This window comes from Lepidochelys kempii, chromosome 27, assembly GCF_965140265.1.
Source record: "Lepidochelys kempii isolate rLepKem1 chromosome 27, rLepKem1.hap2, whole genome shotgun sequence".
In the NCBI taxonomy this organism is placed as follows: domain Eukaryota; kingdom Metazoa; phylum Chordata; order Testudines; family Cheloniidae; genus Lepidochelys; species Lepidochelys kempii.
In genome coordinates this window covers 13,580,535-13,641,482 of record NC_133282.1, presented here as the reverse complement: position 1 = coordinate 13,641,482, position 60,948 = coordinate 13,580,535, and the positions used below count along the sequence as shown (strand labels likewise).

Here is a 60,948-nt window from a genome sequence, read left to right as displayed (position 1 = left end):
CTGAGATAAATGGGGTTACCTGCTACTGTAGCAAAGACTGACTGGGATAAAAATGGAAATCATACAAGCATTGTTTCCATTCTGCTTTAACCTGTGCTAAATAAACTTCTTAATATCAGTGTAATGATATGGAAGATTATGCAGAAAGAATAAACCGACCTGGGGCTCAGTCTGCATTTCTAAGTGAAGATGGACTTTCTATGTATCCTATCTCTCTTTGATTGTTCTTTCCATCCCATTAACACGTTGCATATTCCATGTAATTAAAAATGGTGGTAGTTTAAGTTGATATATTATATGCTTTGGGTCATTAGACCTGATTTTAAAGGAAAGTTTGACTGGGATAATATACAAATACTGAAACCCTAATGTGTAACCTTTTTGCCTTTTGAATCAGGATATGGGAATATGACATTAATCCAAATGTAGATAGATAGATAGATAGATAGATAGATAGATAGATAGATAGATAGATAGATAGATAGATAGATAGATAGATAGATAGATAGAATAAAAATTTTGGAGATATATATATTCCCCTGCAGTTACATTGTCATTGTCAAATATATATTTCCTTGCAGTTACATTGTCATTCAGGTACTACCGTAGGTGAATGACAATACGCACCTAGCTTGCTGGTAACAATTGCATCAGTCAACATTATTTCTTAACATCAGTAGAAACCAGATGGCTAAAGAATGTTCAGGTCTGTAATTTGGTACCACCCCATCATACCTACACCCTATTTACCTTCAGTAAATATTTATCTTGCTGTGTAGGCAAGATTTCTGTAATTTGTGGTGTGTTGGTTGCAAACTTCACACTTTAGACCAATTCCATTCAAGTGTCTAGAAGCCAGCAAATGTCTTTATTATGAACTTATAAAGAAGCATAGACTCGGTTAGATAATCAGATTAGGATGTTAAAATTAAAGTGACTCAACTACCTATCACTCTCCCACCCCCAATCACCCAAGTCTCCCTTGCCAGAATTTTGATTTTGTATCAGAATATTAGTCAGGAGTTCTAGGATAGTCAGTCAATTGGGTCAGATAGAATCTAGAAGTTGACATTGTGCCAATAAAGATAACATCAGACACATGGACCAGGACAGGAAAAACAGCCCAAGGAAGGAAAAACTATCCCAAACTGCGCAAAATGGTGGCGTTCTTTTGCTCTGTGTGAAAGAGACGGACATGTGTCCACCAAATGTTGCTCTACCATTAAAAAAAAAAACAAAAAAAAAAAACGGCTTAAGAGGGGAAATGGAACGTTTAGTGGCTGCTGCAGCATTCTGGGATCCAAGGGGAAAAAATCCCTCTTCTCAGTATATTTTCTTTTAAGCTTTTTAAAGATACAGGAACAGAATTACAGATGTGAGCGGGCAAATATAGAATCTTTTCCCCCAGTGTAAATGTAAATCCCTAGAGTTCAAAAAAATAATTAAAAAAGCAGCCCTCAGCTCTCAGAGGATTTGTTTGTGCTGGTAAAAAAAAAAAATCATTCTGATTGGGGTGGGAAAACCCCTTAGTTAAAAATCTTTTCAGTCTAAATTTAGCGAGGCTCGATGCAATTGAACAGAGTGTTTCATGTTAAGATTCCTGAACGCGACTTTGTGACAGGCGTTTTGGGCTCTAGCCTTACAAACGTAAAGGAAAATAGACACCTCACCAGGACTTTGCCACCGCTAGCTGATGTCCCAGCCCTGGTAAATACTCAGTGCATCTCTTTTTCACCCTTCTCTGATAACTTGCTTATTTTCTCAAAGAAAAAGCTGTTTTAATGAGGGTGGGTTTTTTTAGAACTGTCCCTTCTTTATAAAAGCAGAAACAATACCTTAGGAATACATATACTTGACACATATAGGGTTTAAAGTTAATCGAATCCACCCCCTTTATGCAAACAGCAGCATGCTTGATTTTTTGATTTGTATTATTTTTGTAGTCACTTAAAGGCATACTGAAGAAAGACATAAGGACAGTAATCCAGTGTCCACATATTGTACAAACAAACCAGGGAACTATTAGGATACTGTCTACAGAAAGAAAAAACGCCTAGAACGAATATTTTGGTCTATACCCAGGCCAAGAAAAAGGCTAAAAATTTTCCTTGCAACTCAGGGTGAAAAAAGAACTAAAATTCTTAAAGGGTGTGAATGAAACCAAGAATGTAAACGTACAACAGGAGCCTTGAAATGCCAAAGCTTGGCCCATATTTGCTAGTGACTGTGATCAGTATAAAACTCACCAACGCAACCTCCAATAACTGACTCTCTATTGACGTGGCTAAGAATAAAACAAAGTTTGTCTGAAGTACATATGCCCCTAGGCAAAGATTGGATGGCTTTTGCAATGCAATCGTAATTAATCTTTAAGGAATTCTATTTCCCCTCGTTCCACAAAGTTTACGTTGCTTGCATATGGGCCTCAGAGCTTTCCTGAGACCTAATGAAACGTCAAATCTAGGGAGTGTAAGAATTTGGACTTTTCAGAGTGAGAAATAAAGCTTTGGAGAGAGAGAGAGAAAGAGAGAGAGAGAGAAAGAGAGAGAGAGAGAGATATCCTCCTCCTTCATCCCGCTCAATCTTTAGCAATATAACCCTTAAAATAGTTTAATCAGATAATATTTCAGAAGGACTTACTTTCAGGAGCCCAAACTATTGGTCCTCTGGACTGAACACTGGACCAGGAAAGTTATGATACCAGCAATTGCAAGGGTTTATCTCATCTGGAAAAGTGCTCACCCATTTCTGCCCCTTACAAGCCAAACCAAGCAGTTAAAGTGTCACTTAACATTCTAGAGAATGTGAAATATATTGTACATTGTCAACTCCCCAAAACCATAAAACTAACTTTATGGACCTCACGTGACTTTTGAGAGCCAGTGAGGGGTATCTGTCTGAGGTCTGGGCGATTTTTACGATCTAACTTCTAGATAAAACCCTATCCATTTGACATCTAAATGTCATACCTACTTTTGGTATAGTTTGCTATTGGTAAAAATATATATAGAGAGAGCTATATATCAAGGGAAGGCGAGCAAATGGTTTTGGATCTGACAGTCCACCTCACATTCTTCTCAAAATCACTTAAGAAGTACCTAAACAGTGGGAGATTAAGTTTGGTAAGTTTATAAGATCCAACTTTACTTAATACGAGCAAAAATCTGAACTATATTATAAATATGTCAGTCGCATTTTGCCAACAGAGAGACTTTAACTGAAGTATCTTGTGCCTTGTAAGAAACCCTGGATAGCAAAACAGAAACATTTACCACCTTTGATTATGTTAAATTATTTGCAGCGAAAAGGAAGCTTTGTAGTGACTATCAGTAGTTACAGAACTGTTATTTACATGTTGAGCCAGAAAGTAGGATATAAAAACAGTATGCTCATGAGATTGAGGGTGAGGGGTGGAGGGGTGTTTATAGATTAGCGAGCGCATGAATAGATAGATAGATAGATAGATAGATAGATAGATAGATAGATAGATAGATAGATAGATAGATAGATAGATCTATCTCTTTATTTTTCAAAAAGTAATATAGGCCCGTTCCTCAAATGCACATAAATATATTTTGCAAAACATTTATATCTTGTTATTGTAACTTAAGCTACTTTAAAACAGCCTGCGTTATTTGATATTTGGTATTTTTTTATTTTTATTTTTTGACAAAACAAAGTTTGGAAACTTGACAGGTTGCATTTCCTCTGTAGAAAGCATTTGCTTTCCTCCTCAGCAATGAGATTCTATTATGTGAACTTTGCATTTTTTGGCTTCTGAGAGTTTCCAAAGTGCTATGCAGGAGAGCGAAGAGTGCGTAGTGTTTCTCAAATGCTCCTAACACAGCAATGCCAGTCGTGTTTAGAATGCACTGCGAACTCTCAGCGTTAAGACTCAAGCGTTGTGTAGAAAATACGAATGGGAGCCTTTGTGAATAGGAGAAATGTTTATTTGACTTGAATTAAAGCTACAAAACAAATACAAAAAGCTTATTGGCAAAATACTAACAGGCAGCTAGACATGACAGATGCCATTTTACACATAACACTGCATTCACTCTGCCCACTACCAACTGTCTATTAATCACATCAGAAATATTCCTAGTATTTACAGACATTGGAACACTTTATGGTTGGTCCAATTTTATACATTTTTTTTAATAGTGAAGCTTACCCACGTCTAAGAACACGTCTCAGAATTAGCCTGGGACTAGAAAGCATGGCCTTACATTTGAACTAAACCACAGATTCGACAATTTTTAAGACAAAAAGATACAAGAGCTTTTTTGCTTTTTATTTTTTTCTTTACAGTTTTTTGATTCCCCCCCCCCCTGCTATTTTAGCGCAGGAATCCCGACTTTAGCTTAGGCAGAGAATAAATTCCCCCCTCCCGCCCAATAGCTGTAAACTCAGATACAAAAAAACAAAACCCAAACCCCAAACAAACCACCGTGTCTGTTATCAATTTATAAATAAGTTATAACATTTAAAGGGCTCACATGAAACATGCTAGCTTTCCAGAAAGCATCAAGAGAGCACTGTCACAAACATTTATAAGAACATCAAGAGCGTGGAGGAGCATCTGGAATTTTTTTTAAAAAAAATTAATAATAATAATAATTAAAAAATAAAATTAAAACACAGCAGGAACGCAGTCCTGGGATAACAGTACCATAGGAGTTGTTTAAAATATCAACAACATGCCGAAAAAAGGTGCCTTCCTGTACAGTACTCTGAAACTAAAATCTGCAGCTGTTTCTCCCTCCCCACCCCCCCTTTCTTCGCCTTCTTCTTTCTTTCCTTGATATTCCTTTTCTATAATTTATGGCTGGAAGGCGCTGCCCGCGGAGGCTACACTCATGCTTTTCAGTTTATTATCTTTCTTCCACTTCATTCTTCTGTTTTGGAACCAGATTTTAATTTGCCTTTCGGAGAGGCACAGAGCATGGGCGATTTCTATTCTCCTCCTGCGGGTGAGATATCTATTGAAGTGAAATTCCTTTTCCAATTCTAGGGTCTGGTAGCGAGTATAGGCGGTTCTTGCCCTTTTACCGTCTGGTCCAGTCATGTCTGGATAATACGGACAACATTGGTGTTTGGTTTGATTTTTATTAAAAAAAAAAAAAAAAAGCAAATTATTAACCTTCCCCGGACAATCACGAACGTTCACTTGGTAATTTCAAAATAACACCCCCTCCCCCACGTGTAAGATCCCCCTCCCTCCATCGCCCAGTTCCGGCATATACAATTCAGTATTCACAATTTAAACTCGCAGACTAAAACCTAATAATTCCTCCTACGTTTGTGTGCTTGGATCTGTTAAATATTGTCCTTAAAAAGACAAAACAAAACAAACAAACAAACAAAAAAACCCCTGTTCCCGGTGCAATGGATCTACTCCTGGTTTTTATTTTGTAATGAGCAGATTGTCAAGAATACACACACCAAACGTAAAAATAAAGGATTGGGAGCCCCATCTGTGCATAGAGAGCCTGTTTTAATGATCAGTTCTTTCCTTTCCTTTTCCTCACCCTCCCCCCCACTTTCCCTCCCCCATCCGCAAATACCCCCGCAGTTTTAAATTACCTTTTTTTTCTCTCTCTATATATATATTAAATAACCTCACATTTAGCGGCAGGGGTTACAAATCACCCCCCCCCAACAAGCATCAAAGGCAGTTTTCTGTTTTAAATCAACGATCAGATAAATAAATAAAACGCGATAAATAGCTGGATTACTTAGCAGGCGCCTTCAAATAAAGCCAGGGGAAGAAAGGAAGGAAGAAAAAAAGAAGAAGGGAGGGGAAAGAAAAGGGGGGGAGGGAGAAAATAAAAAAAGCAGCTGTACCATGGCTAATGTGAAGCTTCCTCATCCACGGGAATATCTGTGGTGTCTGCCCTTCTGTGGCTGCTGTGGATGTAGCGACGGGCTCAGCCTGTGCCCTGGGAATAATGTTGCTGTTTATTTGGGTGCCCTCTTCGGTTCCCGAAGACGCGCTGGTCTCGTCTATTTCTGTGAAATTTGTGTTGGTGCTGGCAGAAGTAGCCTGGTCGGAGGGGGACGGGGCGGGTTTGCCTCCATGGTTGTCGCCGTTGGAGCAGGGCAGGGACTCGGGAGAGGACAAGGAACAGCTAGACGCTTGCCTAAACCTGCTCTCCTGAGCGGGCGAAGGGAAGCTGCGGGAGCTTTCTCCCCCAGCCCCAAAGTGGCTAGAGGAGGCTGAGCGGTTGATGCTAAGGTCCATCCCATTGTAGTTGTAGCCATAAGAGCTGGAATGCATGGTGCTTGAATCTCTGTACGAACCGTTCATAGAACTGCTGGTCCCATAATTTAGCAACTGATAGTCGGGGCCATTTGGATAGCGCCCTGAGAACGAGTTTACAAAGTAAGAGCTCATTTGGGTTATTTTGGAGGGCTTGATTTGTGGCTCGTGGTCGTTATAACCCTGTGCTTGACGATTTATGATGTATTAATGAATTATAGCAATGCACTGTACTTCGTTTTTGCTATGTATGCGGCCAAATATGGGGGGTGGGGGTGCGTTTGGTAATCACGTGCTTTTGTTGACCAGTCGTAAATTCTCACTGATGACCTCAAGAGGTAATTCATGCTCTATGGTTACAAATAATGACGATCTGAGAATCGTTAGGCCCAAGTCAATGCAAGGCTTCAAAAAAAAAAGAAAAAAAAAATCCGTGAGAGAGAGAGATGGCTCCATGTTGGCGGACTGCGCCACCTACTGGGGACACGGTGACTTAGCAGGCATGGAGGGTGGCTACCCACCCTTCATTAAAAAAAAAAAAGTCATTTTTTGGCAATTTGCACTCTTCGTATATTAATACTTTTTTTAAAAAAATGCGCAAATACCCCATTTTCATCCCGGGAATCTGTTTTCGTGGTGTGCTCTTTGCATGGGGGTTGTTATCTTCATTAAATGATCGCCACTCTGTTATAATAATGGCATTGGTGGGTGAGGGGGGGTGTGTGTGAAGGGGGACGATAAGTCACCTTTGGAACTGGAGGTTCTGTGTTTGCATATCTTGGGGAGGGGGGGTGTATGGAGAAAAACCGGAGCCTGCTGAAAGAAAACCATGTGTGCTTTATTTATTTAATTTATTTATTTTCATTGGCACAATGAAAGTTTGGCTTTCTTCACCTTCTCATCATATTATCAAATACACAGTAACACCTTGTAATTCTGGAGGGGGGGGTTGTATGTGTGGAAAAAAGAGACGGGAAGGGAGATCAGCCGTTGAAACTGGTTGACAATGTTGCTTTTAAGATATTCTTGATCATGAATAGCCCCCCGCACACACACTCCCTTTAAATAGAACATTGTTCTACCCCCCTTCCTCCCCCATAGGCAAACCTGCAAGAAATATTAGGTAGCCCTGAAAACCTGAAATTTGACCAGGGTTTTGCTTTGTGCAAGGCTGCTATTTTTTCCCCAGGCAGTTTAGGAATTTCAAGTGCTTGTCTGCAACTCCTTGGAAATTATGCGCCATATTGAAAGTGACATATAATTATAATAATTACAGGCAATGAAAAGAGTGGCAATAATAGTAAATGTCCTACAGCTTTGGAGCTTCTGCATGAATTGATTTTAAAAGTGACTGGCATTAAAACAGCTTGTGACATGAGGGAATGCATCCATACATAGGTATTTTTGGGTGGGTGGGGGGAAAGGAGTAGTTCTTTTTAAAGGCATGTTTTCTCTCCTGAAGCTTCAGACATTTTATTAGCATTGAGCTGAGCAAGTTTTTGTTGTAAATCTGCTGATCCCAAGAAGAAAAGGACTTCTTTTGGTTCCTTTTTTTAATAAAAAAAAATCAAAGAAAAGTTTACTTCATTGCAACTACAAGACACCTCTTAGTTCTTTAGCGCAGAAGAGACATAACGCCCAGCTTCACAGCCTCCGAGTCCAATGACACTGTAAAGAGAGCCATCTGAAAGGTGTGTGTGGGTGTGTGTACATATACATGAAACAATCTAACTGTACTTAGCTTACCGGGGTTTGTTTGTTTTTTCCTGCTTAAATAATTCCCATCGTCGTGGAGTGAAAAAAGTTGCAACTAAAAATAATTTTAAAACAAAACAAGTCTGAAACCTACCACATGTACATGTCTACAATGCACATCTCCCTGATTTCGGAAAGTGAAATAAGGGACCAGATGTTTGAAAGATGCTAGACAAACGTTATGTATCTTTGGTAGATAGACGAGAGCATATTTTTGCCTCTTTCTTTGATTTATTATGTATATGGAGAGCTTTTCCTCATAACTCTTTTGACTGTAACAATAAACAAGAGCGATCTTAAAGCAGAATGTCAGCTCGGAGATATCGCTGGTGAAAGGTCCTGCATTTAAGATTAGGCAAAAAGGGGGAAAAGCAGATTTATCTCTCAACTGTAACTTCCGTATCCTGCATGGGTGCTTGTCCTTGCTGATTAGAAGAGAGTGTCACACGCAGACAGCAGCAGCGCCTGCTTTGCTAACAACCCCTCAGCTCCACATGAATGGCATATTTTCATAGACAGGAATAATAATAACGATAATAATACCAAAGGGGTGTGGATGAGTCCGAATACTTTGCTTTTATTAGAGTATTCCATGGCCATACCTAAGACAAACTACAATCACAACACGTACAAAAATTAATAAAATATATTTTTTCTTGTTGTTGCTTTTGCATCCTTTTAGGTAGCGCTTGTTCCTTCAGTAGGTTTTCTCTTTAAAAAATGAAACTAATTACAAAGAGCCCAGGGTCTGATTAATTTACCAAAAGAAAAGCAACCGGGGAAGGGGGAATCTATAAGTCGATCGTGCATGAAACATTTTACAAAATTAAGACAATTAACACCAAAAATGACATATATTGCAGCACCTCCATTAAATACAAGTGTTAGCGGGTTACTAACAGTGACACCAAGGGTAGAAACACAGGTAAGAGTTCCAAATTATTATTATTATTTTATTTTATATTATATTTGGAGGAATAGAAAGGGGAAAAAACTCAACTAGAAGCCTGGTTTTTTGTTTTTTTTGTTTTGTTTTTTTTTGACACGACAGATTAACGGAACACGAGTCCAACGGTGCAAATTTATGGTGGTGGCTCGCCACCTTCAAACCGTCTCGGTTATTTTACAAAGCGTGCACCACTTGGGGTGCATTTTCTCTTCCACTCCAACCCTTTCCCCCCCCCTCCACCCTCTATCTCCTCCAACTGTTGGGATATTCTCTCTTTCTCTTAAATAATACTTTCACTCCGTTGCTTTCTCCTCCTCCTCCTCCGCGCTCAGCTGCGTGGAGTTGAGCAGTTTATTTTCCTTTTTCCATTTCATCCTCCGGTTCTGGAACCAGATTTTGATCTGGCGTTCTGTCAGGCAAAGTGCGTGTGCGATTTCGATCCGGCGGCGCCTGGTCAAGTAGCGGTTAAAGTGGAACTCCTTCTCCAGTTCCAGGGTTTGGTAGCGGGTGTAGGTTTGACGGCCTCTCCTGCCACTTGGCCCGAAAGATGAACCTGTTAGGCAAGGAAAGGAGGGGGGAGAAAATACCCAAAGGTTTATTCTAGTTAAGAGGTGCGTAATAATGCCAGGGAGCCGGCCACTTAGCACTCTAATCAAGGGTGTGTGTTTAGGGGTGGTGTGGTCTTTTGCTTCCTTTGCCTTCCCCGCTAAATACTTTTACCAACCAAAAATCATCTAGCCAAAGTGCCCAAGACTCCTTTCTTTGGCAAAGCCAGCCCTCTAGCAAACCTCCTGACTTGCTAGTTCGCCTTGGAAAGAGTTGCTAATTTGTCTTGGGTTTCTGCAATGCCTGCTGCTTCTTCCTGCTGCTTAGCTCAAAGGCAAGAAAGTTCCACGGGCACCTGGGCAGGAGGGTTAATGCAGAACTTGCCAGATAGTCCAGGACCGTGCTTTGAAGAGATTGCTAGATCTGTCTTATTCCATTATGTAAAATCTCAAGGTGCCCCCCCTCCTCCCCACACCTTTCAATTTTTCCTCCCTACCGGCAGCAGTAATAGATCTGGGCATTTAAGCAATAATGAAGTGTATCGATCTAGACAAACTCTGTGCATTAAAGGGGATACAACACTTCATGTCCCTGCACTAATGGACATCAATTTGGAACTTAAAAGGCAACAAATAATGAATGTAAACATGGAAGCACTATGACTTCTTTCTTTCTTTCTTTCTTTCTTTCTTTCTTTCTTTCTTTCTTTCTTTCTTTCTTTCTTTCTTTCTTTCTTTCTTTCTTTCTTTCTTTCTGATTGAAGAGATAGCACTTAAACCAGCTATACATCACAGAGAGAAAAAATCTCTCCAGGCAGACTTTTCATTATGGGTGAGTTTCATTAAAAATGTAGTTCTCGCCTTTCAAATATTTAAAGACTTTTACATTATTTAACTCCAGAAAGGGTGGGTGTGTGGGGGTGGGGGTGTGTGAAGTCATCCTGTCCTTTTTTTGTGAATAGATATCTCTCTGTATGTGTAGAAGACACAGAGATAGATAAATCATTGTAACTGAGTGACATACGAATTAGAGCGTGCAAAAAGAAAGAAGATACGTGCCTCTCTAAGTATGGCACAAACTTGTTGTTTTTTTTTCTCTCTTCTTCTTAAAGGATCTGGCTAAAGAACTGGGATAGAGGAAAAAGACTGCCATAAAGTTTGGGGTTGTGTCAGAAACAACTTTGAGTCTCGTACTTTGCCTGACTCGTCCGGCTGGAAGCTGGATCTCAACTAAGCTTTTCCTGTTTCTTTTGCAAAGAAGAAAAGGGGGAAGGGGGGTGGGGGGAGGAAATAAATAAATAAAGAGAGATTTAAAAAAAAAGAGTAACTCACTATTGCAAGAGTTCATCCGCTGCATCCAGGGGTAGACGGGAGTGGAGCACTTCTGGTCGTCGCTTTCCCCGAAAACAGTTTTGTTCTGTGCGCAGTCTGTCTTCCGCTGATCTGGGGCAAACTGAACCTGGTCATCTAGGTTTGAGGTGGCACAGACAGGGTCCTTCTCTCTGTAAAAACCAGCTGACCCATAGTCACAGGCTGTGGTCCGGCTGTAAGCTCCGTTAGCTTGCTGGTAATAAGAAGAGGAGGGATAACCCTTATCTTGGACGCTAGTGGCTCCATAGGTAGCGGGGTAGTGTCTTAAAGGATCCGCATATCCTGAGGCATATAACGGGATTTGTCCCAGGAAGGGCTCCTGCCCAGCAGCCAGGCTCACCGGGAAGGTAGAGTTGACAAAATAAGAACTCATTGGGAGGAGGCAGCCGTCCTTTCCTGGCTTTATGATTTGTTGTGTTTTATAGTCCAAGTGGTTTAGCTATTAGTAGTATATCGGAGATTGGGTTTTAGCTGAAGGGGGATGGCTGGGTGCCAGCGAGGGACACAAGGAAATAGAACCATCTGATCATGGACTGACCAATAGCAAGAGTCTGAGATTACAAAATAGCACCCATGAGGGGCTTGCATTGCACTGGGGACCCCCAGAACAAACCACCCAGCCCCTCTTTTTCCTCGCTTTTAAACAACAAAACTCACCCCCTTAACCAAATACGTATTATCTGAGAAAGATAAATCCCCAAACGTTTGGAGTCTTTAAAACAATAATTAAAAAATAGACCAAACACACACACACACACACAGACAGAGCGATAGATATGGATATAAAGATATATACACACAGAGAAAAAAGTTAAATCCCTTTATTCTGAAAAGTTTAACCCCTGGTGCCTGTTATTGATTGCAGACCATTCGGGTAATATTGCTAGGATATTTTATTTTACATAAAAAAAACTTTTAGGTGTTTTTTTGGGGGGAGGGGTGTTATTGAGGGTGGGGTAAATAGGTCTCATTTGTTTAATTAGCCTGGGTTTAGGATGGGAAGTGTGTTTGTGGTGGCGGGGGTGGGGGGAGAGAAGAGAAGTCAATGTTGGTAACTTATTTCTCATGGTTATCTAATTATCATAGATTGACAGAGAAGAGGCTTCCTTTTAAAGTATCATTCGCCTGCCTCATCAAATTCTATGCTTCGTATTTATTTTGTGAAAGAGCTACAAATCTATGAGATGGATGGGAATTGAAGTATTACCTTTATTCCGGACTAAATACTTACAGAGATATAGATATATGTACCGAATTGTGCCCTCTTGCGTTTTATTGTTAATACCAAATCTTTGTGCGACCCTTTGCAGTTAAAGGCAGCATTCGGTTACGGTCAAGAAGTGTCTTTATTGATTGTCACTGATCAAGATTTTTTTTTTTAAAGGCTGTTGTTTGGCGTGTCTATTGCCTATAAGGTGAGCGATGATCCTGCTTTCATATTTTATCACCCTTTCCATTTGTGTCTGGCCCCACTACGAGGTCCCTATTTTTTTTAAAAAAAAGTTTAAACCTCTTTAGGAATAACCTCGAAATTCCGGGGTTTTTTTTTCTCAAACTGGGACGAAAGACCAAATGAAATGAGTTTGGTCTGGGCTGGTGGCTCATGTTTCTGCTTTTATTCATTAGCTGTAGGTGTGTTTCTCAATGGCTAGTCACCTCCTCTTCAGATTTCTGTACGCGGAAGATCTGGTTGGATTTAAATATTTTGCTATGCATTTTAGCTGTGGGAAATTGTCATATCCTTCAGAAACTTCCTCAACAATAAAATTGAAAATTGATTGGTTTAAGGTGCATTTCTAAACTTCTATCTAATCTATCTATCTATCTATCTATCCCCATACACACCCCACTATGTATCTACCTGTCTATCATATGCAGTGAATTTTATACACCACACAAGGTACACACCTGTATGTATGAATACACGTTTGTGTATGCTCCTGGTCTAGAATTACACATAATTACATGATCACTGCAGAACTTCCAATGCCTATTCTCCCTGATGGGGGTTAAGTATTTAGGAAACTGTTATCTTATTAGGAGCTAATTTATTTTAAACATGTTTACAGCTGTAAAGCTAAGCCTACTTCATGCCATCACTGCAATGGGCACTCGACTCAGCGTAATCTTTATAATTCAAGGAAATAACATGTAAAGGAAGTAGTTTTTCTCCCCTCCTTTCTGACTGATATCTATTATATTTGTTCTTACAGAGTTTTCCTTTGTGTATGGAATGGACCCAAACCTACGCAGATCTGTTTTATTGGCATGGGAACATGAGATTAAAAGAGAAACTTGACTGTCTATTGGGGAGAAAAAAACAACCTCCATTGAACACAATGAAGTTAGTTGCTTTGCAGGAGGCAAACGCTCAGGCATTTGATTAGAAAGTTACGCAAAATGTATGTAAGAGTAAAATCAGGAACATCTGGGATGATTTGCACAGCATGCGGAATCTGGGCTATGAAGTATGAATTCCTGATAATTAAATGAGTGAGTAAAATCGCTGAGAACGTTTTCTTTACTTCTTTTTAATGATGATAGTTGTGAAAATGTTCTTCCCTAAGCATGTTTAAAGACTGTTTCCCCCACACATGGTGATGTAGCGTTTCTATGAAACACAGCTCAATTTAGCATGCTTGTGGCTAAGGCTACCTACCTTTTGTCTGTAGTAATTTTTATTTTTATTGTGAAAGAAAAAAAATAAAATTCACTAATTGAAACTCGCCTCGCGCTAATTGCTTATTGTTGATTATTTAGAGGTGTTATTTAGGCTGGAATAATATGCCGCGCCCTGCTAAAGGAAGATAGCGCTTCACTTAATATTTATAGACTTTTAGTGGTAGAAATATAAAAGAAGAAAACTTGGTATAAAACCTGAATTAAGCTTTTGTTCCATTTTGGAAAAAAATATATAGATCTTAAAGTGTCCATCATCCATATACTCAGACCTGCAAGATGGCAAGTTTACCATCTGTAACATGCGGCAGAGTATTCAGAATGCATTCGATCACTAGCTAGAATTGTGTGTTTAGTGTCAAGTTGGTCTCTGATATCATCTGAATAGCTTTTTTCAAAAGGTATCTTAATTTTGTTTAGAAAGATGCTTGGGCTATACCCTGAGTTGCTTGCTAAACTTTTAAGATAAATCTATGCGGGGTTTCTTATGGAAAATATTTTGCCTAAGGATGTTTCTAAAGGCAACCAGGCATGGGGAGTGGAACATAGAGACCTTAACATATCGGTTGCTGATACAGCTTGCAGTGTGGTCACTGTGTCTTCCACTGTATTTTCTTTGCATATTTTCATTCAGAACTGGGCCTCGTTTACTTAAGAAGTCTTTGGTTTTATTAAAAAGAAAAGAAACCACTAGTCGGTGTAGTTGCAAGAAACAACATAAGGAGGAATAAAATGTTTCATTTAGCACTGAGAATCCATCTTTCCCTACTGATTGACATAACTCGACTGGCAGGGTATAAATAAAGATTAAAGGGATTTATTTACAGCATGTACATTCGCAGCTCTCTGGCTCAGAGAGTGCTGGCTGGGCTTTTTTCTCCATTTTTGCTCTTCTGCTAGCAAATGCCAACTCCACAAAGCAGAGAGAGAGGCAGATAAATGAGGGGATTCAAACAGCGCACAAATATTTTGAAATGCAAACAGAACAGAGAATTGCTTGTATAAAAGCTAAGCTAGTTAAGAACTTTGTGGAAAGTTAAGAGGAGCTGGTCCCAGTAAAAAACGGGTCGCTTTTTTTTCCTGTCGAGTTGGGATTCTCAAGCCTTCTGAAGTGACAACACAGCAGGACCTTCCCAATCAGGGGACTTATTGCAGCCATAAAGTCAAGCTAACACTAAGACAACACTTGAAAAGCCTTGTTACTGTATTTAGACATATAAAGCTATTAACAGAGGAGGAGATTGCTCTTGTAATATACAACCTCACTCAAATTCCTATTAGAAAAACGGCATAAGGATTTTTTTCTACATTGTTGGCATATTTAAAACAATGACCCCTGAAGGTGTTTAAAAAATAATTCTCTCTCCATCCGCACATAACCATTTGAAACTTAATTTCCAGCAATTTAAGTTTAATTTACCTGACTTCCCGTGCAGTGCATAATAACCTCGTTAATGGGATCTTTGAAAAGAAGCAATAATAATCTACCATTGTTCCATTAAACAGTGCAGCTAATAATTAACAAAAAAAAAAAAGTGAGAGGAGGGGTTGCGGGAAGGACCTTGGGGTAGTAAAAAATGTATCCATATTACCTTATTTCCGCTAAAGGAAACCCTGGGAGGGTTAAGGGGAAAGAAATCTTGCTAGGGAAACTAAAAATAGGGGAACAGAAACGGGTGGAAGAGAAATCAAAGCATGAAGCATGTAGGTTGCTTGGAGAATGCTACAGAGTGTGAGCAGTTACAGAATGGAACAAGTTAATCATGGCTGTTATTAGTCAAAAGGAGAAACTTTTTATTTATTTTAACATAGTCTCTGGGCATCTCACTTTCATATAGGGGAATGTCCCTAGTCTAGACATAAACAGTTGCCAGGAAACTGTGTGGTAGTAGGAGAAAACGAGGGAGAAAGAGAGAGAGAGAGAGAGCTTTTAAAATAACAGGCTTGCATTGTCCGTTCAAAGCCTACTGTATCTTAAAAGGGATTCCTCTTAGGCTCTCACCCTCTGCTCCCTGCCCCAACCATCACCTCAGTGTAGTGCACACCACTAGACCTACCTTTTACAGACCACTCCAAAATGATCATTCGAAACAATAAGCGAACAAACAAATAAATAGTTCATTGACTTCATAATTAGCTCAAATCTCCTGCCTTCTTGTCTCCTCATCTAATTATGGCTCTCATTTCACAAGCTCACTTGCTGTGTGTGCTGTCAAGAAATAACCAGCTTTCTTTCCTCTTTTGGTTTTGTACTACATAATAGATAACGTATAGATAATGAACTTATATAACTTGAAATCCTCGGCAATGTAGCAGGCCTCAGAATAAAAATGGATCTGGTCTGAGGTTCCTGTACCAAATGGGAGGTCACATTTGTTCCATTTCCAGGAGATATACAAACGTGCAATGCATTTATAAACCACTACTCGAACAAAAATGTAGAAAATGGAATTTGTTAACCAGTTTCAAGGGATATTAATCACCGAGAAATATTTAAGCAAACCGAAGTTTTCTTGCATTGGACGGTAGATGGCAGCAGACCGCATAAAATGGGCTGGAAAGCAATTTATAACAGAAAAGACATAAAGAGAAATAGACCTTCCGTTTTTAAAAATAAACAGCTAGGTGATGTTTAAACTACAGGAATTCCTTAATTAGCAACTTATCTATGGTCTAGCGAAAACATTTAGATTTCATAGACAATCAGACATTAGAGGGTGCCCGGGGTAAAGTGATTAAAAAGACTTACTTGGAGTGACATTTATCTCCTGGGTTCTACAAGTGGTTTCTCACACAGCATTTAAAAACATCAGCAGACATAGATTCTGGAATTATGTTATTTAAATGAAATGAAATAATCATTTCCCCCCTTTTATTTTTAAAGAACAGCAGTAACCACGGATTCTATAACATTTATGGACTTAAAAGGAAAAGCCCGTCAGCTGGCTTTTATTTTCCCCTGTTATGTATCAACACGTAACAGCTCCTTCAAAAATATCTTTTGAAAATTAATTTTTGTTTGCTATTTCCACCGTTGCTATCATTTACTCTTGCCCCTACAATATGCAGGAATAGTCAAGCCGGGTGATATAAGTCGCCTTGTCATCTATTTTTAATGGTTAACTCATTGGTGCCTTCCTTAATCAATATCCCTTGCCATGCATAAACCTCGGATACTGTGTTATTTGAAAAGCATCAGAAAACAGGAGCCATGTGTCTTTTTTTTTTAAGTCCTGCAATAATGAAAAGGAACATTCAAAATGACGTGCCTCACCGAAGAAGTATTTTCTTAAAACCAAAGAAACCATTTCGTTCAGAGGAGAAGCTATTCAAATACAAGGATGTTTTCACACCGCACGGTAGCAAGCGGAGGAAAAGGAAGACAGAAATAAACAATAAACGATATTTAGGGATTTACAGCTCCACAGACGAGTTACATTTGCAGGAGCATTGCAGAACGCAATGAAACCCACCCATCCTCATTCCCTCCCAGCATCCTCGTTCATTTGGAACTTTCACTTTAAAAATAAACGTAATCATAACGTTGCAGCCCTGTAGTTGCTCTTATTCTTATTATGTTTTCTAGTTTCCAGAACCTTATTCTACAGGACTGTGGTGGACTGCCCTCTTTGAAGAAACCACCCACATAATAATGACCCCGGAGAGCAAAACAAAACCCAACTGGCTTCAATGCAAACTTCGCCAAATTACTGGGCTCGCCTGAAGACAGGCAAAATGGCAAGATAATTCTGCTCGGGAGGGGTAAAAAATAAAACATATCCCAGGCAACAAACCAAGTAGGGTTTGGCTAGTTTTTTTTTAAGGCAATATCTAAAAGACCCCGTCACCGAAGACCACAGCAGCCTTGTTTCCAAGTCAGATATCTAAGACAGTATATCCAGGTGATATTGCTGTCTTACTGTCTCTGTTAATCTTTCTTTCTTTCTTGGGGTGGGGGAGGAGAGAGGGAGTTTTATAATTGCATTTTCTCAAAGCAAAAAAAAAAAAAAAAATCAAATGAAGAGAAACATATATTATTCCCTTACCTTTTGACGTCCATTTCTGTGGTATAAGTTTTTTTTTTTAAGCAAGTAGCGTTTGTTTATCTTTTAGCTGACAAATATTGTCCCAACCTGATAGCCGTCGATTGTCTCTCTGACTTGTGATAGCTTCTTGCATTGCTGTCATTTGCACAGAAAATGGAGTAACTTCCCTCCTTGAAAAATATCAGCCTCCACTCGGTACAGAATCTCCACTTCCCCTCCATTACTACTGAGACTCCAAAATCAGCAGGCAAATTAACACAGGAATTAAAATAAAAAAACCTTTTAAGTCTCTCTCGCTCTCTTTTGGGGGGTGAGAGTGCGTGTGTCTTGTGTTTACCCCCCTCCACCACCTCCTCCCCCTTTTAGCCCTTTCGAGTTTATACACGAAAGTAAAACAATGTAAAGAAGCAAGAGCCCTATAGAGGACACTGATCCGACCCAAGGTACAGCGGCCAAAAGAATGGTGCAATATAACCACATGGGAAATCATAAAAAGTTCATGTTCACGGTTAGCAGTCCACATGACCGGCTCTGGCCAATCCCAGAACCCAGCCACTCATAAAGTTCTATCACAAAGTTGTAAATTTTCATAAAACAACAAGGAATTTATTGCATTTCTTCATGACTGCTTTACCGGCAGTCTTTTTCTTAGACGCCATCTTTTATTTTTTAAACAAAAATATAAGAATATGCAAAGATCTTTTTTTTTCTTTTTTTCCCTGGTGGGGGATTTAATGGAGGTGCCAGAATCAGACCTTACACAGAAGGCTAAAAAAAGATTTTTAAAGGACAGGCGATGTTCAAGCAGCGGGTTTTATTTTAACCTTATTTAGCTGTGTAATTGTGAATCCTTCTGCTAAAACAGAAAATGAACCATTGCGGGCGTCGGAGAATTTGGAAATAGAGAAATGCAAATATATTGAAAGAGAAATGCTGTCTGTATCTAGAACGTAATCTAACCCTATGTATTTATGTGTCACTACGTATTTAGGATCCAACACACCACGCACTCAGAACGTTAATTGGAAATCCTGACACTAGGTAATTTTCGTGTGTGGAAATCACGGGCGGGCTGTAAGATTTGCTACTACGCTGATAAGATGTGCTTCAATAGATTGAGCATAATAAAGATTTTTTAAAAAAATCCTTAATTCAGAGATGCCCGTCGCTGTAGAGGTACATGTCCCAGGGACAATAGATCTGGCCCAATACAGCAAGACACCTTTCACGAGCAATAGGAATTTTCTGGAACCCAGTTTTCGCTCTGGAAAGAGTGTGTATGAAAACACATGACAATGGGGGGATTTGATAAGGGAACATTTAGTTTTCACCTTTTATTCTCTGATCAAGTGGGATTTCTGTGTAAACGCCATAATATATGATCCATATAGTAAGTGGCCTAACACCGTGATTTTTTTTTTAGTAATGTGTTACATTATTTTATCTAAAAGCTTTAATATTCTTATTTCGGCATCCCACTGTATTAATAAGTGGAAATCAAGTGTTGTGTATTGGGGGTAAAATGAAAGAAAGATATTTTATTAAATGTTTTCAGCTTCCGTGAGAAAGAAAGAAAGAAAGAAGCCATTTAACAGCTACACCTAATTCCACGCGGTCTGCTATATTCGTATTCCTATTACACACACATTTCTAGAACTGCGTACATCTCCTACTTGAAGAATACGTTCCTTTATTGCGTACACTGGAAATGTTAAAAAGAGGGAGAGAGAGAGAGAGAGAGAGAGAGATGCTCGCAAGTGCTTAAAATTAGTTACCGTTGTTTTGCATTGTTGATTTTCCTGAGTTTAATTGGTTTCATTTATTTTATGTGTGTTTTGATGTTAAACATTATGCCGTGCTAATGAAATACTTACAATCCACGATAAAGCAATCGAAAGGGGGGAACAACAAACCCCAAACCATAGCAAAATATCTTGTGTCCTAGGGAAAGGGTCAGATTAGTCACAAGAATCAATATATAATATAGAAATAGGGTTTTTTTTTTATTGTTTCTTGCTTCTCTGCTTTTACCTTTCCCGTCTTTTTTCCCAGTAGAATAATCTCTGAAGATATTTGGAGGAAGGGAAAAGAGTGAAATCTGCAAATCCATATTCTTGGCAATTGTTTTTTTATACCCGACTATGAGTTTTATTTCGCTAAATGTTTTAAAGTCTTAACATTTGTAGAAATGTCATTAAAATGTTAAATACGACTGTTATGCTGAAAATTATCTGGTCCGAATAAGATGACGTATCAGGGGAAATTAAAGGGGATATTTTCTTTATATCCAGAAATAAACAACTGAATTCTAATAATGCAAACACATAAGAAAAGTGCAATGAACTGAACACAGTTTTAGACTATTGGTGGGTGTTTTTATTATTATTATTTTGAAGAATAATAATCACAAACCAGGAAAAAGAAACTCGCTGCTATTAAATAATCGTCTACCTTGATATACACCGCTTTACTCAGCACAATATTAATTCATTTTTTCTAATGACTTGAACAAGGAAGTGGTCCAGGTAAAAATATACACAGACAAAAACAACATCGCAACCAGAAAAGAACCACAGAGGTTACAACAGAACAAGCGATCATCATAATTCATATTATGTACAGAGTACTATATACGCTATGTATAATTTCCCTTCATACTTTCAGATCACATTTTCTAATTAAAGGTGCTAACACGGCCACATTACTTCATACCAAAAAAGTACACAAGGAAATACAAACAGGGAGATTTACAAATACTTGTACTGTATGAAGACTCACATAGAAAAATGTGTCTATCTGACTCTAAAGCCACATTTAATAGGTAGATATTATTATCCATTCTATTGTACAAAAAAAAAAAAGAGACTAACATAGGTAGTATTTTTTTTTTCAGTATCAGGAAACAGAATGCACCATTCTTAGGCTTGTTTTTATTTTGATTTCATTTATTTTATATATATATATATATATATATATAGTCCTTTATGTTTAGGTTTCACGTTTCCTGGATTAGCTTTCTGGACTAAAGTCCCCTTCACCCAAACCCATCCCTTTCATTCTTCTTCATCATCTTCAGCGTCTGGTTTTTCCTGGCTATTTGAACTGGTGCATGCGGTTTTATTTTCTTTTTTCCACTTCATGCGTCTGTTCTGGAACCAGATTTTGATCTGCCTCTCTGTCAGGCACAAAGCATGAGCGATTTCGATGCGTCTTCTTCTGGTCAAATAGCGGTTATAGTGGAATTCTTTCTCCAGCTCCAGGGTTTGGTACCTGGTGTAGGTCTGACGTCCTCTTTTCCTGTCAGTCCCTGTGAAACAATAAATTAGAATCAAATGAACTCTGGGTAGCTGTTGGGTTGCCTTTTTGTTTGTTTGGTTGTTTGGTTGTTTTTTTCTTTAAACATATTCCAGATATTGTCCATAATAGCCTAGCTATGTAATACACCAACGGCAGATCCCCAGTTGTTTCCTCAAAAGAGCGCTGACAACTTAGAATCCGATCCTTGTATTTTTGGAAGAATATAACATTCTAATAGAACACACACACACACCCATCGCATATTTAATTATTTTTCTTATCTGGGGAGCGGGGGGAAGTGTTACCTATTTTCAGATTGTGTTTGTGTGGGAGAGAACTTCAACAAGTTTGCTACCACTTTCATATTAAAGCATTTGTTTTTATTTTTTAACCTAAGAAATTTCCCATTAACCAGGGAATAAATACATTAATAAATACTTTCCATAGCTAGATAGAAGCCTCTGCTAAATATACCATTTCAATTATTTGTCCTCTGTTAAAGCTGTCATCATTTAGCCCTGTTTGTAAGCTGCGCAATGGTCTTAATTATTTAACGGAATATTTTCTATATTACATTGCTCTGGTCTACTGGCAAGGGGCAGGCAGTGGTTGACATGGATAATGTTACTTCCCCAGATGAAAGTGGGGTATTTTTTTAAAAATCTGTCAGAAAGATGGGGCTGCATAACCAGAGGTTTTTGAAGAGGATATTTTTATCTACATGGGAACAGGCTGAAACAAAGACTCGGCAGTCATCCGGCATTACCCGCAACTATTTAGTTGTCTGTGAAAGGGGACTGGAATGAAACCAGAGCACATTTTCGTGCCATTTGCTGGAATTCAATTGGAAATAATTATGCAGCATCATGATGTTTGTGGTTTCTATTCAGTTGATACCCAGGATGGCCAATACAAGCCCTCGACATCCATCCAAAACATTCCAGTGGACTTTTTTTTTGGGGGGGGGGGGAGGTAAGGAAGAAAAGACTTATTAAAGAAAGGAAAAGGAAAACGGCCAGGCGAGCTGTAAAAGGGGCAAGGAAGTAAAATGTGCAATTCTGTGGAATGTGGGTTGTAAAATCTGTTGAGGAAAGAGCCATAAACTGTTGCTGAATGGGGAATTGCTATACTATCTTCCCATCGCAGATGAAATTCCACAAACGCAATTACACGGTGGGCAAAAGTGGTGGTGGTGGGGGATCTCTAGGAGCAGGTAGTGTTTTAGTTTTAGGCACTGCAAACCACAAAATATGCCTCTTGGAGGGCTTGTCTTCGCAGGAATCCAGCATATTCGCACGACTTCAAAATCCTCCCTAGCCTTGTTGTTATCCTGTGGCACATTTTAGAAAGAAGGAGTGGGGAATCCTTAAATCGAAAGGCAGAGATGAAGTGTTCACAACCAGAAATATTTGGTCTTTGATACATCAGCTGTAAAAGTGAATGAATTATGGAGCAGGTAATGGAAAATACTGACCACAAATAAGTATAGGGTAAACTCTTGCTTGCTCAATCGCCTGCATTGGGTTTCCTTCAACTGGCACATACATTGGGCAGGAGTTTGTTCTCCCCTGAAGTTTCCTACCAAGACACGTTCAAACTATCTGGCTTAAAGTTAACTCATCACTCAGGAGGCTATCAAGTTGCAATCTGGCAAATCATAGGAAAGTCAGAGCTTTTAGTAGCATCGAAATGAGCTCACATGTTCCACACTGCTTTCAATGCGGCAGCAATCCTTCTTTAAAAACCTGCCTTTAGAGTGAAAACGAGATATTAATATTTCAGTTTGCTAGGTAGTGGTCTCAGAAAGACCAGATAAGAATTAGAAATGATTTCGTCCAACAAAAAGAGAGAGAGAGAGAGAGAGAGACAGGCCAGCGTTTTCACGCCTTATAACCAGTGCATTTCTTAATTATTGAAATGAATTCAGTTTATTGGGAAACCAAGGGTATGGCAGAACACTATCTCTTGCAATGAATAAGGATATTTATTAAATGTTAATTGACACTAATATGCTGAGAGGACGCGTGTTTGTGAATGAAATATACGTATGCCAGCCGGGATGGGTGCATTAGACAGATTTGTATTTTAAATACATATGCTAAGTAGGCAGCTTCACTTCATGAGATCATGTCCCTCTCCCCTTATCTTGTGGCGAGGAAACAGAACCCACAGTTCCACGGCCAGCGTTTGTTCATCACTCTGACAGCATCATGTGGGTCTAACAACTTTTGGAACCTGGTGTAGGCACTTTGTCTAATAAGTCCAATGCAGGGTCCATTACCGCTGATCAGCACCTTATCCAGAGCTTCTCCAATAGGCCATGAAAAAGCATAAACACGCCGACCCTGATTAATCAGTGATTCTAGCCGCTGCGTTATTTACACGAGACCCGCATCTCTTTATTTATTTATTTGTTCCCCTTCCGCAATTTCACAATTTTGAAAGCAGGGATTGAATTGCAAACTGGAATTATGTGTTGCCGTTTCTATTAGACGAATGGTCACATTCAGGGCTTAATTGCGCTGTCTGGGACGTTATGCTAAGGGTCTGGTAATTAGCGCTCTAGCAATCTTAAACAAGCCAGCAAAATTAATTAATTAATTTTATTTAAAAAAAAAAAAAAAACCCTGCGAGCCGCCTGTACGGAGTTTCTTTAGGAACAAGCAAACAAAAACATTTTAAAAAAATAGAGTTAAGTATGGGGACAATTAGCTAATGGTTATGATTTTGCAGCCCTGCCTTTCCTCGCTAAGACAAACTGCCTTTTGCATCGCATACACGCAGCACCAGCCGCTCTAATAAATATTTAAAGCTAAAAGGATGGGTTTATGGGGGTGGGGTGGGGGGTGTCTCTCTCTCCCTCTCGAAGGCAGAGAGAGAGCGAAAGAGCGTTTCCTTTTCGGCGAAACGTCATAAAAGGAGTTGGGGACAATTCCCCCCTCCCCTCCCCTCATTTCCCCCCCCCACCCCTCCCGCACGCCATAAAATAATTTACATCCCCCCCCGGCGACTTTCTTTAAGGAGGCTTTTGACTTACCTGTACTCCTCATCCAGGGATAGATCCGGAAGTTGCTCTCGCTTTGCAAGTCTGAGTCCCTCTGATCCGTTTTGCTGCAAGTCTGCTTGGAGGCGTCTCCCGGGCACATCATCGAGAGGTTTTGCTCAAACGGAGAACAGTGCATGTTGAAAGAACTGGTTTCCAGGCCGTAGCTGGTGGAATACATGCTGGAGGTTTGGGGGTGCATGCTACTCCCATTGGCGTAGAGCCCAGGCATGCTGGTAGCAAACGAGGCGCTGGAACCGGATCCATACCCCGTTCGCTGGGTATTGGAGGCAAAAGCGCACGAAGTTTGCTCAGGAAAGACGCCGGATGGGAAAACTGAACTTGCGGCTTGATATTTAGAAAATAAAGCATTCGCATAATACAATGAACTCATAATTTGGCCGGGTGATTTGTAGGCCGGGACGTTTTAGTGTCGGTTTTACGAGGTACCGTGATATATTACGGAATTAGAGTCCAGATTTACACCAAAAAGGACCCCCTTTTTCCTCCCTGACCATGTGACTCCGGGGCACGTGATTTTGCCCGCTCCAATCAGCAGCCAGCTTCCCCACTGGCTCCTGGTAATGTGGAAAAAAAAAAAAAGAACTAGAGTATGGCTGGATTTATAAAATATGATAAATAATGGATGTGATATAAACCCTCCAAGATCTATGCGAGAATGGGGCGGAATTGTGCTGGAGTCGATAAGCAACCTGTAATCAGTTTTCAACTGAGACGAAGGGGGGGGGGAGGGAGGCTAGAAACACTTTGGTTATAAAACAGCATCTTTCTCTCTCTCTCTTTGCTGGGAGAAATAAATGAACGGGGCTCTCTTTATTCCTTTATTGATTCTGTCTAAAATTCCTTCCTTCGCCCCATAAGATTTCCACTGTCTTTGTCGTAGTTTTTCAGGAGCCTGTACACCCTTCCCCCCACCCCCTTATCTGTAGCCCCGAAAAGACAAATGCCTCATTGATACCTAATACTTTAGGGTTTTTGTAAAAAAAAAATAAAAAGAGCTATTCGGCCGTATATTTAATTCATTCTCGTGCCACGGGCGTTGAGCTGCGCATTGAGCTGGCATTTGCTTTCCTTGTTGCGAAAAATAAAGACTATACAGATCCCTTGTTTAGCTTGTCAGCGGTTCTAGGGCAGCCAATTACAACTATAAGTAAAGCGTTACCAGCTGGCTGCTTAGCTTTCTGCTGGGGAAGCAGGGAGATCTTCCAAAAAGTAACCTGTCTCTCTCTCTCTCTCTCCCCTTCTCGTTTTTAAATCAAAGCCTTACTGAGAAATGAGAGGATAATGATTGATCTGCATCTCAGATTTTCGCTGTTCCGCCTTTCCAAGGTTCTGTTGAAAGGGAAAATAAACCTCAAGCACACACACTTCAGTAGTTACATGGTGGAAGATATCAGGCAAAGCAGGAAGGGTTAGCATGTCAGCCACTCAATTGCATAACTGACAATTCTGCAAACAGATTAGGGGATGGGGGGGGAGTGATTCATTTCTGAGTGATTGGGATTCATCTTGGGGAAACTGGGAGTAAGCAATGAAAGAAATATTTACCTTGAGGAAGGATTTCCACACAGCCACCTAATCTGTCAACATATATGAACTGTTAAAAAACAACAGCAAAACAATCCATCCCCCCGCCCCACACACTTCCAAAGAAGAAAAACCCTGCGAGCCAATTCAGCCTCTGCCTCCTCCAGCCTTAATAGCAACCTAAACTCTTCAGTCTCGCTACAGGGTAAGCACTCCTTTGACTGCAAGGTCTGCAATTCTGACACAATTGACTTTTATTTCCTTTCTATCAAAGTAGTCCTGGAGGAAATGAAGCAGAGTAAAAGAATGATGTCACGGGATTCTCGCTTGTAAACTTTATTGTAACTTTCTTCCGCCGCTTCCAGGTTTAGACAATAGAACAAAGTGATGAAAGAACAACAAAATATATCATTAGTTCCCCCATAAAGTAATTCACGTATACAGTATACATTCTTTTTCACAGTAAACCTAAGGATCACTTTACAACTTGCTCCACTGTGCGCATGCTAACTAAAGGAGAGAGGAGGAGAAGAAGAAGAAGAAGAAGAAAAGCCTTTTGGAAGAGACACAAAATTGTAAAAAAACAAAACAAAACAAACAAACAAAAAAAAAACAAACAAACCCCCAAACCAAACCCCAAGAACAGAAGCAAGGAAAGTGACGAAATAATAATCATAAAAGAGAGGGAGAGACAGAGTAGGAGAGATAACTACAGCATAAATAGGCAGTTTCATGTTGTCGGGATGTCCGTTTCAATAGCTACCTCCAGTACATACAGTTAACCACAACAAAAAGGAGGAGGGTTCAAAAGTGCACAATATAATTTCACATAAACTCCTATAGCATTGAAAGCAGAGTTAACCAACCCCCCAGCAAAGAAGAGAGCGAGAGAGAGAGAGAAAATTCACAGTCATGTTTTACATAAGCTATTGCGATACACTACCACTAGTTAATAACTGGCGAAAGGCTAGAAAGACCTCCGGATCTCTTTTGCATACTGTTCATTGTACCAAAGGACAATCAGGGAAAGTGGGTGCTTACAGCTATATTGTTTTACAGCAATAAAAGGGTTTCCCCCCTCTTTTCTATGCATTGTTTCCCCTCCCCCCCCTTACATTAACTGCCATTAATGTAAGAGTCAGGATCCCATCAGACCCTTAGTGCTTGCCTCTCAGTTCTTAAAAATCTTATTTCTTGTCCCCCTTCTGTCCGTCCCCTTCCTCATCCACCTCCTGGGCTCTTTCCATTTTCTGTTTTTCCAGTTCTTCCTGCTCGCATTTGCTGCTGGGAAACTTGTCTTTGTTGTTTTCCTTTTTCCATTTCATCCTTCTGTTCTGGAACCAGATTTTGACCTGCCTTTCTGTCAGTCCCAGGGCGTGCGACACCTCGATCCTCCGTTTGCGGGTCAGGTAGGGATTAAAGAGAAATTCCTTCTCCAGCTCCAGGGTTTGGTAGCGGCTGTAGGTCTGCCTCCCCCGTCTGCGTCCAGCGGCTGCTGGGGGGTGGCAAAGGTTGGGGGAGAAGAGAAGGAGGTTGAAAGATACATAAACCAGGCTCCGGAATAGAAAGCGAAGGGGGGGGGGGGAGGAAAGGAGAGAGGAGACACAGAAGCAAAGGCAGGAAACAAACACAGAGACAGACCCTACTCTTCTATAACATTACAAAGGTGTGTGGGGGGGGGGATAACTCTCAAGGAAAGCGTGTGGGGGTGGAAAAATCACACAACCCACTCTCCCAGAGCGGGGCTAGCAAAAATGGGTTCACTTGCAAAAAAAAAAAAAAATCTCTCCCCACTCCTTTGTAGTCAAAGCACAGTGTATAGCTAGACCCCGGGCGAAAACCAAAACCAGAACAAAACAAAACACAAAAACACCCTCAAATGAAGGCGCTTTCAGGCTATAAAAGTGCAATAAACTTTAGGGGAAGCGCCCCACATTGAAAGCCCAGCTCTCCACAAGGAGAAGAAAAAGGTCTCCTTCAGGGTAATTAAACTATAAAGCAATTTACAAGTGCAAAAGTTTACCCCCATAAAGCAGTAAAAAGTCACTGTGGAAAGGGGATACTTTATGGGCTCAGGAAATGCCTCCTCTCTGCCCTTTCTATTTCGCCTCACCTTGCGGTCGCATCCAAGGGAAAAGCTGTGTCGGAGAAGGACTCTGCTCTGAATTCTCCGCCTCTTCCCCCAGGCCGCTGGAAGCTAGCTTGCAATCCGTGTACTGCACCAAGTCCGATTCCTGGGCACTGAACAGGCTCTGTCTTTGCAATGGGTCGTATCCATAGAAGTTGCTTGGGTCCCCATGGCACGCTACAGCGCAGGGATTCTGTTGGTAAGGGGAGCTGGAGAGAGAGGATGCTCCGTGGTAGAACTCCTGAATTTGGGTCGGATGCTGGAAGGTACCACCCGTGCTGGGTCCATACACAACTGTGGGTCTACCTCCAAGATCCTGAGCAAAGCCACAGTCATAGTAGTTGGGGCGCAGAGAGTCCCCGGTTTTGTATTTGGAGAACAGTGAATTGACAAAATAAGAGCTCATTTTAATTTTTTTAAAAAAAAAAAAACCACGGGAATCTATTAGCGCAGAAAGAGCTAAGATGCTAAGCAACAACAGTTTGTGATTTCCAGGAATATAAAAGGAGGATATAATCAAAACTCTAAGCCTGCATGATATTGAATTCCTGCTCCCCCCCCCCTAAAAAAATCGCCACTTATAGAGTTCTCGCTTTACATTTCCAAGAAGAGATGCCAGTTCATAAACAGTTTTCAGTGATTTACTTCGGCGCAAATGAGTTGTTTCATATTTTGCAGTGTCTTTTCATGATCATTTGCATCTATTACCAAAACCTCATCCTATTGGCTTCTCCTTACTCCACACGGACTCTGCACTGCATGATTGTGAAAAGAAGAGTGTGAGGGAATAAAGAAGGAAAAGCCAGAGAGGGAGGGAGAGAGAGAGAGCGAGAGAGAGAGAGGGAGAGAGGTGGGGTGAATATACGGATTAAATATGTTTAACTACCTACATTAATGAGATATCTCTCGCCTCACAACAAATCAAATACCTAGACCACCCAAAAGATTGATTTTTGGGGAGTGCTGGAAAATCAAAGAGAGGCGCGCTCAGTCGTTAATTTCAAAATTTTAACGAGGCAGTTTTAGCCTTTTTAAATGTCAGGGTCGCTTTGGAAAACTGTAAAAGAACAGGATTTAATTGCTACCAGTTTTAAAAGGTCCTATAAATGTAATTGGTATTTTAATACAAGTTATCAAATCATACAGCTTCTTATCCTAAACATATTTTAAAACAAACGAGGTAGTCATATTTAACATTTTAATGATCAATTTCCTTATTATTGATAAAGGTTTAACTATCCCATGAAGGGAATTGCGTTTGTAATAGCCCCCCCAAAAGGCTGTAAACTGTTTAACCAACTATAAAACGCCATAAAGCCAGGGATGTTGTTGTTGTTTATACCGCACTACATAAAAGCTGGTAGGGTTTTATGAGTTCCTTCCTCTACTGCTATAAAACAGAGGTTTCGATTGGAACCTTTCTCATTATTGCAAGATGTTGGGGTGTCAATATTGAATTAAAATGATGACAGTTTTTTCATATACAACATTGACTTTTTGTGGCTCCCCGCTACCCCCCCCCCCATCCCATCTCCCCCTCCCTCCCACCGGAGAGGATTTGTTAAAGATGTCGCTGGGCATGATGGCAACCTAAAGAATTGTTTCGCTTATCACATCCAAACCAGAACCTTTATGGACATTAACTGATGCTGGTTCCCCCATCTCCACTCCCCTCCAACTTCAACTTTTAATTTTTTTTTAACATGGTGCTTACGGAAGCTGGGAAGAAGAGGGGGTGGGATGGGGGGGAATGAGGTAGCAAGACTTTGTATTTTATTGACATTTGGTAACAGCCGAGCAAAGTTACCCCTAACATGCCAACACTGCAGTTTTCCACAATATAAACACACAGGGGGTAGATTTTGAAATTCATTTATGGCAGTCAGCAAATATTTCTGTAACATATTTCAGATAATAACTACACAAAACCCTCCCAACTTAAACGCTTCTCAGTGTCCCTAACACCCTCTCTCCTTACACCCCCTATATACTTCCAGCTATATTTTTCAATCTTTCAACCTTCAATGGGACGTAAAGAGACACTTCTGTATCTTTCTTTCCTCCCTGCCTACACATAAATTGCTTTCCGTTCCATCCAACTACCTTATACTTACACACAAAAGGTGAATAAAACATTATTTCGTGCCCAACCTCAAACTGGGGGACAATTTTCAATCATCTGCTTCCAAAACGCTAATAAGAAAAAGTTAAAAATGTTCCTGCTAGAGAGTCACTCTTTCTATTGTTTTGCTTAAAAACCTACATTAAAGACGGACAGCAGAAACATTTTACGAAAGAAAGAAAGAAAGAAAGAAAGAAAGAAAGAAAGAAAGAAAGAAAGAAAGAAAGAAAGAAAGAAAGAAAGAAAGAAAGAAAGAAAGAAAGAAAGAAAGAAAGAAAGAAAGTTAGGATCAGAGAATAAAAGTTTTAAACCATCCTTAGTATTTCTTTTCCTCTATTTTTCATAGGGATCATTTCATCCTATTCCAAAATCCTTTTGAAGTAATTATTGATGTTGGAGTGTTTGCAGAAGCAAAATTAAGATTTTCTTCTCCCCTAAAAGATAAGTTAAGATTTTATTTTTCTAGACAATTTTACTATAGATTGAGTACAGATTGTTTTTATCATAGATAGATAGATAGATAGATAGATAGATAGATAGATAGATAGATAGATAGATAGATAGATAGATAGATAGATAGATAGATACAGAAATGGTTCACCTGAGTAAACAGCAAAACATCTCAGGGTTTTGTGTGTGTGTGTGTTTTTAGAAAAATTAGGATGATTACTTTCAGTAACAAACAAACAAATAAAAACCAAATAAAAAGACAAAAGTATTTTCAGAAAGGAACTTACGTTCTTGTGTGTCTGTATAGATTTATATAAAATAAAACATATTATAAACTCAGATGTTGGTATAGAGAGAGACAGAGAAGGAGACAATTCAGTTGTTCTTGGAAGTTAGCATTTCTATCAAGTGCAGTAGAATTTTATGGTCATCATGTGGTACTAACTCATCAATGCATCAGAAATCAATGGCTGACCTTAAATCATTCATATACTGTACTAGTGATTCCTGATGAAAGGAAAATGTTTCTATTATAAGAAAAAGAAAAAGAGAGAGAGAGAGAGAGGATAATTTATAAATACCCAGTAGAGGAAAGATTTATTAAGAAATAACATAGAAAAAAAGCATACTACGGAAACCATAACTTTTCATTATTTTGCATTTTATTGAGTGTATAAAATGGACTTCTATTAATTTTACAGGTATTTCTGTTTAAATATGTATTTGGGTTTTTAGCATATTTAAATACAATTTAGAGCTATTTAAATTTTAGATTTGTAAACAACATATTAAATTCTGCATGGGAAACTATTGCTTTCAGTGGTGTATCCTTTTAATTTTGTTATATTCCGTTCCAGAAAATTATATACTGAAAAGTCATACATTTGTTGTATCTGTGAAGAGAAGCATTTATCCAGAGAATGTTTTGATACAAAAGTTTAAAAGAAATCTTATGTTAAAATTGTATTATTGTATTGCCTTGTTTTGCTTCTTCCTTACCTATATGTGTGTGACTATATTTTAACAATTATTGATTCATAATTTGGAGGGGGGAAAGATCAGAATGAAAATGAATTTCCAGATACAAAACTTTATATCGTTGTTGTTGCTAGACCAGTGGAATCTTTCTAAGTATTTCAGCACGGTAAATTTACTATTTTTGATTAACTTTATACTGTGGTTAGGCTCCTTTCTTATATTTTCTTAAATACCTATGGACGCCAGTTGAGCAAGCAATCAGCAATGTAATGGAACCGCTGGGCAAAAATACAAGCATACACAGTGCTTCAAGAGCCGTAAAACATGTGTTATGGAGACATTATTTGGTGTCTATGAGTGTAAACAATTTTAAATAAACAAATGAGAAAGGACTGTACAAGCATTTTTAAAAGCAAAAAACACGCTCCCCCCTCCCCGCGAAATCTTTGATTCATTCTTTTTCATTTCTGAACATGTAAATCTTAGATTTTAGCATAATTAAAATGTTGGCGTATAACAAACCGAACTAACGGCGTAGAAGACAAAATAGCAGTTTTTCAGATGGACGTTTAAAACAGATGCGTGTTTCATCCCAAATCCTGCTAGCATCCGGATTCCCAGATTTACCTTCTTTTGAATCTCATATAATTTACACACGCAGGAAAAAATAGATGTGGCCTGTAAAATCGGCAAAGTAGCTATAATTAACCCTATATTTTATCTCTCAGGATTATTCATACTCTTCTGCAATACCCAGTTTGTTGTTTCTAATGAAATCAAGGTGTTATTAAATAGCCTTAATGCTGAGGAACAGGCTCGTCTGCGATTTTTAACATGGAGCAACATCGCCATCTAGCGACCATCCGAATTAAAAATCCCCCTAGCCACACAAACAGATGAATCCAATAAAAACAGAGTAGGGGAAAGGTGGAGGGATGGAGGCGCGGGGAGGGTGGGGGGAGAGAGAAAACTTATTTGTTGAGGGAGGGGTGAAGCATGGAAATCGGGAAACCGTTCTTGACATTTTGCGGATAGGTGGTTATAAAAAAGTAAAAGCAAGCCCCAGAGTTTTCTGCAAACTATTCCTACCATCCAGTCTTTTTAGTAGCAATAAAGCAGGGAAAACGGGTTTGCTTCTGAAAACCACTATTGTTTCCAATTCCGAGACTAAACAATTGGGCATTCTCCTCTGGAGGGGGAAGGCTAGGGCTGTAAACAGATAAAGAGCTTCCCAAGCCCAGACGTCTCGCCAGAACTTCTGTGTATGTGTGTGTGTGTGTGTATGTGTGTTGTTGTTGTTGTGAGTTTATGGCTCGGGATTCTGGCAGCCTGGAATTGCTAAGAAAGAAAGAACAAAGGGAAGCATCCAGAGTGCTGGATTTTCACGGCATCTGCAAGAAAAGAATAAAGAAGAATAAATTAACATACTCCCTTCCCCCCACCTCCACCCCTTTAAAAAATCCCTTAAACAAAAACTTTGTATGTGATTGAGGCTGAAAGAAGAGTATTTACGTGTTGGGTTTCCCCACATCCTCAAGTCATTGTAGTAATTTAGGAGCTCCTGAAAGTTTTCTTGCACTGTTTGCTTTACAGCCGTTTAGTTCTTTAACCTTCAGAAATTTATACCCTGTAAAGTTTTATAGCGGTCATATTCTTTTATTGCAGCACACTGCACGTATTTTTTTATGACAAGTTACTTCCCTTCCTCTCTTTCTCCAGTAAGCTCCAAAAATCTTTTAACTTATTTTGTTTTCTTTGGGCTACCCCATAGAAAGAGGATTTCCCCCCCCCATCTTTTTAAAGTAAAATGTTGCCTTTTAGAGCACTCTTTCTTTATGTTAACAAAATTAGGGGAAAGAGACTCTTGACTGTATTTCTCATTGTTTCCTGCTGATCTGAACTTTAGGGTCTAATTTTTTTTGTTTGTTTTACTTTCCAGGCACTTATGTTTCTGCATGAGACATAAAGTGTAAAACGACTTCTAAATCAGGAGTTACTGATCAAGCCCTGGGGAAAAGGAATCCTATGTTATATATTCTGGTCATTCCTACCATAGGTGGGAATATTTTATTTCGTTTGCAAAGAATTTTTTAAAATTCCCCACTCACCTTATGGCCATTGTAGCCTATCTAGATTTAAAATAACGGTGCATCTAACCCAAGAAGGAAGGTCTCAGAAATACTTTGCAAAATTGATTTAGAAACGGAGTAGGTTAGAGTAGAAGCCAGGAAACACTTACTACACTGGAAATGAATAAATTTCATTTCTTCTATGGACACTTTTCCCCCACCTACACTGGCAAAAAATTGATCTTTATAATACACTTAACGAGCCACTATAGAACTCAGGAAAACACAATGAAAATATTTCTAAAATTTTAGATGAAGCAGTATAACACAATGAGAAATCGGTATTGTTGTTCTAAAATCGATTTTTATTCTGGAGCATTAAACATCTGTGGAAAATACATTTGGGCTTGTGCAACAGAAAACAGGGTTTCCAACAATTTGTTCTTTAAAAAAACAAAATCCTCTACTAAAACGAAGTAACATTTTTTACCATATTTAAAAAGCTTATTTCATTGTTGCCTTAAAGATATCCGCTCATCACCACAATGCTAAGGAAAGTGAAAAGAGATGTTATATCCTAGACTCCAGTAGATTGAACAAGTGAATTAAGTTATGGGTATTATTTGATCGTTTGTTTGTTTATAAATAGTAAGTGTTTAGATAAGCCTGTCTTGGATCAGTATGGAACCATATGCCAGATTTAGGCAGTATATTCAGTTCGTTAAAACTAGACTTTAGATTCATTTGTCCTTCTTTAAATGAAGAGAGAGAGAGAGAGAGAAAACAAAATATAATATACAGAACCTCAAACTTTAACAGGCCCAATCCTTGCTTTTCAATTCAGATGATTTTGAAAGTAAACCCAATGATCCTTTCCCCTTTTTTTTTCAGCTCAAAATGGGGGGAAATCCTGGTTTTTTTGAATTTCTTTTGAGAAGGAAAATTTCCATACAATGTGAAGTTTAGGTTAGATTTAACACACTGACGCTCTTCAGCAGTTAAAGTTGGAAAGTTTTACATGAGAAAGTCGAGGCTTAACAAGCATCTGAAGATTGGCCTTCAACATTTTCAGATCTGGTTTCTAGTCGACTGAAACCTTTCTTTTAAAAATGGGAGAAAACTAAACTTGTGTAAATTGCAGTGTACAGAACAGCGCCGCTATTGCCTCTGATCTTCAGATAATCTGAAAAGCAGGCGCAGGCTCCGAAGATGAAAAATATCCCTCTCGAATCTCTAGTAGTATAAAAATCTTTTCCTAAAAGTACAAGCAGTTTTCTTGTCTATGAAATTAGAATTGTATTGTTCTGCTCACACATCACCAGAAATATATTTCTTTTTTCTCCTTTTACATTTTTTTTTGTCATTAAAACTTGCCACCATACACTGTGTTATTCCTAGAAAGACTTTTGGTAGCTTGGTATACAAATGTGCACACGAAAAAAAAAAGGTAGGTTTATTTTGATCTTCTTCATCATTCTTTGAAAAGTAACAATTGAAGATCTCAACGTATACTCAAAAAGCAACATTGGAAACAAAACAAGCGTCAACGTCCACAGAAACACAATCACAGACACATTTTACAATACCCACCATATAGTCAACTTGTACTAAAGTTACTCCCCCACCTCCCTATCTCCCTCCCGCTCCTCTCCCACCCTTATTTCCCCCCTTCCCACCCCCCACCCCCCCCAAAAGTTAAATCTTACAGAGCGATAAAGGAATCACAGTCGTGGTTGGACGGGTATAGAGAAACCTCCAAGAGAGCTTTTAGATGAGAATTCAATTCCTTCCAGCATGAAATGAGACCTCTTTTGTAAACAATTAGGATACATATTTGTTACGTTAAATGCACACACACACACACACACACACACAAAAGCCAACCACAAGACAATCACAATTCTTTTAGGTCACTCAACCAGTAACAGTGTTCTTTTTCGTGTGGAAATGCAACAGCACGTATTAGAGTGTAATGTAAACAAGGTATCAGTGTAAAACGTGACTAACTCCTTTCTAACAGATCAGAAGGAAATATTCAAGTATAAACTTCTTATCTGAAATATCAGGGGAAAGAAATGTACAACCAACAGCCGTGGCACTTTACCTCTGAAACAATCTAATTCTTTAGGAAAATTCATTTCACAATAAATTATAAATACTCTAACACTAAGAACACAAGTTTACCTTCTCTTATAGATCTACTTAGGTAGGGTTTTTGTTGTTGTTTTCTGTTTGTTTTTAACTAGAAAAATGTCATTTTCCCTCTAAAAGTTAGAAATAAGTTGGAAGGGGGGGTCTTTTTTGTCTTTTTTTGTTTTTCTTTTTTCTTTTTGTTTGTTTGTGGGGGGTTGTTTTTTGTTTGGGTTTTTTGTTTTTGTTTTTGTTTTTTTCTAAACAATTAACACTTTTATTCTGATAGACTTTTCAAATGATCCCGTATAAAACTACCAGGTTGGGAAGATTATTTCTAAGATTATACTAAATTCTCTGGTCAAAGTCACTCAACCACCACGGAGCGATTAAAACAATTTAAAAACTAAAACAGAGGCGCAGTGGGATATTTGACTGTCATTAATCTGAATACACCGGTATAAAGTTGGTGAATTGAAAATGGTGTGTTGTATGCAATTAAACTCGAATTTTAAGAAAGTGTCTGCCTTCTAGTAAATGGTCTGGTTTCTTTGCCACTTCAATTTATGTATGTGGGGATCGGTTAAGAGACACAATCATGTAACGTGATTACAGAAAGACAATGGGATGTGTCGTGGGCATAGACTATGTTTATTTATGACAAGGTAGTGGTGGTTGTTGGAATTTTTGTTTGTTTGTCTTTCATTTAGAAAATAAAGGCATCATATCCTGACGGCAACACAGGCTAGGGATCTGGCATGTCTACACTGTATGGGGGAAAAAAAACCACAACAAGGAACAGAAACAAAACTCAGCACGTGTCCTAAATCAGGATTTTCACCTTCACATTAGTAGCTTTCTAACTGGCAACAATACGAAAAAAATTATAAACTTCCGGCTTGCAAAGGTGGAACCAAATCCCCCCTCCCCACGTTTTATGTGTCTTCATTAGTATAGTTCGGAAGCTATCACCCATAAATATAGAGGAAGCTGGGAGACAGAGCATGGTATTTGCCTCCTGTATCTTATTCTTTGCCCTGTTCCTTGTTCATTTTCTTCATTTTCATCCTTCGGTTCTGAAACCAGATTTTGACTTGTCTTTCACTCAGGTTGAGGAGTCTGGCCACTTCGTGTCTACGGTCCCTGGTGAGGTACATATTGAACAAAAACTCCTTCTCTAGCTCCAGGGTCTGGTATTTGGTGTAAGGGCATCTTTTTTTTCTGGAGGAGCGGGCATGGAGCCAGTTGGCCGCTGGGTTGGCTGAAAGACAAGCAGTAAGGTCAATAGTCTGTATCCTGTTCTTTTCTCAGAATGGTCTTAATCAATAATACCACCAAATTTATATAGATGAATAAATGCCCACTGAGTTATGAGGTACCAGGAAAAGGCTACTTGAAAAGCATATACGTTGACAAAAGTATATCCACCCACCTGGGAGTATGGTTGATGTATAGGATCCCGATCCTGCAAACAATTACGCACGTGCTCAGCTTGACCACCTGCAGTGGCCCCATTGTTTTCCAAGGTAGCACGATTAAGCACGCCCTAAAGTGTCTGCAGGATCGGGACCTATACGTGTATAGATGCATGTATGTGTACATGTGCCTAAATCCACACACACACGCGTGTATGTAGATGGACAGAGAGTAATTTAGGCATCTATAGGCATATTTTGCAGATATGTGTGTATACATAGGACTATATCCATTCCTATCTGCATTGTACTTAAGAAAATACATAGATTACTTCTGAATAAGGCATCAGTAAATCATGCCTATTTTTGTTAAGTGCCAAGCAATAATCCTAATAAACCTCCCTTCGGTGGGCTCTGGTCAATGTTATCCAGAAACACAATTGCATTTGCAGTTGTATTATAAATGTAAGTAATGCAATAGAAAAGAGCAAAGTTACATACACACCATCCCCCTCCCCGCTTAACGTGGCATTGGAAAGAAGAACATTTTATAAACACTTTCCAATAATTTCATCGAATCAAGGTGGAGACAAAAAGATTTTGGAACAAAGATCAGAAATAAAGTCTGATGAGTACAGTATCCCAGATCATTTGCATTAACAGCACACTAGCTTTAGGTGCCAAAGGTATGCTGGTGAATTTGTCACCAAGAAGGTGTGCTGAAATATTTTTTGGGGGAGAAATGCTTTGCACACTTTTACTAATTACATGTAAACATTGAACTAACTTGGGGGAATAAAATGAAAAGATTATGACCCAGATCACAGTCTTCTGTTTTACTTCCTTTGCCTCTTCTGAAATTATAGATAAAGTCATAAACCTGAACATAAATTAAATGGAGCATTATATTTAAAAAAAAACACGCACAGACCAACACAATGTTTCCTCTACGTAAAAGGAAATGTATTGAATATTTTAAAAATAATCCTGTTAATCTCCCACTGTAAGTACTGCATCTTACAAATTTGCACGGCTATTTCCTTAGTGGAATTGACTTGATCTAATATGCAGAATTAAATATTAAAGAGGAAGAAAGCTGTTAATAATTGATACCGTTAGTCCTGCTACCTATCTTTTAATGGCAACGGAGAGGCTCTTCTTCATAAAAGATCTTCTTGGAAAAAAACATGACATTTTATACAGGAAGAATAGGTTGATCTAGTGACTCTACACAATGCTTTAACCCAGCAAAGCCAATGAGAAATGATTTTTGGGGCAGGTCGTTCTTTTAAAATCCAACAAATAAATGAAAATCTTGTGATGGCACGAGCTTCCTTATTATGTAATATTAAAAATAAAATGAAACAGCCAGTGAGAGTGGTGGGAATGCTCTCTGAAAATCAGCTCCCTCTTCCAGTCCTGTTACAGATTTTTTTGCTGGCATTCTATCAACATCCGCCAAAATCAAACTGTTATTTAAAACACAATTTGCGTCTTAACCACATACTGTAGAAACCACAGAGTAGCCTATTAGCGTGGATACCTGCACCTTCACAACGCTGTCCTGGACAAGATTCGTATTTATTCCGTTTCAGGGACATTGAGCACCGAGCCTGGCTCTGTTAATTCTCCCAAATCATTCACCTCACTCGCAGTTTGTTCTGGATCTCTGCCCAGTACAATAGACTAGGACTTTCTTTTTGTGCACGGGGTAAGTTAAATGATGGACATAACGCCACCACTGCACACCAAGAAACTGTATATTTTTATTTGGAATCACGTAGTTGCAATTGCAATACCCGTTACACGTTGCAAAAATAAATAAAATAAAGATAATTTAAGAGGGGGGAGAAATCAATGTGTAATTACACATTCTAAACATGCTGGAGAGTTATTCCTTCGGCGAATATTGCTCCTGGATACACTATGAATTGGGCTGTCAAGTTCGTTTTAAAAACGTGTGCATTCCATGCAAAATATTTATAACGGGACTGAATCTTGACTGGTTTCACCCTCCTCTTTCTAGACTGAGAAGAGCCCTGTTTTACCTTTCAGGTACAATAAAGAAGCACGAGCTAGCGAGAAGCTGACACGCGTGATATTTTGCTCGAATGTCCTTGTTTTGTGTCTAAAGCTGTGTGCGTGTCCATCTAAAAGTGCAGCTTTATACATATATGTACGTATTATAAATGCAAGCGTTTGCTCCACGTTGCAGAAAACAATTCACGAAAGAGACACAGGATTTGGTTTAACAGGTCACCAATCTGCTTCAGTACAAATAAAGACTTAAGTTCAGACCCCCTTTCCTGTTTGGAAGCGTGGCTCTGAAGTATTCATACCCTACATTTCATAAACAAGCAAAAAAGAGGCAACTTGACAGATGAAACAACGAGGCAGACCGTCAGCTTTGGATCTCTCAAGGTAAATAAGAGCAGCTAGCATGAAATAGACATTGTTGCTGTTTACTTCTCCACGTGAACTCTTCCACCTTTTTCTTTTCTCACCCCCTCCCCCGGTTTTATTCCATTTTTCATCCTCCATTCCCTTTCCTCCCAATATTTACGGTTTTTTTCCCCTCCCCACAAACATCACCCTTTGCTAGGAAAAGCGACAGTTTTGGAGCTTTGAATGAGTCTGGAAAGAATGCATGCCAGCAAAGAGGAAGGCTTGATCAAGCTTTTTGCATTTGCCCTGGACTCCACACTGCGTAAGGAGTTTTAATCAAAGCAATGCCATTCTCTTCCCCACCACCACCTCTTTCCACCACCACCACCTCCTGTCCTTTAGGTTGGCACCAGTAATCTGAGAGATTTTCTTTCAGACATGATTTTAACTTTGCTTTGCATTGTCCCGTTTTATTGCACCGCCTCAGCTTTTATACTGTTTACTTCCTCACTTTTATAACTTACTTTGATCTGGCCTGTCTTTGTCCTCGCTTCCTTCACAAACTTTATTGTCCTCGAAGCTGGGCCTTTGATTGGAAACGATCGCCTCCCTTCCAGCAGAAGTTTCTAAATTGTACTCCTGTGCTCCTTGTTTATGGACTTCCCCGGGGTGCCCCAGCAGAGGCTCTGATTTAACTGATCCCTGCCCGGGTATGTTCTCTGTTCTGGGCACTGGATCCAGCCAGCTTCGTAGATACCTGCTATCAGAAGGGACGCTTTGATGTTGAATATATGGATGATAGACCGAAGGAAGGGTACCAGAAGAATGTGGATTCAGAGGAGTCCAGGAGGCGCTGAAAACTGGAGGTTTTGGCTGGAAACTACAAGAGGGGAATTCTAGATGATCATTATGTCCAGCTTGCCTGGAACTTGTATATTGCCCAGTTGAAAATTTAGCTGAAGGCGAGTCTTCACTGTCATGACTTATAATAGAGTCGACATAATAATTGCTAAGAGTCCCAGAAATGGACATTCTCAGACATCATACAAAGCACGGTTCAATGAAGGGAAAAAATATAGAGAGAGAGAGATAGGACAGATCTAGATTTGTACTCTACCCCCTTCTCCAACTTCCTAGCCAACAAAGTACAGTTGGGCTGCTGTGTTGTGAGCTCCTAGCAAAATGATTGGTCAAACTTTTTTCGAGCGCCTGATAAAGCGTCCGTGGAGGCGTAAATCAATCGAAGGCGAGGGGGCTGAGCAGCGCTGTCATTCGCCCTTGCATTCCATATCAAGGATGGATTGTTTTATGTTTATGCAATGTTGCAAAGCGTCAGTAGTTTAGAAAGCCACGAAACATACAGTGAGGGGCTAATACGCCTTCATAGATTTGCTTCTGAAACATAAGGGGCGGGGGGCGGGAGAGAGACACAACACGCGGATCTCTCTAGCTTTAATAACCATCGTCTGGCGGGGAATAGAAACGAAAGCAAATCTTTGCCATTCAGTTGCCCAAGTGCAATTGTAACAAGCCGGAGAATGTGGTACAATTCGGCCAAAAAGTTAGTTATTAGAGAGAGACGTTGATGCATTGTTAAACGAGGGAAGGCGCTGTGGTTATAAAGCGTTCACCCTTCTGGAATGGGTCAAAACTTGGATTCTTAACACAGGAAAATAACCGGAGTAGATTTGAAATTTCAGATGTCATTGTAATGTATCTGACATCATAATTTTGCCGGGCGGACCATAATACCTCCATTGTCTATAGATGGGTTTGTCTAAAACGGAAAAAGTAAGAATGCATGTCTCGGTACTTCACCAGTGTAACCCCAGGATTGCGTTGCTAGGGCTGAAATAGTCGCATATACCGCTTGAAACTAGAAGCCTTCCTTTAACTTTACAAGGCTAGTAAAATACAGTGTGGCACGGATCCTGCTTTGTTACAGAATGCGTTACACTTGTGACGGTTAAATAGTTTAATAACACTTACATTAGCTTTCTTTGATTTTTATAGCCTTGAATTTATTGCCTGTGGAAAAGAAAAGGGGGGGTGGAGGGAAGGAGGCTTTCACATTGTAGACTGCAGCTTATGGCTCGCCACCTACCCCACTCCCACATTCACATATATGCATGTATGAAAAAAAATCCACTTGTATGTAAACATGATTTTTTAAAACGGGGTGGATTTCTTTTTGCTAATAGCTCAGGAAACGAGTAACAGGCTTTAAACGAGATACAGCTACTAACTAGTCTGGACCGTAGAGGAAACAGCGTCCGTCCAGCCAAATTATGGCAGATGCATTCTTTCCAAGAGGGTTACACTAAGATTTTAAATGCTGGTTAAATTCTGCTGTGACTATGTGCAAAATTATCCCCGGTCTTCAGCTGAGCTATATACAGTCTGGACGGATTTGCCTCCTTGCATCTCTCTAGAGTTCTTCTCCTAACACAGAATTCTTTTTAAAGTTAATCGAATATAACTTGCTCAAAATATTACCCATTAAGAATATTTTCTAAGTGTACTCTGATGTATATTTGATATGTCTTTAGGAGTTTACTAATAATCAGATATTGGGTGTTAAGTAACCATCTTCCAGTTAAGAGAAAGCAAACCAAATCTTTCTCCTCTCTCTCTCTTACTATATAGATAGAGATATAACACATAATGTGTGTGAAATATCTCTAAGGCAGAGGCATTTTACTAGTGGAAAATGTTAAAGGCACTTAAAAGCCAATCCCCAAGCCTTCTGCATTTTCCCTTAATTCCCACAAAATGTGTCTTATGTAAGCAAGTGAGCTATAGAATGTGTAGAATGACATATGTCTAAATCTCCTGGATGTGTCTTCTTCTAGATGAGTTCTTGTTAGTAAATAGGCTCTTCTCTAAAATAAATCGGGGTGGTGGGTGTGTAAGGATTGTAAATATTCAATCCTGTATTTAGTATTTTTAATCACATCTATACATACATCTGGCAATAACAACAAAAGTGCTGTTTCTTTCACGGTTTGCAGACCCTTCTATGATATGTTCATATCCACTGGTCTGGGGTCTTGAAATAGTGCCGGGAATACATTTGCACAGGTGACGAGTCCAACTGGTTCAGATTCTACCCTCACTTACATCAGGGTAAATCCAAAGTAACTCCATTTCCAATTGGATATAAATCGATGGAAGAACAGAATTCTGACCCACTAAGTTCCATGGGGCTCCTCATAATCATAGTTACTCTCTTGGGTAAGTGTGCGGGACCGGGCTCCTTAAGGAACAATCTCCAGTGTGTACCAGTAACAAAAAGGGTTTGTGTAAAACGCCTTGGGTAATCCTTGCGTTTTCTAACTTTTTTTAAAACTTCCCTAAGAGTCGGAAAGGCTCCGAAATGAAAATACCCCGATGTTATTAAAAGTGAAATACGAGCTTGCTGAGTACTTTGTCATCTTTCTCAGCTGTATTGCCTTACAGGAATGATTTTCAAAACTCAATCTCTCTCATAACGGATTCGGAGGAACTCTCCAAATGTTATGATAGCTTGAAAAGGAGTGGACAGATTTAAGTGCATTGTGGCCCTCAAACTTGGTTGGCTGGTGGGAGTGTGTTTATGATATAAATGATGGATAAACAGCCACGGCGGTGGTGGTGGTGATGGTGAATAAGTGTGTGTGGAACTATTGAACATTAATTGAAGCCAAACACCTGTTCTGGGGTTGCAAGATAAATAGGGCATGTCTTACCTGTAATAAATATATTCTTGGAAGAATCCTGGTGCACCTCCTATAAATAATTATGAAGCATGTCAGCTGCTGAGTATATAATTTTCTGTAGTATATAAATTAAAACCAAAAAGATTCCAAGAGCCTAACGCTGAAACAGAATCCAAAGGTCTTGGGATCCCTAGTGAATGGAAACCACACAAGGAGATCTGCAGAATGAATCTATTTTGGCTACTTTGGAGGTTTCTGTTTGTCCGATGGTTTATTTTTAATTTGCATCACCCATATTTCATCTTCTTGTATCCTTTGGGGGGGGGGGGCGAAGGAGGGTTGGAGGATGGTCTGCATTCTTCTTCACAGCTATATTTTAATACCAAATCTATCTGTTGTGAAGATGCACTTTTATGTGTGTACTTTGGTGTACATTGTAGAGAATTGGATGATAATAATAACGACACACACCAGAAACTGCATGAAAAGTTCAGTGCTTTGCAAACAACTTGGACCAGGAAAAGCAAAAGAGAAATTGACTGTATTAGAGATTCTCAATGTAAATTGCACGGGTGCAACTTTGATATATTTGGACAGATGACGTACAAGTTCTGCTTGATTTATGTACTAGATGGATTCATTTTAGAGCTGTGCATTTATGAACTGGATACAGGAAGCGGAACTGGGAATAGTTATTTCCCAGAAATCTAGAATAGCCGCTTTTTTTAGTTTTGTTTTCAGCATCCCTGCCAAACTTTCCAAGTCCTTTTGGCTGTGAGGAAAAATGCTAAATATTTTGTGCTTGGACTGGAAAGCCAAAGCTTTTTTGAACCCAGCTGCTATTTATAAATAATATTTATTGTTTACGGGAGGGGAAAGAAATAATTTCTAAATAGCTCTTCCCATTGAAATACACATCTGCCAAATTTCACCCTGAACAATCAGCTACTTGGGCTGATAGTTCTCTGCTGAAAACAGCCAAATATAAAGTGTGTTTTAAATACGAAGATTATAACTCGGTGTAACAGTCACATTTCACTGATTTATAAGATCTGGCACAAGAAAAAAAAAGACGATCCATTTCTTACCAAAACCATAGTTACCTCCCCCCTTTTTTTTAAAGAAAAAAATCTGTTATTAGAAATGGCACCTTTTCCCATGAGATTTTTCTTCCTTATCTTCCACTTGAAGAAGATGGAACCCTTCTGCGGACACAAAAGCTTTGATCCGGTATTCCTTTCTAGGGCAAAAAACCCATTGACCTCAATAGTTTTATCTTAAGACAGAATTGGGTAAGGATTGTAGGAGTTCTGAGCCAAGAGGCCAATATGGCGTCTGTGCACAATGTGTATCATATCCTTTCATTTAAGAGAATTTCACTGTGTCATGCAGTTTTTCTTTTCAGTACATAAGGGCAAGATGGAGTGAATAAAAGTTGGGAATGAACTTCATAGCTACCGAGCGATTGAAGGGCCAGATTCCAAGATAACCCCAAATCCCAAATATCCTAGCGTTCATTCGGCAGCTGGGAAGAACATTCAGCGTTAAAGCATAACAACCAAGCTAATAACTGATTAAAAGGGAATAAAAAGAGAAAGGAAGCAGACTTCAAAACTCAGCATAAAACAGTAGCACAAAACAGAATGTTTACATTTACACGAGTCTAAAACGTTATGAAAGGAAATTCAGTCAGGGGTACTTGCAAAACTCATGAGGAGGGCGAATAATAAATAAACAAACAAATAAATAAATAAATAAATAAAAATAATCAAAAAGGTCCTGAAGAGTAAAACCTTTCTTTCAAAAAGTGAAATAAGTTTCTGTAGCCTAAAAGCAGAAGCATCTACCTTTACCACTTCCTGTGTTGCCTCTGAGTATGAATACCGCCGTCTGTTCAAAATCCGCAAGTGGTGAGTGGCGGGGGGTGGGGGGGAGGAAATCCTGGTCTGAAGAGAAGCAAAACAACTTACACATGTGGACAAGAAACGAAACTTTACTCTGGCTAAAAACACTATCCGAAAGGAGGGTTGTAATCTTAGCTGTTAATAACGCATTTAGACCCCTGGTACAGTAAAACCTTGTGTGCCTTTTAAAGGACAAGCTGTGGGAAAGAAAATTAAAATAAAAGTGGGATTCTTGCTTTGAACCAGTATTGTGGCTTTCGCCCTTTGAAAGAATATGATAAGTTGTTTGAAATAAGTGGGGGTCTGAGTCTCTTCTGGCTGCATGTGGATTTTCACACATGGAACTCCACTGACTTCCGGAGAGTGGCTGCTGGGTTAGTGGAATCCGAATCGGGTCTTGGGATAGAATTGGGACCCAAACATATTATTGGAGGGGGAAGAGGGAAATGGAATTAACAAGCCATGGTAGTGAGAGAAGGCCGGTGGCTTCCACCCAGGGACAGAAGGAAAAGAAAAGCACACTAGAATTAGGTCGTTAAATAATTCCTTCAATAAAATCTATAGCATGAGACCTTGCCAAAAGAGAGAGAGAGAGAGAGAGAGAGAGATGGGGGGTATTCTTTCAAATAGCTATTTTTACAGCACTTTGCCAACAGCTTAGACTCATACTGAATGGGGTTGAGAGAATTTTAGGTAGACTGGAGCGCTGCGAAAGAATAAGATGTTGGGGTTAATTTGGTGCATTTAACAGGAGTTGTTCATTGTCATTCGTGTGTGTGGCGGGGGTGGGGGAGTGCAGAGCAGGAGCTGATGTTATTTTGCAAACGAATCCGTTATTATACGGAGCTTTCTGTAGCAATCCCAGCATCGCTGCTTCTCCAGGTGAAGTCGCTCTTATCCTTCTGATTTGGAATGAAAAGAAAACAAACCGCTTCAGATATAAGCCAGGCAAATCAGATGCATCATGGCAACTAGTTTTTAATTCACATATAGGATGTTTCCCCTTTTTCCTTCCCACCGCCCTTTGGAAAATAGACCCAGTTCTGTTTTCAACCGTGGGGGTTCGGGGGGGGGGGATTCTGATCTCAGTTACAGCACTGTAACTCCATTAGCTTCAATGAACCCTGCTGCTGTCTTTACATTGGGGCAAGTGAGATCAAAATCTGGAGGCCATGCCTTTACAAGACAGGTTAGTGTTCGCCTTATGGGGATACTATTACCTAATCGTTGATTATTAACTTTGCAAGATTGTTCATTTCCGGAGCGATGTTCTGGTGATAACATAAATATCACTTTGTTTCTATTATAAAGACTTACAGAACTTATTACAAGTATGGAATGCAAATAGTTTTATGCTGACTTCCTCCCGCCCCCCCCCCCCCGTTTTTTTTTTTTTTCCTGAATGGCTGCTAGTTTAATAGGGAAGATGGGCACATTGCCTACAACAATCACCAGTTGCAGGGATAAAGCATGCCCCTGGTTAAAGGCTATAAAACAGTTTTTTACCATTCCGACCCTAGAATAAACTGAATTCACAGCAATCCTTCGGCTACAGAAGAAATAGCAGATAATATTCTAAACTTGGATAACCCCTCCATCTTTAGTAATTCGAAACTCAAAGTGTGAGGCAAGCACACTTAAAAAAAAAATCTCGCCCCAGACGATATAATATTTACTTTTATGCTCATTTCAGAAACTGGTATACAGAAAGGTATTTCCATTCTTTGATATCATTACACAGTATAAATATAGTTTTTAGGAGCCTACTAACGTGGAATATTTTAGGTTACTGAGAAATAACTTTGATCATCAATATTTCTACCACAGTGGGAGGCTTGTATTTAAATACTTTTGCATGCATTATCCTTGGTTAGCTTCATTTGAAGATCATATCTTTTACGTTAAACGATAAACGGTTGTTTTACTACTAAACCGAAAACAAATTATCTACAGCCTCACACGGAGGCGCGTGTGTACCCACCTGTAAAAATATTTTTAATTTATCAGTATAGAAAAACACCAATGTGCACGTGGAGTACATAAGTAGCATCTGTTCTTAGTCCATATTATGTTAAACTCACTTTGTAGCTACCGTGTCTATTTCGAATGTAGGTAGAGAAGAAACAGGAGATCTCAAGAGACAACCGATTGCACAGTACCATTCAAACTATGTCTGATAAATAACTGAAATAGAAAGGTTTCAGAGTAGCAGCCGTGTCAGTCTGTATCAGTAAAAAGAAAAGGAGGACTTGTGGCACCTTAGAGACTAACCAATTTATTTGAGCATAAGCCTTCGTGAGCATCCGATGAAGTGAGCTGTAGCTCACGAAAGCTTATGCTCAAATAAATGAAATAGATGCATCTTTGTATGCATCTTTGCAATAGGGTTTATAATGAACATAACTTAATAATTCGGGGCAACTGAAGAAACCTGGAGGGAGTTTTAGTGTGTTCCCTGAATTAATATTTTATAATTTAAGCATAGATGTGGATTTCTTATTCAAAAAAAAAAACAAAAAAACCCTCCATTCCCTTTATATACATAAAGGAATTATAGAATATATTTTTAAGAAGTCTCCTGTTGGGAACGGATCCTGATCCCACGGAATTTAGCAGGAGCAGGATGGAGCCCTTCATCAGTCGTTAAATTGTTTTGTGCGTCATTATACATTCTCGCAAAACGGCATTGAAACAGAATTTTGAAGGAAAAAAACAAACAAACCCCTGTCTGCATAATCCCTGATTTTTATTCTTATTTTTTGCAAAGCTAACAGGGACTGTTGCCAACTTGCTTAGCCCTTAGATACTAAAAAATTCGTTAATATGGTTTGAGTTGACAAATAAATAAATAAATAAAGGAATAAATAAATAAATAAACGTACCTATCATTTTCCTCTGATCCAACTGCCTGAATAAACAAAATCGAGGAGAATAACTGGAGTAAATCAGGTAGTTTTATGTTCTTGTGTTTAAAAATAAAACCCCAACAACATGAAACTACCTAATTCACAGAGCAGTTCTAGTTCTTTCCTGGGTCAAAGGCTAAAATTACCAAGAAAGGCGCCCGGGCGGCCATTTTGTTTGACATCACTTACAATCTGAACTTTTATAATAGAAAACAGTTGCTAGGAAACAAAAGCAACAAAAGGGTCTTTTCAAAGACAAAAAACCCCTACGATTTCACGAAATATCCATTCAGATTATTTCCTATGTACAGTGTCTAGAACGGATCTCTCCTGCAGGAGTTTACAAATAGTTTACAAATAGACTAGAGGAACCAGTAAAATGCTATTGAGTTTGAGAAACAAAAGATTATCTCAGCTATAAATAGAGCACAAAAATTTTAATAAACGCAAATGAAAGCATCTTTTCCCGTGTGAAAATATTTTTTGAAAAATCTGATTTTTGTTAAAAAAACAACAACCGCCAAATATTTGGACAACTTCCTGCTGACAATAACAATAACATAAAACCAGTGAATTCTGGAAATCAAAAATCATAATTCATTTTCTCTCTCCCACACCCCAAAAAGTAAGTATAACTTAATCCAATTTTTCAAAAAGTTTGAATCGATGGGAACAATAGGAAGAGCATCGCCACATCTCTTCTATAGCTATAACCTAGCAACCTTAAGGAACTTATCCTTTTTTGCATTGAATATATAAATGATATGTTTACAGTGATTATATAAAATAATTACCAATTTTATAAAGGGGGAGAATTAGACCTAGCAAGCTGAGGAGAGGGTGAGGAAAGATGGTTGGATAACAGCCCCAAAAGGAGTTTTTGCTGAGGTTCAAGGTTCTGTGAGATTTCCTTAATTCTTAGAAGACTTTTAGAACTTTTCAAGAACATGAAAGGATTTAAATTTAGATTCCTTTAAAATATATAACACTGAGATTTTCTACTTCAGTTTTCCTGCTGCCATCTTTTTTTAAGTGTCATAAAATATAAATTAAATGTCTTACCTCGTGCGTTGTATTCTTCTATAAGTGGGTTAAATAAATAAATCAACTCACTCGAAAGACAATAAAGTAAAGATAGCCATGTTTCTAAAGTACAAGTTTCCTAGCGTTTAAAAGTTCATTAGAAGAAAAACCAAACCAAACCAAACCCACCACAACAACTAGTCCGAGTTCAAGAGATGCAGGGAGGAGCCTGAAACTTGACTATAACTTAGCTTCATTTCATTTGCAAAGCCTTTAAAGACTGGACGGGGTGGTATATAAATCTATTGTACCGGAAATACAATAAAACTTAGCCATGTTGTTGAACTTCAAACAGTTTACATCACATCAGGTGGTGAACAGAAAGAAAACACAGATTTAAAAGAAAACACCACAACACCACCATCCAACCATACATTATAAAAAGAGAAATAATTGACGATCAGAATATCAAGCAGCCTAGATTTTTATTTTTGTGCAATATTAGACCTTTTTTTGAAAATTACAAGGCATAGAAAAAATATTAGTAAGCCTCTCTGGCATCGACTGGGATTTAAAACAAAGATACACTTTTTATTTCAAATGTATCGTTTCGTTTTTGATCACAGTCATGACTCACAGTGCACCAGAGAGGGGCAGGTTCAAGTTTAAATCAAACTCTGGAAAAAAGTCAAAAGGCTATACTGCTATCAAACTTTATTTGTGTTTCATTGACAAATAATCCACGCCCCACACATGTCAAAACGTCTTATATTGAATTCTATCTGCTACAGAGATTTTTTTAAAAAAATTGAAACCACTAGATCAAACATTTTTCATTTATCTTCTTCAAAGCTTCCAGCGTTGGAGTGACATTGGTACTGAGAGCTCTTCCACTTATACAAAACAACAAACTGAAAGAATATGTTTATCATTGAGCTTTCACTGCTCAAATTTGGAAATTAAATACACCCCCCCCCCATCAAATTACAGACTGAAACATAAATAAAACGACCTAGATAAGTGTGAAGTACAAAACTGCATGTGCCATATAATTTCACGACCAGGTTTAAAATAAATAATGGAAAGCTTAATAATAATCATAATAAAACTTCATAAACTATATATTGGGTTTAATCCTTGAGCTAGAATAACATTTTAAAGTAATGGGATTCCCCCACCCCCACCCCCTTTCTGGCTGTTGCGAAAGTTCTTCAAAAGGTTTTAAATTTAGGCGTCACAGACCAGCTCCTGCTCTCATATAGTTAATGGATATCTTAGCTATAGGACAACTTCCACTCGTCAAGAGATACCTGCTAAAATAATTAATAGGCAAGGGAAAATGAAAGTGTATGCGTATATATCAATATATGTATATCTGTGTCTGTATCTATTTTTTTAATATATATATATATTATATATATTATACATATATATATGTGCTTTTGACGCTCAAGTTCTCATTATGTTTTATTTAGACCTGCACCACGCTATGGTTTTATTAGAATATTGTTACAACAGCTGTTTGTCAGGGTTCCCATCCATCAGAACTAGCCTCTGGGAGTATTTGTCATCAGTTCTGTAAGAGTGGGGGAATATTTTCAGCCAGAATGTGTTACATATGGAAGGTGCTTATCGCATTTAAATGGATAAGATTAAAAAGTTGTCTTAAAAACCCTTACTGTCTAGCATTGTAGGAGCGCCATTCGAAAGAAATGTCAGTGGGGCTATTACTTTAGAGTGAGTTCTTTTTAACTATGCTTCATCCTGAAGGATATATCACAAACAGAAAACACTACGTCGGAATATTTCTTAACCACATGGTTTAAGAGATAATAAAATATATATTTGAAACCCCTTAACATTGTTACAGCAGCGGTAACAAAGACAAAAAATAAATATTACCCCTCCCTTTCTTCCCCACAAATTGATTTGCGTTGGTTTTATTTAGTCACTTGTCACAATGAGAACAGAGCTGTTAAATTCTGGTCGCACCCAATTATCTTTGGTCATTTTTTTTCAGTTTCATTCTGCGGTTGTGGAACCAGATTTTGACTTGTCTAATCTGTGAAGCTGGCACTTCGTCTGACCTCTAGGCGGCGCTCTCTGGTCAAATACATAAAGAAGAATTTCTTTCCCAGCTCCAGCGTCTGGTATTTAGTATAAGGGCTTCTTTTTTCCTTTTCACCCTTTGCAGTCAGCCAGCTGCCAGTTATAGCTGCAGCTTTTGAATCCTCTGCCAAGTATAAGACAAACATTTGTAACTGTGTTTTGATGCAAATGAAAGAAAGAAAGAAAGAAAGAAAGAAAGAAAGAAAGAAAGAAAGAAAGAAAGAAAGAAAGAAAGAAAGAAAGAAAGAAAGAAAGAAAAAATAATTTTCTATTCATTAAAAGAGTCAGAAAACGCAACTAATTTGTCCACTTTAAAAAAAAAACTAGTTCTCTGTAAACCAACTTCAGAGGAAGGTACCTGAATTTAGACTGTCAGTAACAATCTTTTAGCTCCTTTTTCACTGAACCCAAGTATCTGTTGTGAATCCCAGATAAAAGAAATTGAATTATGCTTTTAAAAAAAGTTTCTGTAAGGCATGGAATAACCAAGATTTTCCAGTCCCAAGCAGCTTTATATGAGATAGCAACCCAGGAATGAAATTAAAACCAGAAGCCTTTATATTACACAACTGCGTAGTTTTACAGTTTTCTTATTACCAGCGGAACCCACTTTATTATATTAGTAGTTCACTGATGTTCAGGCGTACATAAATTAAGCAAATGCATCACATTTTGCGAGGACCAGTCTTACAATGCAGACTCAAAGACTAAAGCCGCAGCATCATACATGGCGATTAGCAAATTAATACAAGGCGCGCAGTGAAATAACCCTGATCAGAGATAATGAAACGACACAGCCTTCGTCTCCGAAATTTAGACGCGAAAGCGATTGGCTGGAAATGTCCACAGGACATGTAAGACTCCAAGGACCAGTGAAAATCATATCCAGTATAAGATGTCATATCCCACCTTAATGTGTGCATGTACTAGAATAAAAGAGTGGTGGAAAAAATTAAGGGGGAAAAAGATATAATATAATATATAAGATATAATATAATCATCCTTGCAAAACTGAAAGAGACACCATCAATTTGTAATTTATGCTCAATTTTTTTTTTAAAGCTAAAGGTAGCTTCAGGTATTAGACCTGCTCCTGAATCCCCCTGCCAGTTGTCTGTGGTTTTACAATTACATGTTAACAATTTATGATTGTATTGAATACTATTTGACCTCTTGTTGTGGTAAAGTTTCCCACAAAACAAAGGAGGAATTGACTGTGAAAAGTGAACCTGACTTGACACAAGTTGCTGCTGTCAAATGGGCACAATTTAAAAAAAAAATTCTCAATCTAATCTCTTTCAGTCATTTTCGGAGACAGGTGCAACGATAGAAAGTCAACATGATTCAGAGAAAAGCGATTTTTTAAAAAAAATCGACGGTGTCCATTTAAGTGAGTCAAAGAACTCAATAGGAAGCCATTCGACACATCATTTTGGTCCGTCCAGCATACACCTGAACATATTGAAAAACAGCTGTCAGTGAATGTGTTTCCAGGGCCTAAAATCATTTCTAGACTGAGTCATTTTCTGGATAGAAAACCCTAGAATCCGACCCACACCTTATATGTCATTACAGCATGATCACATCCCCCCAGTATGTGAAGAATTAAGCAAATCGAACTGTAGGAGCAAATTCTGTTTTCCATGATATAGATCCTTGTACTTAAGAGCAGAATCAGGTCTCCCAACAGCGGAGAGGAATTTTTCAGACACTAAGAAATATATATAAAAAAACCCCTACGGACCTGGTTCCCTCACAGTTAAAAGTTTTCTCAAAATACTTCTCTTATTGTCTGCAGGTGCTAAATATAAGTGAACGCTTTGTAAGGAAGATAAAAACCAAAAGTGTTCCTCTGTGGCAAGGCACAAACGCTAAACTATATTTCCGCAGCAGCGTGCTTCAGGTTTTGTTTGCTGCTTTGTTTTTAATGTATTAGAGGTCAATAGCCTTGTTTCTGTGGCTAATAAGGGACATATTTAAACACACATAATCTAGTTTTTAATGCAGTTGGGGTTAAACTGATTGTCATGGTGAACGCCAATCCTTAAATTCAGCACGTAACTTTAGTCACATGAACAATCCCTTAGACAACTCACGTGAGTAAAGGCTTTCATGTGCTTGGCAGGATCGAGCTCTCAGTGTGAAAAAAAAAAAAACCCCAAACTTTATTTTTAAATCTTTATTGGTCTCTGCAGACGCTGCAAAGTTACTGACTCAGTCAGTTGAAATGTTCTTTAATTAGTAGTAGAGTATTTTGGCAGAGTGGCTAAGCCTTAAAAAGTAATTTAGCAGCAGGTACAGCATAATATAGGAAACATTAGGTTGATTGCCATTAAATAATGGAATATCAAAATGTTTTTTTTAAAAAAAACTTATTTTATGATCCAATGAGCAGTCCAATCTGTATATGCACATTTAACTTTACCAAATTAAATGTTTAGTCTAGTTGCTTCACATATAGCCTCAAGGGATCATAGTGTAAACCCTTTTCTTTCAGGCATTAACCTACCAAAAAAACTTCGAAAGATTACAACATAACCAGTTTTCAGGGTTGTTGGAGTTTTTTGTGTGTGTGTGTGGTGGGGGGGTCGTTTGTTTTTTGTTTTGCTTCGAGTACTTTCATCCAGTTACCTTGATTCCAGGGATACTTTTGAAAGAGGTTTAAATCTTTCTAATAATTCTCCGTTGCCAAGAATTAGAACTGCTGATTGACAAAGGCAGTCCAGGGAAATATACAAAACTATGCTCTTATTTCAATAAAATATTCAAATTGCTAACCTCAGGTTAGTTTCAGAGGGGAATACAGTTAAGAATTAATGGATTCATTTGTTTAAATAAGCCCGTTGCACTAACAGGTCGTTTTCACGGTTTTCAACACTGTTAGTAGAGAACTAGAGAAAGTAGGGAACTTCCAGGAAATTGCACTTAAAGTTACAATAATTGTGAAGCAAAATGTATGTCTATCTATCTAAGCTCTATGGAGAAACAGCACTATAGACGTGGAGAGGAACATAAACGGACGAGTTCTCCCGAGGTGGGTGGACTTGGCAGTCCTGTTGAAATGACCGCATAATTTCAAGTCTAAGAGACAGCCCTTCTTGTCCACTCAAAGGATAGCAATTACATAACCAATATAAATAGCGCCGTTAAAAATGTATCAGGAAGCAAAGAAATTAGGATGGCTTCGTGAAAATAAAAAGGGTAACTTGGCTAAAGCGAGGTAGTCCATTAAAAGTGCAATCTCACAATTTGGTGCTTTTATTATGAAGATCCTGGTTGCAGTTTAAGAAATCCCCACCCTCACGTATACCCCCCAGCAGAAAAGTCCTCTTTGCCATTTCAATACTTGTGGTGAGTCCACAATTTTGCATAGCCTTGGTGATTTCATTTTAATTCGATTTCTAGGGTCGAAAGCGATAGCTGTTTTTTTAAAGCCATGTTTGATTATGGACTGGAACGATGACCTCCCTCTCCCCCAAATACACACAAGCTAAAGGAGACACATATGGGGGAGGGGGATTTTGCCTCAGATCCAGACATTTAGGGAAAAACAAGGCAAGGCAAGGCTGGCTTTAGATAAATATTTCAGAGGGTTGGAATTAAATTATAATTCAAAAAACAGGTCTAATGGGCAGTTCATGTAGCTAAACTGCCCTGGAGTTTCCTACACAGGTGTCTGCAAGTCTGATGAGAAGAATGCAACATTCTTTGGAATCTACACATGGGAAATTATCAGGGCTCAGCAGGTTATGAAAAGAAACCCTCCAAATTAGTTCCCCGGTCGCCTACCCACCTTTATTCCAAACGTACTGTGTCCATAACTGACTTACCTGTCTGTCTGTGACTTTGGATCTCTTAGCTAGAAGAATATCAGGGCAAAAATGCGTTTTCGTTTACGGTACAGCCTAGACATCGCGAAAAAAAAAATCTTTCCAAGCGCTGGGTTATTTTCTTTTATTTTTAAATCTTTCCTATGGGGCCACTCAGGAATGAGGGCTGTAATTGAGTCGGCCATGAATGCTTGGGTGCTGTAAATTAATTTTTAACTAAAGGGTCATTGTGTTAGTGAGGGGAGGGGGGGAAGCCCACCTTCCCCCCCCCCTGCCCTCCCCCCCTCCGCTCCTTGGCAGTCTGGCTAAAATCACCTTGTTTCGACTGCAAACCTGCTTTTGGCCTTCTTTTTTTTTGCTTTCTGTACCCACCTTGTATTTCTTGCGCCGTTGGGTCGTCTTTAGGCCTGTCTAAAAGTGAAGCCTCCTGGAGGAAAAAACGCTGCTCTTCCGTTTTCCCCGTCCCGGATGATCCATAGCCGGGTTTCAGTCTAATGGAAGCTTCATAGTCCCCCTTTACAGTATCCGAGCAAGATGACGAAGGGCTGCTTTCTCGCCGGTGCCCGGTAGCAGCAGGAGGGGTGAAGTGGTCAGGCAACGAAAGCACCTGGGAACCTGCCGGCTTGGTGGCTACCTGGGGCTGGGAAGAGGTGCCGATGCTTTGGCTAGGTCCAGTCCCGGGGCTGGTGGTGGCCCCAGTTTCGGACTCAAGCCTGGAGAAAGTGGACCCCTCTGGCTGCGGGGCTGGATAGTTCTCGTCATCAAATCCCAAACTGGACGGCTCGTCTTTGCCTCTGGGTGCACCCCCACGGGGATCTCTGTGCTGGGGAGCACCGCGCCCTGCTGGGTCCCCCCAACCTGAGTGGAAGGGAGGCGGAAGGTACCGCAGCGGTCCTGGCTGGTGACGACTCATCTCACCCCAAAAGGAGGTAAGGGAAATGTTTCCCCCCCCCATCCCCCAGTTTGCAATGGGAAGAAGGGGAGGGGGCGGGGGGGGAGATGGGGGCCGAGAAGCAGCTGTCACGGATTGTTTTGGGCCCTAGCACCGATGGGAGGGTCGTCTGCACATGGAGCAGCACCGGGATCTGTGGGGCTGTGGCTGTGACAAAATATACTTTGGGGGGAAGGGAAAAAAAGGGTCTCTAGCAGTTGACTTATCTGTTGGAAAGGGCGTCTGCGAGCAACTTCCGGCGAGCGAACCAATCCGAGGTGGACGTGACCGCTAGGGCCATCCCATGGTGTCAATTTTAATGGGAAACTTTGCTGGGTTTTTTTTTCAGGGGACTGGGTGTTTCCCCTCCCCAAAAAGAAAACATCTGTAGCTAAAGTTGAGCTTCTCCTTGTCTCTCCCTCCAAGCGCGTGACTCTAATACCATTATTATTAACCTCCCCAATAATATTTGGGGATGTTCCTGGGTATTTTTTAGGAAAGACTTATTGCATTAAACCTTTGATGGACAAGGGAGAAGGGATCTGAGCTGTGAAGAGGGCGGGAATGTATATCTGATCATGGAAGGCACACCTCTTCCCTCTACACAGAACTAAATTTTAACAACAAGAAGTTGATTTCCCAATTACACTTTTTTAACCCTGCCTTTGGAAGTTAGGGTTAAAGGAACTGAATGGAGAAGGTAACCTAACCAATCCATTGACTGTATCCACACATACAAAGAGAGAAATATGCATACACCTATGGTATAGCTATTAAAATATATATACAACTGGGACATACATTAAATATATACACATATGGCAGACACAACCGTACATAGCACGTTAAAGACAAGACGACCTGGCCTCCTATTCCAAATTTATCTTATATTTTTTTCAATTTTCATACTGATGGGGACTATATAAATGAACCAATAAGTAAATAATTGCATTAAAAAAACTAATCCCCCTTCTGAAAGTTGAAAAGACGGGTGACTCGTCCTGCATTTCATTATGTTGCCTTTTTTTTCGGATCATCTGGATGGTTTTCCACCGTTATTAGTCATGAGCAGCTGGAATTGAGCATGTCAGCAAAAAAGGAATTCGAATACTTTTGAGGCAGGCCATTATGTATTTACGATCGCTGGACTGTGAAATGAAACAAGTGTTACTTTCCAGGATTAAATATTTGTGGTGGCGCTAGGTAGAGTTTCGTCTATAATGGACTCACACAGAGAAATGGTCTAACTTGGTATGCGCATATTTGTTCCGATTAGTTTTTCCAATAGGCTAACTTTCTAAATTAACTCTTCCCCCTCCCCCCGAAATTCAAGGTCTTGGCCGATTGTTCAAGGCATAGCGGAATAAGAACATTGCCTTGATAAGCAAAGTTCAATGCTCTAGCAACGGGAAACGCGGCGGGCCTGATTCTGACCTCCAATCTGTGTAAATCAGCAGTTACCCCGATGAACTCAATGGAGTAATGGGATGTAAACCCACGAACACTGGATCAGAACCAGTGAGAAAGGCATTTATTGCATAAACTGTTTTAGATTGTACCTTTCTTTAAAAGAAAGAAAGAAAGAAAGAAAGAAAGAAAGAAAGAAAGAAAGAAAGAAAGAAAGAAAGAAAGAAAGAAAGAAAGAAAGAAAGAAAGAAAGAAAGAAAGAAAGAAAGAAAGAAAGGAAATCTTGCCTTGGAAGAAAGAAAGAAGCCAAGTTCTGCACACCCCACAGCAGTATGTATTATACATGTGAATCATAGAATCATAGAATCATGTGCATTTTTTGTAATGGATTATTTGCAGGTTTCGACGAGTGGTCGCACAGGACACTTAAAAAACATTCTGAATGAATCCTATCTCTGTCGTTGAGGGGGGAAAATGATGTTATATGTGACAAAATCCTCCCCCTGCTCTCATTGAAAACCCTTTAAATTTCGGGGGGTTGAATGGACACTTTCCAAACTCCGCAGTTTGGATCAGAGAGTTATAAATTGCAGGATGGGGGCAATCTTTGGAAACTGCCTATCCAATTTCGCCTTGAAATACAGCCGCCCTCTAAGCAATAAGCAGGCAGGGAAGATATTTTTCGCCACAGATTGATTGAAGCTAATCTTGCGATAACATGTGATGTCTTACTTTCTCTCGCGCGCACACACATAGTGTTATTTTATCTGAGTCTTTTAAAAAGTAAGAGATTAGTAAATCACAGTGGATAATTCACTCAAAGACAGACAATCTTGACAGCTGTTTGCGAGCTCCAAAAACTGGTTTAACAAAACTTCCCAGAGAAGCAAAGCATCGGTTATAAAATAGCCGTGCCTGGGCTTAGACTCCTCTAACTTTTTTTCGCCTCTCAGGTGTCATTTTTAAAAGGTTTCAAACTGTTCCAGACTGTGTCTGAGATATTTTGTTCATATCAACACTGAATAGGGAATTCATACATTTGACATGGAATGCGGAGAGGCATTCTTGGGTGAGACATTCCTACTTGGAGACTAGACCTCTGGCAACCGGAAGAATTTAAAATAGTCTTAAATTAAGACTCAAATAAATAATAAATAAATTGCTCAAATAAATTGGTTAGTCTCTAAGGTGCCAGAAGTCCTCCTTTTCTTTTTGCGAATACAGACTAACACGGCTGCTACTCTGAAACCTGTCCTTGAATTAAGGATAATTAGTAACTGACTCTGATAAATGTATTTAAACCGTGGCTGCGAAATATACACTCCCTTTCGAAGTTTCCCCTCCCCCCCTACAGTGTTTACTTTCTAGGTGTTCCTGTGTCAAAAAAATATCTCCCCCTTTGCTGTCTACATGGGATTTTGCAAACATATACAAAACGTTGTTTCTAATGGTCGGACCTTTCCACACAGCCGTCTCCATCATCAGAACACTTGGGTGCTGGACTCTGGCTCAGTGAGAGTTTTGCCTCCAGGGTCGGGCCTTTGCTGCTAACAAAGTTTTGAGTTACTTTGCAGGCTCACTTTGTGGTTCAAAGTATCATCTCAATCTGGTTTAAGGGTAGCAACATGATAAAGAGAATTAGAGTACCCATCACGTGCACTCAAGCCACCAGATCTGTTTATAGGTGATGGATAAGTGTTGCAAGTTTTTCATAGAGTATTCAACTGGATGTGTTTTCTGAATGACCCGTAGAAGTCTGTTACTGTTGCAGACATTTTTAGCAGTTAATTTTTCTGGAGGCGTGGGGGGGAGGGAGAGGGAGAAGGTAACTGGATAAGATCCAAAAAAGGGGATAGTATGGGGAAATCTATACCATAGCATTGCTATTGGCCTTACTAGAAGAAGAAGAAGAAGAAGAAGAAGAAGAAGAAGAAGAAGAAGAAGAAGAAGAAGAAGAAGAAGAAGAAGAAGAAGAAGAAGAGAATCATCTCACTTTATAATTTAATTATCCCGTTCAAGTTCACCAAAAAAACCTATAATTTGAAAGAAGTAGGGCCCGATCGATGTTAATAAAAGGGCATCCATTTCAGGAGTAGAAGGCAAGAGGAAGGTAATTTTATTTTAAAAGCAGTCTTCCCCTCCCCTTTTAAACTAAGCATTTGACCACGAAAAACGAAATCTTGGCAAATCTACTGCCCATGTAACATTCAGTGAAGCAGACTGCAGAGTCTAGTCACACGATGGCCATCGCTAAATGTACCTACAATACACAGTGGGCCCAATTCCGATTGCACCCGGGCAGTTAATCACCCACCAATTCCAGAGTCTTTAATTTTAGTTCAAGAATCTCCCTCCCTTCCCCCCCCCCCCATGGCTTCATACTTCTGAGAATCGACAGATATTCATGTGATCCGTATTATATTATCTCTCATGCTAGGCTTGCTACTTGATCAAGCACAGGCGATTATATCGTATATGATATGTTGAAACGATTTGTTTTGCGTTGTTTAGGTAACATTTTAAATATCCTCCTTATTTTCTTTGGTGTTTTTAAAGTGAACCCGACAAGTGGATTCTCCCCCCCCCCCCCCCACGTCCCACCCCTTTCCAACGGTCTGCTGAGCTGCTGTAAAGCCATGGAAAGCCATGGAGAAAGCACAGGGTTTTGAAAATGGTGCCACATGAAGTCAAGTCACATGGTGATCAGAAAAGAGATGCTTACAATGTTGCTTCTGACAAAGGCTTCATTTCCAGCCTAAAATGTTAAGTCCTTAGACCGCTTTCATTGGCAAACTATGATGGTAACTAAAGTATTAAAATATCTTGCCTATACTCGAAATACCTTATTTATTCTTACGATCTATCTATATACCGATCTATCTATCCCCCCATGCACCCCTTCTATCTATCTATCTATCTATCTATCTAATCTATCTATCTATCATAGCCACTGCTTTCACTAAAGGGGTGTCATCTTTAAACCTAAAGGCCTGTTTAAAAAACAAAACAAAAACCAAACCCACAAATCTTTCTTGCAAAAAGTCACCTTACCTGAGTTTTACACCGAAAACTACAAGGTAACAATTTATTTTATGACCCAAGTTACAGGACACAGTTTCATATCACTCCTTCATTTAACTTTGTCTCTCTTTGTGTGTTTGATTTCCCGCTCAGACGCCTAGGGATTTAGCATGAATTTAAACACTCAAACCTTGCAACGGGAGTTGACTCACGACTTGGTCTGAACCCGCCGGATGGTCAGAACGTCTGGCGTCGAATCCTGCTCTCAGCTGGGTGGATTTTCAGCCTTTCGCATGCCACTTCAATCACCCTCAAGGCAGGGAAAAGGAAGAGGAAAATAATAACCAGAGGAACACCTCAACCAGCAACAGTTTCAACACCTCCAGCAGGAAAGTAATCAGATTTTTTTTTTCCTCCTGGCTCAGACGCCATGACTTCTGCAAAAGGTGTCTTTGATCCTTCCCTTTAAGGCCCATGCCATAAAAAAAGAAGTCATAGCTAAAGTCCACTTTAAAGTGAAGAGATTTGAGCCCTCTTTTGCTCGCCCCCGCCCCCTTCTTCGTCTGAGGACCTTCCCTAAGAGTTTTTACGATTCCTCCCTGTGCAGTGTCAAAGCTTCGCCGCACCTAAAGTGGAATGGGCCCTTGTTACTACAGAGCTGCGTACAGAGCAGACAGGCGGCTAAACTTGGCCATATCTAGCTTCTCAATCTCTTCCGCTCTCTAGTTCTGGAAGGCGTGTGGATTTCCTCTATTCCGCCATTAAAAATAAAATAAAATAAAATAAATAAAAAGGTGGATCCGAAAATCAATAGGTACAAAGAATCTCCAGACTGGCTGGTTGCCTACCTCAGTGGCAGGCGGCCAATCCACTACATCACCCTGAAACTATTTAGCAAGCGTCCCGCTGAAATGGGGTCTTTTAAAAGACTCTCCCTCCACCCCCTC

At 39.3% G+C, this 60,948-nt stretch overlaps 5 protein-coding genes and 1 long non-coding RNA gene across 15 annotated transcripts; 1 reads left to right on the top strand and 5 right to left on the bottom strand.

Moving 5' to 3' along the window:
• Nucleotides 1–2,984: 2,984 nt before the first annotated feature.
• On the top strand, nt 2,985–13,605 carry LOC140903765 (uncharacterized). The gene is made up of 2 exons (XR_012156336.1): nt 2,985–3,122; nt 13,096–13,605. It is a non-coding gene; the product is annotated as an uncharacterized lncRNA (long non-coding RNA).
• HOXB5 (homeobox B5) lies at nt 4,731–7,358 on the bottom strand. Its single transcript, XM_073325533.1, has 2 exons — nt 5,848–7,358; nt 4,731–5,070 (listed from the first exon to the last, which is right to left on the bottom strand). The coding sequence occupies exons 1-2, from the start codon at nt 6,395–6,397 to the stop codon at nt 4,823–4,825; spliced, it is 798 nt and encodes a 265-aa protein (XP_073181634.1). The 5' UTR covers nt 6,398–7,358; the 3' UTR covers nt 4,731–4,822.
• On the bottom strand, nt 8,203–17,597 carry HOXB6 (homeobox B6). The gene is made up of 2 exons (XM_073325534.1): nt 10,844–17,597; nt 8,203–9,519 (listed from the first exon to the last, which is right to left on the bottom strand). The coding sequence occupies exons 1-2, from the start codon at nt 11,253–11,255 to the stop codon at nt 9,260–9,262; spliced, it is 672 nt and encodes a 223-aa protein (XP_073181635.1). The 5' UTR covers nt 11,256–17,597; the 3' UTR covers nt 8,203–9,259.
• A 2,949-nt stretch (nt 17,598–20,546) lies between these two features.
• HOXB7 (homeobox B7) lies at nt 20,547–24,426 on the bottom strand. Its single transcript, XM_073325965.1, has 2 exons — nt 23,942–24,426; nt 20,547–20,914 (listed from the first exon to the last, which is right to left on the bottom strand). Exons 1-2 carry the CDS (start codon nt 24,339–24,341, stop codon nt 20,661–20,663), a joined length of 654 nt encoding a protein of 217 aa, XP_073182066.1. The 5' UTR covers nt 24,342–24,426; the 3' UTR covers nt 20,547–20,660.
• A 17-nt stretch (nt 24,427–24,443) lies between these two features.
• On the bottom strand, nt 24,444–28,305 carry HOXB8 (homeobox B8). Of its 2 annotated transcripts, none has more exons than XM_073325963.1 (3): nt 27,609–28,305; nt 25,517–26,990; nt 24,444–24,525 (listed from the first exon to the last, which is right to left on the bottom strand). In XM_073325963.1, exons 1-2 carry the CDS (start codon nt 28,027–28,029, stop codon nt 26,683–26,685), a joined length of 729 nt encoding a protein of 242 aa, XP_073182064.1. In that variant the 5' UTR covers nt 28,030–28,305; the 3' UTR covers nt 24,444–24,525; nt 25,517–26,682. The 2 variants fall into 2 exon arrangements, with proteins under 2 accessions (XP_073182064.1, XP_073182065.1); XM_073325964.1 differs by having other exon boundaries at nt 25,517–26,987.
• Nucleotides 28,306–34,932: 6,627 nt separating this feature from the next.
• HOXB9 (homeobox B9) lies at nt 34,933–55,102 on the bottom strand. Of its 9 annotated transcripts, XM_073325738.1 has the most exons (7): nt 48,743–48,867; nt 47,657–47,682; nt 46,756–46,958; nt 44,718–45,676; nt 42,901–42,940; nt 39,697–40,052; nt 34,933–36,633 (listed from the first exon to the last, which is right to left on the bottom strand). In XM_073325738.1, the coding sequence occupies exons 4-7, from the start codon at nt 45,112–45,114 to the stop codon at nt 36,398–36,400; spliced, it is 1,029 nt and encodes a 342-aa protein (XP_073181839.1). In that variant the 5' UTR covers nt 45,115–45,676; nt 46,756–46,958; nt 47,657–47,682; nt 48,743–48,867; the 3' UTR covers nt 34,933–36,397. The 9 variants fall into 9 exon arrangements, with proteins under 9 accessions (XP_073181839.1, XP_073181843.1, XP_073181838.1 ...); XM_073325742.1 differs by lacking the exon at nt 39,697–40,052 and having other exon boundaries at nt 44,718–44,816; nt 46,856–46,958; XM_073325737.1 differs by lacking the exons at nt 46,756–46,958; nt 47,657–47,682; nt 48,743–48,867 and adding an exon at nt 55,015–55,102.
• Between the last annotated feature and the right edge of the window lie 5,846 nt (nt 55,103–60,948).

Bases quoted from the DNA above. Each gene is read 5' to 3' on its own strand.
- HOXB7 (XM_073325965.1), bottom strand. From the start codon at position 24,341: ATGAGTTCATTGTATTATGCGAATGCTTTATTTTCTAAATATCAAGCC. The intron at 20,915-23,941 runs GTAAGTCAAAAG...ATTGTTTCACAG, and splicing joins TCCCTGGATGAGGAGTACAG to GGACTGACAGGAAAAGAGGA.
- HOXB5 (XM_073325533.1), bottom strand. From the start codon at position 6,397: ATGAGCTCTTACTTTGTAAACTCGTTCTCAGGGCGCTATCCAAATGGC. The intron at 5,071-5,847 runs GTACAGCTGCTT...CGTATTATCCAG, and splicing joins GAAGCTTCACATTAGCCATG to ACATGACTGGACCAGACGGT.
- HOXB8 (XM_073325963.1), bottom strand. From the start codon at position 28,029: ATGAGCTCTTATTTTGTCAATTCACTGTTCTCCAAATACAAAACCGGG. The intron at 26,991-27,608 runs GTGAGGCGAAAT...GCCACCCCCCAG, and splicing joins CCCTTGGATGCGACCGCAAG to CAGCCGCTGGACGCAGACGG.
- HOXB6 (XM_073325534.1), bottom strand. From the start codon at position 11,255: ATGAGTTCTTATTTTGTCAACTCTACCTTCCCGGTGAGCCTGGCTGCT. The intron at 9,520-10,843 runs GTGAGTTACTCT...CTTGCCTAACAG, and splicing joins GCGGATGAACTCTTGCAATA to GTTCATCTTTCGGGCCAAGT.
- HOXB9 (XM_073325737.1), bottom strand. From the start codon at position 45,114: ATGTGTGAAAATCCACATGCAGCCAGAAGAGACTCAGACCCCCACTTA. The intron at 42,941-44,717 runs GTAGATGCTTCT...AATTATTTATAG, and splicing joins CAACACAGGAAGTGGTAAAG to GAGGTGCACCAGGATTCTTC. The intron at 36,634-39,696 runs GTAAGTTATAAA...CTTGTCTTTCAG, and splicing joins CAAAGACAGGCCAGATCAAA to CCAACCCAGCGGCCAACTGG.